Below are 72,089 nucleotides of genomic sequence, written 5' to 3' on the forward strand. Positions count from 1 at the left end.
TGTTCATGTTTTGGTTTTTTGTGAGATGGAAATGTTTGTGAAGGATGGGATGTCTATAATAGTTGATAGGTGGATAGGTAGATGGTTTGTGAAAAGCTTAAGGAAAATGGGATTCTGTGTGTGCATGTGATAGGATACAGGCTAGGATACAAGATTATTTACAAGCTGGAATATGGTACAAGCTTTGGACAAGATTCGGATATATAAAAGGTATGGTACAAGATTTACAAGGTATAATACAAGCTTTGGAACAAGATTTACAAGCTGTACAGGAGGTATTGACAAGCTCCATCAGATTTTGGATATTTGATTGGAACACCAAGGGAACAAGCAGGTGTTTTATGGGATGGTGGGTGGATGGATGAGGGATAGGATAGTGATAGATAATGGATTAGTCTTTAGCACACAAGGCGCCTGAATTACCAGGTTTTCGCCAAGGTACCTATCCAAGGCGCTTGAATTGCCAAGTTTTCACCATTGGACGCTTATTTCTCTTTACTATTTTTTTTTTTTTTTGTATTTTTCAAAAGCTGGGTATACCAAGGATCTTCAAGCATAGAACTTCTTGAGATGAATGATGTTAGTGGGATCATTCAAGAGTTCTCCTTCTAGTGTAGATAATTGATAGGCTCCGGAGCCAAAGGAGGCAGTAACCACATAGGGACCAAGCCATGTGGGTTCAAACTTGCCTTTCTTTTCTCGATCTGCTTGGACTTTCATATTTTCTTTGAGGACCATGTCAACTGGCTGAAAGTGTCGTGGGAGCACCTTCTTGTTGAAATTCCTTTTGAGACGAGTTTGGTAGACTGTGAGATGGTCATAAGCTTGTTGTCTCTTCTCATCTAAGAGATCTAGCTGGGTGAGTCGAGCTACTCTGTATTCTATAGAGATATGCGTAGTGAGGGAAGTTCAACTTCTATAGGTAATACCACTTCGGCACCATAGACTAGGGAGTATGGAGTTGTGCCTATGGATGTATGGAAGGAAGTTCGATAGGCCCATAGAGTCAGATTTATTTGAAGGTGCCAATCACGGCCGGAATCATTGACAACTTTCTTTAGGATTTTGAGGAGGGTTTTATTAGTTGCCTCTGCCTAGTCGTTACCTTGTGGGAAATATGGGCTATAAAAGTGGTGATGGATGTGGAGGGAAGTGCATAATTCTTCCATGTTGAGATTTTCAAAGTTACCTCTGTGGTCAGTGAAGATGGTGGATGGGATGCCGAAGCGGCAAACAATGCGGTACAAGATGAACTTGGAGACTTGAACTCCTGTAGCTGAGACTAGGGGGACTACTTCCACCCACTTAGTGAAATAGTCTGTAGCTGTTATTATCCATTTATGTCCATCAGATGAGAGAAGAGTGATAGTTCCAACTAGATCAAGGCCCCAACAAGCGAAAGGCCAAGGTGGTGCAATAGGTTGTAGATCTTGTGCTGGAGCATGCACAAGATTTGCATGCTACTAACATGGGAGACACTTTCTGACAAAGTCACAAGAGTCTTCTTCAATGGTAGGCCAATAGTAGCCTGCTCTAAGGATTTGTCGTGCTAGGACAATAACACTCGTGTGCACACCGCAAAGTCTAGAATGTACTTCTTTTAATGCCATCGAGGCCTCATTTTCATCTAAACATCGAGAGAGAGTATCATGATAACCCTGACGATATAGGGTATTGGCTATGATAACATAGCAGGATGATTTTCGGATGAGGTTCTAGCGTTGGGTATGTGTGAGGTGAGGGGATATGATACCATCGTTAAGGTAAGCATGAATTTCATGGTACCAAGGGGATTAGGGACCAAGCAAGATACAAACATGATTTGAATCCTCATTCGCATAGGCAGGTGTGAGGAGCTGCTCAACTAAAAACTCATACTGCGTAGCTTCTTAGGGAATTTCCAAGAGTGAGCCGATAGTGGCCATGGCATCTGCTGCCTTGTTCTGCATTCGAGGCACTTGTGTAAACTGAAGCTTTGTAAAATGCTGGGTCAGCTGATCAACTAGCTCTTTGTAGGGTAATAGCTTTTCATCTTTGCTTTGATATTCATTTAAGACTTGTTTGATGATGAGTTGGGAATCGCCAAAGATTTCTAACTCAGTGATATTCCATTTAGTAGCTATCTTTAACCCTACTACAAGAGCTTCATATTCTGCTATATTGTTGGTGCTGGGGAATTGTAGCTTGAAGGCTTTTGGAATATAATCTCCTTGAGGTGTAACTAATAATATTCTTGCCCCTGATCCATGAGATGTGAATGAGCCATCAAAATAAAGCTTCCATGAGGGTTGTTCTTCAATTAGGCAGATATGCTCATCTGGGAATTCTGTGAGCAAAGGATATGCATCTACTAGAGGTGCATCAGCTAGGTGATCTGCTATAGCTTGCCCTTTGATTGCCTTTCTGTCCACGTACTGGATGTCAAACTCACTTAGTAGCATAACCCATTTGGCCAAACGGCCTGTAAGTGTTGTTCTAGAGAGCATATACTTGAGAGGGTAGATCATGGAGACTAGTTGGATGGTATGACTTAGCATGTAGTGGCAAAGCTTTTGAGTTGAGAAAACAACTGCCAAACAAGCTTTTTCCATAGGAGTGTAATTCAGTTCATAACCAACTAGGGTTCTACTGATATAGTAGATGGCTCTCTCTCTGCTATAATCATCATGTTGTGCTAGAAGTGCCCCTAGGGCAGTAGGTGTTGCTGATATATACAAGATCAAGGGACGACCAGAAACTGGTGGAACCAAGATAGGGGGATTAGTGAGATACTGCTTGAGCTGATCAAAGCTGCGCTAACATAAAAGATCCCACTTGAAGTTCTCATTTTTCTTTAGCAAGTGTGAAAATGGTGTACACTTATCTGCAAGTTGGGAGATGAAGCGCCGAACAGATTGAAGTTTTCCCTGAAGAGAGTGAAGTTGTCGCAGTGTCTGGGGAGGAGGCATGTCTAAGATAGCTTTGACCTTTTTGGGGTCGATCTCTATACCCCATTTAGAAACTATGAATCCTAGAAGCTTGCCAGATGTGACCCCAAAGACACACTTCTTTGGATTTAGCATGAGATGATATTGGGCCAACCTATCAAAGACTTTTTCTAGGTCAGCAAGATGATCCATGAAGGTGTGAGATTTGACTAGGATATCGTCCACATAATCTTCCAAAATGCTATGGATAAGATCATGGAAAATGGCTGTCATAGCTCTTTGATAGGTAGCCCCAGCATTCTTTAGGCCAAAAGGCATCATGGTGTAGCAAAAGGTTCCCCAAGGGGTAGTGAATGTCGTCTTATGCTGGTCCTCTTCTGCAATCTTGATCTGATTATACTCAAAAAATCCATCCATAAGGGACAGAATTTCATGTCCAGCTGTAAGATCTACAATCATATCTATGTTGGGCAAGGGAAAATCATCCTTTGGACAAGGTTTGTTAAGATATCTAAAATCAGTGCAGATTCTGATGTCACCGGAAGGCTTAGTGACAGGGACCATGTTGGAGATCCATTCTGAGTAGTCGATAGGTCGGATAACCTTAGCAGCTAACATTCTTTCTAGTTCAGCTTTGACTAGTAATGCCACCTTGGGGTGCATTTTTCTAAGCTTTTGTCTGACGGGCTTGATCTTTGGATCGACTGCAAGATGATGAACTACAAGCTTTGGATCAAGTCCTGGCATGTCCTGATATGACCATGCAAATCGGCCAATGTTCTCTCGTAAAACCTCAAAGAGGAGGTCAGCTTGGTCTTGTGATAGGGATGCAGCAATGTGAACAATTCTAGGGATCTCTGAAGAACCAATGTTGACTTCTATAGTATCCTCTATTAGAATAGAAGACACCTCTGGTTGATTATCTTGAGGAGGCAATACTAAATCCTCATGTTCTTCTTGTGGCTCTGGATTTTCTTGCTGAGGGGTTCTCTTCGCTGCCTTAGCTAGTCCCAGATTTACCTTAGTTTCAGTTTTGGGTGTATCAAAACTAGGTTGGGCATTTTCTCCAAAATACCCCTTAGGATCTAGCTTGTAGATGTAGGCAGAATCTGGCTTTGTCTTCTTATGAGGAGTTTTGGCTCCCATGAATCCTAGAAGTGCTTCCTCTGATGCGAACTCATCAATATGTATGACACTTGGTTGGTCCCAATCTATGAGTTGTGGATGAGCAAGTGGTAGGTCAATGAGATGGATGGATAGTTCTCAGAGAACAGAGTCTCCTAGGAAGATTTGGTCTAGGATATCGTCGTAGGCTCTCTTTTCAACTTCCTTAGGAATGTCTTCGATTTCGACAAGGTCGCGGTGGATGTTCAAAAAAGCATGACCGTTCTCGTTGGTGCCCCCAGTTGTGGGTATGCCAAAGCCAAGACCTGACTTTGTTTCCCAATTATGTGCTTCGATGGGACATTGCATGCCCCTTTCTTCTGGTCCTAGTCCACCTCCTTGATAGTTCCATTTTTCAGTGATGAGCTTATGTTGTTGGGGATACTTCTGGCTAAAGTGATCAAGGCGTGCTTGATTTCTTGGAGGTGCATCCTTATGTAACCAATTGTTGATATCTGGAGTGAGCTCCTCATGAAGAGGCATTTTTGAGGACACAAAGGTGGTTGGGCCAAACCATTTGTATCGAGGAGGTGGAATCTCCTTAGCTTTGTGATATGTTGGTCATCCATGGGTATGTGGATCAAGTGGGATTTCTCCGACAGCAAATGCATCTGACAGACTATATTCTCCACAACGTTTGTTGTTGATCTTTACGGTAGATAGGGTGGAGGCGAGGATGGTTTCTGCGTCATTACAAGTGTGGGATGAGCTGGCGATGGATGTGCCGATGTCAATTCGAGGGCAATGGTTTGTATATGAAGCTTCAACCGCATTGCAGTAAGCAAAGGGTTCTGGATCGGCATGGATGGTTACCTCAGTGCCCTAATGCGTAAATTTGATGCACTGATGGTAGGTGGATGGAACGGCGTTCATAGCATGAATCCATGGGTGACCGAGGAGGATGTTAAATGGTAGGTTTAGATCAACAACATGGCAAACTGTCTCTTGGATGACTGGCCCAACCTTGATTGGTAGCAAAATAGTCCCTTCTGTGGTCCTTTCCAAGTTGTCATAAGCTTTGATGGTGATAACCTCACTGCTCGTATCTGCCTCAGTATACCCAGCTTGTTTTATGAATTTTAGGGTGTAAATGTTCAAGGCTGATCCATTATCTATCATTACTCTTTTCACGGCAAAATTGGATACCATGATGGCTATGCGAAGCGGAAGGGTGTGATCTAGCTCAACCGCGGGTATGTCGGTGGGTTTGAAAGATAGGGCACATGAGGATGAAAGGTGTCCAACAAGATTACGAAAATCAGTAGCATTGATATCAGAAGGGACATGGGATTCTATGAGAGCACTGTCAAGGATGTCTTTGTACACAGGACTAGTGCGGAGAAGGTATAAAATGGATGTTTGGGCTGGCATGTTCCCAAGGTGTTCCAAGATATTGTACCGGCTTTTTGATGGAGCTGATGGTGCTGATGAAACTGGTGGGCCTACGATGTTAAATCGCACTTTTTGAGTGGTGACCGCACACTCATTGTCTGGTCCTCGGATATTGATAACATTGACAGAAGGCTCTTTCTCAGATATACAACCTATAAGGCTACCATAGTCTATATAGGATGAAGTGTGGTCATTGTTCTTCCCATACTATTGATTTGGCTGGCGGTTGTTGGTGTTGTTTTGGATAGGTGCTTTTCCAAGATTTTGGTTGTTGTGTGGAGGAAAAGCATTTTGATAAATCTATAAGCTTGCATTGGGAGAGGTTTGGGCACCAACAGTGATTTCCTTCCGATCAATGAGGTCCTGCACATAGTCTTTAAGTTTCATGCATCTGAGGGTGGTGTGACCGTTTACCCTATGGAACTTGCAATACTCATTGTCCTTGTACCATGCAGCTTTGGATTGGCTTGGATCAATTTGCTGGGTAGGAGGAAATTTGATGAGGTTTTCCTTAGCCAATTTCTCAAAAATAACATCCAATGGCTCACCAAGGGGTGTATAGTTTCTAGGTGCAGGTTGGAATTTGGGCTTTTGCCCTGCAGCTACATTGATGGCATTAGCTTGATTGTTAGACCCTTGAAAGTTAGGTCTTGTATTGTGGTTTTGATAGCTTTGGTTATTTCGTTGTTGGTAATTGATAGCTTGTTGGTTGTTTGTTTGATATGGTGGGTTAGACTGGTTTTGAGAAGGACCAACGATATTCACATGTCTAGTGTCAGTAACCCCATCTGTTGCAACATGCTTGTTTTTGTTCCAATACCTAGACTTGTCATTGGAATGTTATTGATTTTGGTTGGCCTCTTTGTAAATCTTTACCACACCATCTTTGATGAGTCCTTGCTCAAGAATCATTCCTTTCTCTTTGATATCCTTATAGGTCTGCAAATAGTTCATGGTCATGTGGTGAGCCAAGCTGGGATGTGCATTATCAATAAACATTTTCACCACATGGCATTCTGGCAAGGTGCAGGATATGCGGGTGGTAAGAGTTTGCCATCTTTGCAGGTATTCGGCAAGGCTTTCTCCACCTTTTTGCTTGGTGTGGACAAGATCAACTTTTGATAGCTCTGTTTCAACAAAATGGGCATATTGGGCTACAAATGCCTCAGATAATTCAACAAAGTTTTTAATTGTGCCATAGGGGATTCTATAAAACCATTCAAGTGCTGGTCCAACCAAGCTTTTGGGAAAAAGGTGCAAGAGGAAGACATCATTGTATGCCACGTCCTAGTAATGCATGTAAAATTCTTTGATATGTGTGACAGGGTCTCCTTTTCCTCTGAATTTGTCAAATTTAGGTACCTCAAAGTGTTTGGGAAATGGTGTTGTGGTAATGGCTCTGTCAAATGGGTAAGGACACACATTCTCAAACTTGAATGTCTTTGGATCATTCCCTTCTTGGATGGCTTTTAGAGCTGTCTTCATTTGCTCCCACTCTGAATTGATAGGTGATCGTTGGGGTGCCCCCAATGTAGGAGTGCCTTGAGGTAGGTATGTGCTAGATGGGGGCACTGAATATGGATGGCTGTGAGGGATTTTCTCATAGGGATTTTACATTGTTTGGGCAGCTGCATGGTGGATGACGGGTTGTTGAGGGGGAGGTGGCGCATATTGTTGCATGTGCTGTGAGGCTTGTTGTTGATATGGGATTTGAGGTTGGCATTGAGGAACATAAGCTGGCTGTGGGATAAATGGATTGCTTTGTGGAGGTAAGGTATAAGATGGTTGTGAGGCTTGGGGAAAGGATTGGAGAGCTTGTGGGGTTTGACCAATATATGTGGGTTGTGCCCCCATTTGGGATGGTATCTGCAAATAATTGGTGGTTGGTTGGGGTGGTGGATTACCTCCTAGAAGTGGCATTGAAAAGTAGTTGGTAATTGGAGGTAATGGATTAGTTGGTGGTGGAGGTGGTGGGAATTGAAAGATTGGGAATGGAATTGATGGGGTTTGATAGCTTGGTGGCTGGATTTGGAAGCTTGGTATAGTGGTGGCGGGAGCTGGGGTCACTTGGGAGCTTGGTAGAAGATTGGCAGTAGCTTGTGGGATTTGATAGCTTTGTGGAGTGAAGGTAGTAGCTTGTGGATTTGTGGTTGGTGGTATTGAGCTCCCAAGACTTAATGGAAATGATGGGATTGTACTTTGGGCTGTGGTGAACAAGTTGGGGGCGATGAAAGGTTGATTACTTGGCCCCATGGGTGGCATCCCTGTTGTATATTGCTGAGGTTGGCATAAGATGCTAGCACTGATTTGGGAGATGGGTGGATTTGGAAGGCTAGGTTGGGGAGCAGCAGCAATAGTGAAGGGGGTGAACAGTGAGGTGTTTTGAGTAAAGGGGGTTTGGAGCGGAGAGGTATGAACCAAGGATGGAGTGGTGGTGGTTGGGTTGGCTTGCGGCATGGAGATTTCAACTTGGGTGGATGATGGTATGTTTGGATCTGTTGGGTCATATGGATTGGTTGGAGGCTCTTCTTTTGGAATATATTGAGGATAATTTGGATCATAAGAGCCTATGGGTGGTGGCAGCTGCCCAAACAACAGGTGAGATGGATCTGATAATGGAGGGGGTCTTCCAAAGTCAAAGGTTCCTACATTGTCCCTTCGAAAATTAGCCATGATTGTCTCTTTGTTTTTGTCAATAATGGTGTTTACCAATACTGCATTTCCTGGTTGGTTCATGAAAGCTTCAATGTCAGTAGGTGATGGCATAGCTTGCTCTGGGCTGAAGGATGGCTGAGTGCTCAAGGGGGGTGAGGCTGTTCGATCCAAATGATAGGGCTCCATTGTTTCTTTCTTCTTGGCTAAGCGAGTGACGGGTGGCATGAAAAATGCTCCTAGGGATTAGATGCAATAATGCTGATGGATGCAAAAGGGGGAAGGCTTTTCTATGCAAATGATTTCCTAGGTTGAGGAAAAGCTATATGACAAAACCTAAGGAGGATTGGGTTGGGGATTCTAACTTCAAAGATATGTTGTCAAAGCACAAAAGGTCTTCTTTCCTATGTGCAAGCTTGGTGGTGATTGTGTCAACTTAAGGATAGACTGATGATCCTTTAAGAAGAACATGAGATTGACCACTTGAGGATCCCAATCTTTAGCTCAAGGTGATGAGGGATAACAAGTGACAAAGCTAGATTACCCTAGACAAAGCTCTGTCAAAGGGATAACCTTGGTGAGATTGGTGTATTTGGAAGATTTTAGGAATGGCAAACTTTTAGCAAGGTGACAACAATTTTGAAAGCTTAGATGTGCAAATTTTCGATTACTGGCTAGATGGTATGATTCTAAATGAGATGGATGAGCTAATAATGCTTAAGGGGATAACCTAAGATGGCTGGCTTTTCTACAAAGATGACTCTAAAGTGAAGCTTATCCAAGAAGATGTGGAGAAACAAGGGTGTCTAATCATAGAAATCATGCCTAGTTGGTAAGGCATAAGCAGGATTAACTCCTGGATGTTGGCTAAATTTGATGGTATGCTCTAACCAGGCCTCTTGAAGTGCTTAGTCGGTAGCTTTGTCCTCTGCTTTGTGGAGTTTGGCAATTCGTGGGCTTAGTGTTATTTCTTTTCTCTTGGCTAAAAGTTCTTGGTATGCTAGAGATGGCTTGAGTTTGACCTTGTGAAACTTCTGTTTGGGTTTGGGTTGTTTCGACATAAATTCTTGAATTTCCTTGGCTTTGGGAAAAATCTCAGTTTGTTTTGCTTCAACTTGTTCAACTTCCAAAATAGGCAGTGACTACGCTAAGTGTGCCCTAAGCTAGGATTGACCAAGTTTGGCAAACATTCATTCAACAAGTAAAATAAAAACAAGCAATAGATAGGAACACCCAGATAGAAGTTTGTGGTTCTCAGAATGTGATACTTGCGCCAAGGAGTGTGTATGTTCTACGAATGTTTCGATCAGTCACTCCAAACACATTAACATCCTAGATGGTTTTTTGCAAGGCTGACAATTGGTTTAGCTAGGGAGTCCTCGATATACGCAAGGTACATGAGGCCCAAATCTGTAGATGAGACCAAAAGGATGTCACATAGCCGAGAGGAGTGGTAACCCACTTCTCCTCTTTCACTTCTCAAGGGTATAAAGTTCCTTGAGGCTTAGCTCGAATGACAAAATCTTGATCCCAAGAGAGGTGTCTTTCGATTCACCTCCCGATTCTTATACTCTGCCAGAACGCTGGAGTTGAGGTCATCCAAGGGGTGATGAAATCCCCAAGCAGGCCTCCTAAAAAGAAACAAGGTTTTGGATCCTAATCTTATGCACCCAAGATGGCCTCAAAAGACGACAAGGGGAGAGAAGACTTGGATGACCTTGGGCTAAAAAACACGCTTTTTCTTTTACCAACTGACTCTTATGTGTGCTAATCTAGACTTTGCAAGCACTCATGTTTAAGAGACAATGTTCAATTCCAACTTGAAGCGCCAACAAAAGTAAATTGATCGAAGAATGCAACCAATAAGAAGAGTTAGGCTCAACAAAAGAAAACTCGCGCGCCCGGAGGCCCTCCACGTCAAGTATCGATTAATTTTCTTTAAGGCATTCAAGATTGAGTGTGAGTTTGTTTTAAGCCCAAAACAAAAGTGTGTGAGATTTGATTTCAAGCGCGCACCCGGAGGCTCTCCACATCAATTGTTGTTCAATTTTAGTGGCCAAACTTGAAGTGTGATCGATTTAATCTAGAGTTTTGGCCATTTAAGAATTTTGATAAAGTTAAAGCAAACGTTCAAAGACCAAGTGAGTGAGTTAGATTGTGGAACATTTAACACCTTTTTCAAGTAGACCCATCCCCATAAATGGTGCTAAGATTGCAACCAATGGTTGATATTTGATGGGTGATTAGAAAAGAGGTGAGTCCAAGGAACTACTCAAATTGATTTTTTTAAATTTGTATTTTAACTTAACAAAGTTTCTTAAATGTCCAAAAATCAAACTTTACCTAGATTGCATGTGGAAAAGAGATTTGTTTTGTTCAATTTTAGAAGCTCCAAATGAAGTGTTTGATATTGCAATGGTTAATTGATCCTTGGCATTCAAGATTGGATTTGTTGTTTTAAGCATGCATTCAAAGGAAAGTTGATTTTAATCCATGACATTCAAGAGTGTGTTTTGAGCAACATTCATTCAATGGAAAATGTGTTTAACCATTCAAGTTCATTTTTTTAGCAACATGCATTCAAAGACAAATGGTTAAACATTCAAGTTCATTTTTTAGCAACATGAAAACCTGCAAGAAACATGGTCAGTGGTTCCATATGTGCTCCAACCTGCAATGAGACAAAAAAAAGCAATTTAGTTAGTTAGTCAAAATTTTCAAAAATGAGAACTTAACTATGGGAAAAAAAAAAATTTAACTTTTTTTGCTATTTTTTCTACGCGTAAAAATACTTAAAATGATCTAAATCCTACGGAACCACTAAAAGTCAAATTTTGATTTATACTCTTTTTTTTTTTTTAGCTACAAAGTGCAGAAATAAAGATTTTAGAACAGAAATGCAACATAAGCAGGCAGAGACGACAGTCTATCAAGCGAAGACGTCAAAATACGAAGATGCAAAAATACAGAGGCGCTAGTATTCGGAGACGACAGAACAGATTTGCGGCACAAAAAATAGGTGACAAGCAGAGACGCCGATTTGTGCAGATGCGGATTTTCGCAGACGACGATTTGGATTGGCGGTGGTGGAGACGTCGATTTGCGCAGACGTGGATTTTCACAGACGTTGATTTGCATAGACGCAGATTTTTGCAAACATCGATTTACGCAGACGCAGATTTTCGCAGATGTCGATTTGCGCGGACGCGGATTTTCGCAGACAGAACAGGTTGCAGATGCCAAAACTGCGCGAAAAAAGTTGAAAAACGCAATTTTTTTTTTTTACATGGTATTTCTTCTTCCTAAGTGCGTTCTTTAACCTGCAAAAACAAGCAAAACACCCTCACAACGCACTCAAACAACAAGAAACATTAGATGGTTAAAAAAAATGACATATAGATGAAAATAGATGATTAAATGACCCATAGTGGGGTCCCACCGGGCGTGCCAAAATGTAGAACAAGATTTAGTATGCAAAGAAAATTAACAAATAAAGTAAACATTCACAAACCAAAAACTAAATTCACATATATGCTTAGACAAAGAAAGCAAACCAGAAGTGCAAACCTCACAAGAGAAAACACTCCATGCTTTCTAGATTTTGTAGATGTGTCCTTTTGCTGTGGATGTATGCTCAAGATGCTCAAAAGCTACTTCAATGGAGATGGGTAATGGAAAATTGGTAGCTTTGTGAGCTCTCAATTTGGCATTATAAGGGTAAGATTGATGGCTTTGGTTCTCAAAATAGCATGGTAACTTTAGCTCAAAGATTGTTGATGAAATGGCTTGGGATGGGATTCAATTTATAGGCTAAGGGGTAGAGGGATGGAGGGCTTAGATGAAAGGATGGATGAAGGCTTAAGGAGGTCTAGGATGCACTCAAAGGAGAGCACATGGATTGTGCTTGTTTAGCACCAATGGGAAGGTGACACTTGTCAAAAGGAGGATGAGTGTGAGAGGGTAGGGTAAAGGGTTGGTTAAAGGCATGATGAGTGGGGTTGAGTATGTAAGAGGGATGTAAGAGGAATGAGTGTGGAAGAGGGAAGAGTGTGGAAGATGGGTGTAAGAGTCATGAGTGGGCTTGTAAGAGTCTTTTATGTTTTGTAAGAGCACTCATGACTTAGTGGTTGGGTTTTTTGAGGGGAGACTTTGGTTTGGATTAGGAAAGTCTTAAACTTGTTTAAGGAATGTGACAACATTAGGGGGTGGATTAGGCTTGGGTTTAGGATTAGATTAGAGATGTTAGAGATGTGCAAGTGGATGGCATTAATGAGGGTGGGTGAGTTAGTGGCTAAGCTTAGTTAGTATGGGTGGATGGGGTGGATTAGGCTAAATGGAGGATTAGGGATAGGTTAAGGGTTTTAGATTTTGAGGATTTCATTTATCAAATAGATTTATTTAATAAATGGGAATTTTGGAATTAGATAGGAGAAAAGGATTTAATTGATAAATAATAGATTATTTGATTTATCAATTAGGACTATAGATGATTAATTAAATTAATCAACTAGGGGATGGCAAAGGGTTAATTAAATAAGAATTTAATTAATAATGCCTTTTTAGATAACTAAATAGGATTACTAAAATAGTGTAATCAAATTTAGGTGTCTACAGGTATAGTCCTGCATTAGTGGATGTACCCTTGGCCCTCTGACAGATTGTACATGTCTCCACATTCTTCCTCACTTCAATCTAAAGTCTTGGCCAATAATAGAACCTTCTCACCTATTCCAAGGTCTTGTCCAAGACAAAATGTCCTCTCATGTTTCTTGCATGCTTCTCCCTAATGATGTTCTCCCTCATTGAACATTGTGGAATGCATAGTTGATGCCCCTTGAACAATAGCCCATTTTGAATCAAGTAGTCAGCATATTCAGTGTGATATGTTTTATAGAAGTTAGAGAACACCTTATAGATGTCTTTGAAATCATTATCCTATTTATACATGCCTTTCAAAGCATTAATCCCTACACTTTGGAGTTAGATTTCTTGCACAACTAAGTTCCTTCTACTTAGTGCACTTGCCACTTTATTGGCAACTCCCTTCTTGTGTTTTATTGAAATGGTGTAGGCTTGAATTGATTCTACCCATTTCATCTGTTTGTGGCTTATTTTCTCTTGGCTATTCAAGAAACTTAAGGCTTGGTTGTCTATGAAAACAAAAAATTCTTTTGGAAGGAAGTAGTGCCTCCATTTCTTCAACGACTAGACCAAGGCATACAACTCCAAGTCATAAGAGGAGTATTTCCTCTTGGCTTCATTTATTTTCTTGCTAAAAAAGGCTATTTTCCTCCCTTATTGACTCAAGACAACCCCTATAGCCAGGTTAGAAGCATCACATTCAATAGTAAAAATCTTTTGAAAATCAGGGAACACTAGGATAGGTTTCTCCATTACCTTCTTTTCAGCATTTGGAAGGCCTCTTTTGCATCGTTGTTCCACACAAATTGAGATTTCCATCCACCCTTGATGGTCTCAAGGATAGGAATACACAACTGATAGAAGCCCCTAATCAACCTCCTATAAAAGGAAGCAAGCCAATGAAAGCTTCTAACTTTAGTCATGGTCCTAGGAGAAGGCCAACATAAGATGGCTTCCATTTTCTCAAGATCCATTTTTATGTTACCTTCTAAGATTAAAAATCCCAAATAAATAAGTTCTCTCTACATAAAACACACTTGTCCAAGTATATGAAAATTCTTTCTTCATGCAATATTTTTAACACTAAGTTAAGATGTTCTAAATGTTCCTCCTTACTCTTATTGAAAATAAGGATGTCATCAAGTTATACTATGACAAATTTTCCAATGAATGGCTTGATCACTTCATTCATGAGTTTCATGAATGTGCTTGGAGCATTTGACAAGCGAAAAGGCATCACCCTTCATTCATACAAGCCCTCATTGGTTGTAAATACAGTCCTCCACTCATCACCATCCCTAATCCTTATTTGGTGATAGTCACTTCTCAAGTCTATCTTGTAATAGTACCTTGCTCCCCCTTGTTGTTCCAATAGGCCTTCTATCCTAGGCATGGGAAACCTATACCTAATAGTGATTCTATTTATTGCTCTAGAATCAATGCACAATCTCCATGTGTCTTCCTTCTTAGGGGACAAAAGGGAAGGTACTGCACAAGGACTGAGGCTCTTTGAAATCAATCCTTTATCTAGAAGTTCTTGTATTTATGTTTTCATTTCCTAATTTTACTCTAGAGTCAGTTTATAAGTTGTCTTATTAGGTAGTGTTTCTCCTGGGATCATATTTATGTTATGGCTTATGTCTTTGATTGGGGGCAACTCACTTGACAATTCCTTGGTGACAATGTCTTTATACTAGTATAATAGGTCTATAGCCTCTTTAGAACCTACATATCTCAAGGGCTTCACTTCCTTTACAATATTCTTGGGTCTATCATCCATGGGGCCTTTTCCTACTTCACAACTTTTAGAAATTATTTTCCATCTAAAAACAAAAACTTAGGATATTTTTGTTCTTCTGTAGAATCTGGTAAGGGTAAGAGAGCTACCTTTTCACCTTTTTGGTTGATGGTATATGTGTTCAACTTTCCATCATTTTGTGCCTCCACATCATATTTCCAAGGTCTCCCTTGTAGGAAATGATAGGTATCCATTGGTACAATATCACAAAAAACTCTATCCTTGTACTTTCCAATTTTGAATTCCACCCAAGCTTGCTCCTCTATGATAGTTTGTTTCTTCTTTGTGAGCCAAGAAACCTTATAAAGGTTTGGCTATAGTACCCTCCTTAATTTCAACTTATTTACTACATCCTCATATACCAAGTTGTCAGTAGACCCACTGTCAATCAACATCTTGTAGACTTTGTCTCCACACTTGTATGTGGTTCTAAACAAATTCTTCCTCTAAGGTGGTTCATGAGTGCTTGGGGAATTCAATAGTGTCCTCCTCATCATAAGAGCTTCTTGCTTCTTAGGTTTTGCATAAAATTCTTGTCCTTCCTCTTCTTGATTGTCCTCTTCCTTGACTAGGTTTTCCCTCCTATCAATCTGATTCTTTGCCTTTTTAGGACACTTAGATGCCAAGTTCCCTAGTTTCTTACATCTATAACACTTTGGAGGTCCTGATGATCTACCTCCAAATATACCCCTTGAGTCTCCTCTTATTCCCCTATGGGATCCTCTATAGTTTCTCTCACTAAAGGAATTGTCCTGACTAGTCTCCCCATAGTCTCTAGGACTTTTTCCTCAGCCACCACTTGTTCCTCTTCCTCTATTTCCAAAATCTCTATGGCTTCTTCCTTTTCCTCCTTGGTCTTGCTTTCTCTTAAGCTTCTCCTCCACTTTCAATACAAATTGAAAGCATTTCTAGGTTGTGATAGGAGAACATAGACTTAGTTCATCTTGGATATTCATCCTCAACCCTTGCATATACCTAGCAAGTTTGACACACTTTGGTTCCACTAATTTTGACTTCATAGTGAGTTTGTGGAACTCCTTAGTGTAACTAGAAACATCCATCTCCTTTTGCCTTAGACTCTACCTCTTTTTATGAAGTATAATCTCATAGTCATTAGGTACATAGGCTTCCTTTATCAAGGTCACCATCTTCTTCCATGTACTTATCAAACTTTTGTCCATCTTCACCCTCTCTGGTTGAGTGAAATTTCACCAAGTTAAGGTTAATCCCTTTAACTCATATTTTGTTATCTTCACCTTCTAATGCTCTAGTATCTCATCATAGTCAAAGACACTACTGAGTGCATCAATCCAATCCATCACTTCTTTTGAATCCATCTTCCCACTATAAATAGGAAGATCAAGTTTGGTGTCCATGGTCCTTCTCTCAATGGATTTCAAAGTCTTTAGGAATAACCTCTATTCTATATGAATCACTTCTTCTTCCCCCTACCAAGGGGTTTCCTCATTACCCCCCTCCTTCTCATTCTTAGAGTTACCACTAAATCTTGTCTTGACTTGTTCTTTTAGTTTTTTCATCTCTTTATTCATTTTCTTCCTCTCAACATCATGCTCCTTCACCACCCTTAGTAGTTTTGCATTTGTCATTTTGTTAGGAAGATAATTATAATTTTCTTCTCAACCATCTAACATGGTTGCAACTTGTCTTTCTCCAAAGATCTGCTTACTTTCTCTGATACCACTTGGAGTAGAGTCCCTTGATTATATCAAAATATGTTACTTAGGAGTACATAAAGCCACTCTCCAACAATACAACCTAGGGCTCCACAATATGATTCCCAATACCCATACTATCTAGACTAGATCAAATTCAAAGTCTAGAACACCCCCTTAAGGAATAACAAGACACAAACTTAGGTCAAATTTTTCAGGGATGAAATATGGCCTTCTTCAATACTAGATTCAATTCTCAAATGTTTTAAAACACAAACTCCACAATGATTGCTTTGGAAAATCAAACTACTCACCTAAAACTATTAATAGAGCTACAAGGAGAAAACTAGGATTTATGAAAGGAACCTTCTTGGAACTCTACCAAAGAAATTCTCGAGCACCTTCAAAAAATTCAATCGATTAATCAACAACCCTCACCAAATTAGGACCCTTGAACAATCCCCTAACTCAAGTTGCTTGCAAATATCTCCTAGGCCTAATAGGGCTAATTAGGTCACTTTAACAAAGAAAGTACAAGGAATTCAACACATATTCCAAAAAAAAATATTGGAATACCTTATGGACATGCCAAAACATCTAAATCCAATTTTTTATGTTTCTATTCCACCCCTAGGCCAAGTTGTGCCTCAAAAACCCAAAACTGGACAGTTACATTTAGATGTTTGTCTAGAGGGTTTTGTAATTACTCCTCACATCTCCTACCTCCTGATCTAAGACCCAAAAATTATTAAACTACATCCTCCCACCTTTCTTTCTACCAAGGCTTAGATTTTTCCCATGGTGGAATCTCTGGGAAAGAGAGATTTTCTCTCAAAACCCTAGTTAGGGCTTTCTTGTGACCAGCAAGCACACAAAAATCAATTTCTCTTAACTAGTATGACTTGAAGATCTTAAACCACTTTAAAAACCTTCATATGAAATTTCTTCAACTTTTCCAACCCTTCAGAGTTTCATGTGAATCTGTACAATTTCGTACAAACAGTTTTTCAAATAGACTTGGTAGGAAAATAATAGATTTTATTGATTTCAATGCAAGGATTACATTAAATTCTTCCCTTCTCTTATTGAGAAATTTTTCTCAACCTTATTGATGAAATTTCCAATCAGTTTCAATGGATAAAGGTGGTTTTGAATGTTGGGATTCAAATCCTTCAAGTTGCATTATGCAACATTGACAACTTTGACAACTTTTTGAAAAAGTTGTCAAATATCTTCAAACTCTACCAAATTTTAATTATAGACTCTACCTAGGAGCTTAGGAAGGTTTTGATCATAATACAACCAGTATTCAACTTTCTAAACTATTTTATCCCATTTCTACCTAGAAATTGCCCATAAAATGACCAAGGTAGACAATTAGGTTTGTAACACACCTATTGTCTCCTTGCCTTACAACTTTGACATTATTTATAGCATTGGATTCTAAATTCAACTACTACCTTGAACCTTTTCCTTTAATCCTCTAGATTTTCTTGCAGTGGATGGAATTGAAGGTGCTCCTACACCAATATGCCTTTGATAGGACACCTAATTGTGAATGCCTTGTGAATTACTAATGAGATCTATGATTACTATCTAGTATTATTGGAATAACATACTACCGTGGTACCTCATGATGACTTCACACTCTAATAAGATAAAAGTATGTACATTGTGCCAAAAGAGTCATTACCTTCTAGCAGGCCCATAATTTTTATGAATTAGAGATCATACCTACTGCTACAACTCTCTCAAACCTAAATACTCACACCTCTACTTTCTTCAAATTAGTTTTGACTATTCCCAATAGTCAATCTTATTTTAAACAAATAACAAAATACAATTCCATCCTCTGAAATTTTATGAACCTAAAAGTAGGATAGGCAAAATTCATACACCATATATGATAGCACTAAAGCCACAACCAACTTATTATGTGAAAAATGCAAAATATTCTCCTACAAGGATATGTCTTGAATATATCAACTTCACATAATTATTGCATTCCATATATACAACATATTGTCTTATCCGATCACCACTATTCATCAAAAGAATGTCTTTAAATTATACTCCATTCTACATATAAAACTTCAAATACTCTTTCTTCCATACTTCAACTTCCCATAGCTAAGAATGTGATGAAACTAAACACTTCTCTCGTAACTTCATGCATTGAATGTACAATATTGAACTTGTACATTTCTCTTTACCTGTTTGACATCAAACTTCTCTACATTGAAAGTACAATATTGAACTCATACAACTCTTTACTAGTTTGACATCAATGTACACAACATGTTGACACTAAAGACAACTCTAAATGTGCAATGCTAACAATGTACTCCTATACCCCATAGAAGTTGAGAAGAGCAATGGAGGTAACCAAAATATTTATCATTATTTATTTATTTGTTTCATGTATTGATTGTTGGAAATGTAATGATAGATAGGTGACTGAGAGGGGGTTGAATAAAGAGCCACGTGAAACTTTTCACTTATAATACTTTTTCTTTTCTTTATTAGATTGTCTAATCTACTGTCATGCATGGAACATAAAGCAATAAATAAATCAACACCATAACACTTTGACACAATATTTGATAACCCATAAACCCTCCAAGGAGAAGGTAAAACTAGGGTGGGGATGACACCCACAACGCTTCACTACTGCAGTAGTAAAGTTGGCCTATTAGGGCTTACAATTGATCACTTCTAATGATCTACTTTATTAGAAGTATGAAGGATTGTTAGGTCCACCTTGTGAAAGGATTTTACAATACAATGAAGTGTGTACTTTTTAAAGAGATCTTACAAAGGACTACTAGGTCAACCTTGTTAGAGGATTTACCTGATGTGCCTATTAGGATGCAATAAGTATGATTATCCTTGTTTGTAACTTGATTTTTCTGATATAGATCCTTTAAAGATTATAATCACCTAACTATGATAGATATGTCTTTGCTCTGCCCTTTATACTACTTGGTAGCTTGCTAATCAATCTTCTCTATCTTCTTCTTGTATTCCATATTCACTTGCTTACAACTCTCTCTCTCTCTCTCTCTCTCTCTCTCTCTCTCTCTCTCTCTCTCTCTCTCTCTCTCTCTCTCTCTCTCTCTCTCTCTCCCCTATTAGATAAAACAATTTACATTTCTTATATATCCATCAAACAATATTTTCATTCCAATTCAACTTCAAAACAAAAAGGGCCTTTACAATAATCAAATTACATCTTTAGGTCGATTGAATTTTGATGCTTGGGTCACACTATGCAATTAGGTGTTATGTTGATGCTTGACAATTTAGTGAACTCGAGTGATACTCTGGTAGTTAAGTAACACTAGATGCTCAAGTGATGCTATGCAATAAGGTGTCACTATGATACCTTTCTTTTACTTGATGCTTGATTTATGTCGAGAACTCGAAAAGCACTACTAACTTCATTCACACTACTAACTTGGTTTACACTTCTAGAACTAGGATACTTAGACATGTTTTTAATTTAAGGTAAAAGTAAGTTTTGAAGGGGGCCCGAAACCCTTTACATCAAAAAGAAAGATATACCATGAAGCTCTACCAGGTTTTAAATGGACTTGAAACCAACAGTACAATTAAACTAGGGCAAGCAAGGACCTGAAACCAACAGAAGTGTTTAGAAAGAGAAACCAGTGAGGACACTAGAACTTGGAAAGAAAATAGACTAGAAAGTGAGGCAACAAGAGAAGCCTCTCAGACCAGGAAAATCACCTAGGATTGCTGATCAAATTTGTTCTTCTAGTCACAACTTCCTTAGAAACGTTCTTTCTCCAACGCTTTTTCTTGAAACAGGAGAAACTCAGGCTTTTTTTATCTAACAAAATCCTAACAATATCTAGATTATGAATACTATTTAGCCCCCTAATATACCAAGTAATGATTTTCATATCTATTTTTTAGGGGTAAAATCTAGAATAGTTGCATGCCTGCCATCAGCAATATTCTGCATACTTTCTAACTCTCTGGTTTTCTTTGTGGTTCTTCTTCTGAATTTTTTCTGGAGGACCATGTTGACTAAAGGAAAGATTGGTTGCAATAATAGCCAACCTTGTTGAATGACTTAAGTGTTTTGTCACTAATTGACAATATGTCTTGTCATACGATCAACAATCTTCCCCTTTGGCATTAGTGACAAAAATACTTATCATGTGCAATTTTATCATCAATCCAAAATCTCTTGATCAAAATATTTAGTCAAACTCCCCCCTTTCCATATGCTTAGGTTTGCAACTCAATTTGAACTGAAAAATTGTGGCTCAATCACAACTGAGTGAATTTTGGTTTTTCAAAATTGTTTTTTGTTTAACTATACATCTACTATATACATAGATGTTTCTCCTATAAATTTTCCTCTACATTTCCCCCCTTATTTTTGTTGAAAATTCCAAAATTAGAGACATAGTCTGATCCTGATCTTCTTGCAATACCTTCAAAATGTCCAATTTAATCTAAATTTTAGTTGGTAGCTCCCTGCTGAGATCTACAACTAAGAAGTTTGTGTCATGTACCAATGTCTTTGCATGTGCAAGATGTTTTTGCATTACATCCATGTGAGGAAGCATCATGAATATTTGTTAATTATTTCCTAATCTTAGCTTCTTCCCTTATTATCTCAACCTATAAATCTACCAAAAATATGACCTTCACAAAATGATTGGAGTTGGTACTCGGGTCAAGTTCCAATTCAATAGTGCTATCTTCGAGTCCTAAGCAATCTTGACCTATTTTCCCTTTATTTCCTTGGTGAAATTTGAAGTATCACACAATTTTGCAAATAAAGATACAATATTATTTATAATTCCTTCTAATGTAGCAATAAGAATGGGCAATTCGACTTGATCAATGGAAAACTTCTTTGCTACATTTTCCAAAACTTTATTCTCAAATTTTCTTCCTACCCTTTGCAGAAGTTTTTCTTGGCCATTTGAATCCTTATTTAATTTATGTACAATGTCAATCAATTTTTCAATAATAAGGGCTTTATTGTTTACCTCAACTTGAATTACATCCAAAAATATGTCCTTAATGTCTTCAAGAACCTTTCCTATGTCCCTTTCTACCTTGAGTTTCTATTGTAGAGACCTTTTCCTCCATAGCTTGCTTAAAATCTTCATTTATTCACTAGGGAGATTTGATTGATCCCAATTTGGAATCATAACCTTTTTCTTTTCTTTTTCCTTGGCACTCGAAGAACGTATAATTTCTTTTCTTTTGCCATCATCCTTCTTCTCTTCACCACTCAATTGAATCTTGCTTTCTTATTTGTTTCCTTTGTCAACCATGTTCTCATCCTTATTTGACTTTTGCTCAGTTAATGCTTGGCCCAAAGGTAGTTAGAGTTTGTTGCTTGGTTGCTACTTGGGTAGATGTAGTACTTTATTTTTCCTTCTCTACCCTTGATAGGAAAATGGCTTGGCTCGAAGAAGTAGGTAGTGAAGCTATTACTACTCCTACTTAAATCTTTGAATCTGATTCTAATGTAGCATCTTTATCTTCCTTATTGTGTTCCTCAAAAATAGTTTTCCACAAATTTATTGTGGACTATACAACTTCTTCTGTTTTATTATACAAAATTTGAAAAGATTTGAATCTGGGATTTTTCTTGTTTTCATGCTTGGTCATGGGCTTCTTAATTTCTTCTTTGGTAAAATGTGGCATGACACTTTTCAACATTTTCTCTCTAATATCTCTTTCTATCTTTACAACATTTGACCACCTATATGTCACTTCCTGAAGTAAAGCTTCTGGAGATTGGTTTTTTAGCTCATTAGGATCGCATTTCCATCTTGTCATCTTCTCAACCAAAGCATCTTCTATCTATTGCTGCTCCTCCTTGCTCCTAGATTCATATCTAATATATTTGAATCCACCCATGCCACTTCCTTCCTTCAATCTCTTCAACTACTTCTCAAAGGATAGTGGGGGCTTCTTCAGTTGGCTGATAGGTGTATTTTCTTCTTCCTCTTCATCATCACCCTCTTAAAGCTTCAATTTCCTCATTGGCTTCTTGGTAGTGGTGATCATAGGGGTAACTACCTTCTTAGGTGTAGCTTTCTTTGGTGCAATATTGATCACTTTTCCCTTCTTTTTTGGAGGTCCTTATTCCTCTTCTTGTACATGTTCTTCATCATCTTCTTCCTTATCTTGTCATTTTCCCTCAGTTAGCATAAGAGGGTCTTTCTTCTTGTCAAGATTCTTCTGAATATTTTCCATTTTTTTATTTCCTCTCTTTAGTATTTGAGGAATCTCTATTTCTAGAGATATTTTGGTCTTGGCCTCTTCATAGGTGCCAAAATAAGTGGCCTTAGGATCAACTAGCTCATTCAGTAGAGCCTCAATGATGTCCCTAGTATCATCAATATTTACTTCATAACTTAATGCTTTTACCCATACAATCCTAGGTCTAACTACTTGAATATGAGTTTTATCATAGTCAACTAGGAAGAAAATATCATGTTCATATTGCTTAACTAGTAGTTGAGGAATTCTATATTTGTTATGAATATTTTCCTTAAAATTCTCAAAATATGCATCCATAATTCCATCAAAATTTTCTCCTAAATCATTGATGAATTCATTGATCTAATATATGACAAGTCTATCCTTGCTCTAGACCACATTAGCCTTAGAAGGAAAGAACTTTTGCACATAGAAAAATAAACATGCCAGAAGAGAGCTAGACTTACACACATTCTTCTTTTATGCCTAAATGCTCTCCATGTCTATTCTTAATTGACTCAGTTGCAACCCAGCTGGATCAAAGGATAGATTATTCTTCGCAACCTTGTATGCTAAGTCAATCACCTCATAAGGTAAACTATTAGGTCTTCTCAAGCTATAGATCTTGTGGGAAATTACATGGATCCCAAACTTGAATTTCATGTATGTAACATTGTTCAATTTCATACCTCTACCATCCCATTCAGTTAGGGTTTTCTTCGCAAGCTCACCTTGAGCTAGGGTTTTGGTTGTTTTTGGTCTATCCAGCATAGCACAACCCATGACTTGATGAATCATCTTCTTTTTGATCTTTACTAGTTACTCAAGCCAAAAATATATATCATGAACCCTACTTAAAATGTATCTGGTCTACTTAATTTGGAAGTTCCTTGGCATATGCAATGCATGAGACAAACCCTTGACTTCTAAATGTCCATGTTCAGATTTCAATACTTTATTCTCACAATGTGCATTATATGTCTCATTTAAGTCAAAAGAACCCAATTCTTTAGTCTTGCAATGATAAAATGACCTAATATCATGGATCAATAGTACCTTTAGAGGGATGATAAAGTGAGCTCCCATGGGGTATTTCTTCTTAGCAATTACAAGATAAAGCTTGAATTTTGGTGCCTCACAGACTGCATTCTTTATAACTTTTCATAACCCTTCTTTGCCTTTGTGCTAGGACTGGATGTTATTTCACTCAGTGAATGAAGAATTTCACTAATAGATAACCTTCTTGAAATGTACATCTATGAATTCACTCAACAACACAAAAAATTTCTCTTGATTGCTTGGGGGTTCAAAAATTTCTCTAATCAAACTAATCTCTAAATTAGCGGTGAGAAAATTAACCCTCGATTTCATCTTTTTTTTTTAAAACCAACTTTTAGGGCTTCATAATTTCTCCATACTTGGTAGGTGAGAAGACTCGACAAACTCTTTGAACTTGACCTCAGAATGAATTATCCATCATAAATATTGATTAAAATTGTTTTCCAACCTGACTTGACTCGGTGATGCTTGATAGCTTAGTTATAACTAAGATCCTTTAACTTGATTAAACTTAGTTTCTTTCACTTGTCCTAGTGCATCTTAGTATGTAGATTTGGACAACTTTTTCTTGCTTGTCTAGAACTGATGTAGGATCTTCTTTGGATTCATAGTTCAAGCCATTTCCTTGAATGCTTAGTTGGATGCAAATGCTTCACCCAACTCATTGGTTTGGATGATAATAACTTCATTGTCTTGCCTTGTGTTTCCCTTTGATTTCCTTTACCCATTTCTGATTCATCTGAGTTTTGATCTCTTCAACCTTTGTCTTCCCTCTGTTTTCTTTACCATAATTTTTTTGTAGCTCGATTCATATAGTTTCTTGCCAGATGACCAATCTTTCTGCATACATAACATCTCACATTAGTATGTATTTTCCTTAAGTGATTTCTTACAAAATTTTCTTCAATGTGGCTATATTCTCCACATAAATGGCATCTTCCCCATGTGTTTTAGTCTCAACCAATAAATGCTCATTATTTGGTTCCATTGTGATGATTATTTGTATTCCATTGTTTTGATCTGAAGATTTGTGACCATACTTGTGACATGTGAAATAGTTTCCTTCAAATTTTGATGTGGTTCTATATTCATTTGCCTTATGTCCATACTTGTTACAATGATAGCAATGTCCTTTGAATTTGGGTTGCATAGTATTACTCCAATTAATGTTTGATGTATGACTAAGTTTTCCATAATTATTAAATGTAGGTCTTTTGTTCTTTTGTGCTCCTTGCAATGATGATTCCGAAATGTTCCTATGGCCCTATGCATTATTTCTGGAGATTGCCTAAACAATACCAAACATATGGTGAGCTGGTAGATGATGTACATTGATAGGGAGATGGTGTCTGAACATAGTCAATGGTCATATAGAAGCTTAGGCAAAAGGAGCCATTCAGTATTCCCAGAAAGGCCATATGGATGGTGTGATGAACATATAGGAGATCAAGAGGTTGTATAGGATGTTGAGAGGAGGAATTCATACAGTGAGAGAATCTTTTCGTACAGTGAGATTTTCAAGTTGTACAATGATAAAGGAGCAATCGTATGGTGGAAAAGGAGCCCATACGGATATCTATTGAAGCTGTATGGTGAGATCAGAGAGCAATTAGCAAGTAGTACGGTAAGATAAATGGCAGGCTGTATAGATAGATTGTGTAACAATAGACTAACTAAGCAAATTCAGGTCGTACAGATGGTGAGAAGCATAGTTGGTGAATGAAATAATATCATTCATACACAAGTACGAAATGTGATGGAAGATTAGATGAATTCCAAATATAATAACAAGACTTGAACACACAAATTCTTTCGAATATGTTTGTTGAGAGAGAGCACTCCAATTTTCCAAATTCGAACAAGTAATACATTCAGTGATGGAGTAGGGTGAGGGTCAAATCCAATCAAAACCATACAAGCCAAATAGGGAAGATCTTTCACTTCCAAAATGGTGAACAATCCTAAACTCCAATAGGAATCTACACTATACAGAAAAATATTCCAAAGCATACCCATAGACTTCCTATAAGTTGTGCTTAAATACCTGTTGTGAAATCCTTTCTGAGGGTGTACAAAGATAGTTGATGGTGACACAAACTACAAAAACACAATAAAAATGGGTCTGAGATATACTAAATCAATCAGAACCCCTAAATACAAACATTGATAACTTGGGCCCAATTTAATTAAAATTGGGAACATTACAAATCCTCGTTGCCCAAAAATTGCTTGTCCTCAAGCAATTCACAACTCCTGGATCCCAAACAATGCACTGACACGAATAGCCATATTTTTTGGAAACACCACGCTTCTTCAGGATCACATGAGCATGATTGAATTCAACTGAGGTTAGTAGACCACCATCAGGATTTTGATGCACCACTCTGATATAAATGTTGTCTTTTCCTGAGTCACCAAGATCCCAAGGATGCCAATCATAACATATATCGATGTCTTCATCAATTTCTTTGAGTCTGGTCATACACATAGACATCAATGTTGGTACAAACCTAGCAATTCTAGTTGTAGATAAAACCTGGGCAGCACACAGAACCCCGATTGAAATCTTGATGATGGATAGAGCCTTGATAATGAGAAATGTCTCAATGATTGTCAATGACAGACATGATGGGGACAGACATGATGGTGATGGACACGATGGTGACAGACATGGACTCAGAGTCAATGATGGACATGACGGTGATGGACATAATGGTGACAGACACCAACTTGACGGACATGATGGTGATGGACATGGACTCAGCCTCGATGATAGATACGATGGTGATAGACATGACGATGATGGGTACCAACTTGACGGACATGATGGACCTTAAGAAAAGACATTGCTTCTATGATGGACACAACTTCAGCAATTGATAAAGCTTCCTCAAGGGATAGTGCGTTGGTGACAGGCACAACCTTGGGCATAGCATGAGCCGTCCATGTCTTCACAAGATCCATGCAAGCAACCTCTTCATTTTTTTGGTGTTCTCCCCTGTTTGGTGTAGAAGAAAGTTTTAGCAATTTCCCTTAAGTGGCCATGTAATAATGTCCTCCTTCAGGTGTAAGGCATCATCCTTATTACTACCATCTATTTTTTCCCACTTGTGCAAATGAGATATTAGTTTTTCTTCACAATGCTCAAAAATATGACTAACCAATTTACATGCAACTATCGAGGGTACACATTCAAGATTACGAATAGCCCATAACATAGATGTGATGGGTTGGGATATTTCATCCATTTCCTCAATGCATGAAATCATAAGGCTCTTGATAGCAACTAAAACCTTAGTATCATGATCTTCCTTGATGGTGACCAAGAAGTGATGAAACATATCATGGACCAAATTTTGCAATTCAATATATAAGAGAAGATTACTTACTTTGACATTTGTACAATTCTCCAATATTGTAGATCTCCTATCAAAAGGGTCACTACTGAAGTCATCAAGACTCTAAAAGCTATCAACTATCAAGTGCAATATCTCCATCATGGTGTTATCATCATATGGTGCTTCAGGAGCTGAAATTCTCAAGACCTTGCTAAGACATGTTGCAATTGCCAATCTTTTATCCTTGTCATGGTGTCTCAAAAGCTTGGGTTGACTTAAGGCATCCTTAATCGGCGAGAGGATTCTTTGTATAAATCTTGAAGGTAATTGGTCCACCCAACACAAACATACTTCCAATAAATCTAATGGAAGATCAAGACCTTTGCTAAGCTCTTTGCCAATCCCTTGTAGTGTCTTCAACCACCACTCTCCATCACTGCTTGGTGCCATAGCACTATCCCAATCCCAAAATCTCTCAATCATCCCAATAGGCTAGGAAGATCACTAGCTCTGATACCACTGTAATGTTCCTATGGCCCTGTGCGTTACTTCTAGAGATTGCCTAAATAATACCAAATGTATGGTGAGCTAGTAGATGATGTACAGTCATAGGGAGATGGTGTATAGACACAGTCAATGGTCGTACGGTAGCTTAGGCAGAAGGAGCCATATGATAATCCCAGAAAGGCCGTATGGATGGTGTGATGACTATATAGGAGATCAAGAGGTTGTACAGGATGTTAAGAGGAGGAATTTGTATGATGAGAGAAGCTTTCTGTATGGTGAGATTTTCAGGCCATATGGTGGCAAAGGAGCAATTGTACAGTGGCAAAGGAGCCCGTATGGATATCTATGGAAGCTGTATAGTGATATTAGAGAACAATTAGCAGGTCATACGATAAGATAAATGGCAGGTCATACGGATAGATTGTGTAACAATAGACTGACTAAGAAAATTCAGGTCATATGGATGGTGAGAAGCACAGTTGAATGAAATAATATCATTCATACACAAGTATGAAATGTGATGGAAGATTAGATGAATTCCAAATATAATAACAAGACTTGAACACAAATTCTTTCGAATATGTTTGCCAAGAGAGGGCACTCCAATTTTCCAGATTCAAACAAGTGATACATTCAGTGACGGAGTAGGGTGAGGGTTGAATCCCACCAAAACTGTACAAGCCAAATAGAGAAGGTCTTTCACTTTTGAAATGGCAAACAATCCCAAACTCCAATAGGAATCCATAGTACAAAGAAAAATATTCCAAAGCATACCCTCAAACTTCCTACAAGCCATGCTTAAATACCCATCGGGAAATCCTTTTGAAGGGTGTACAAAGATAGCTAACGGTGACACAAACTACGAAAACACAATAAAAATGGGTCTAAGATATACTAAATCAATCGAAACCCCTAAATGCAAACATTAATAACTTGGGCCCAATTTAATTAAAATTGGGAACATTACACTATAATGTTCTAGCCTACACAATGATGCCAATGATCTCTCCTGTGATTCTGTGAGGGTAGTAGGATGAGATGAAAATGGTGTATGAATGCCAATAGAAGCCGTACAATGGACACAATACAGGGTGAAGATATCTGTATGCTATAGTAAATGATGCAATTCAGTATGGGAAAAAGGCCATACGACAGGAGCTAACACAAAGGTACAGTCCATACAGTAAGGAAAGAGGGTCGTACAATGGCTAGTTGTCTGTATGGTGAGGTAGTAGTGAGAAATATGAGTTGTATGGTGGGCACAATGAAGGTGTACTATAATCAGGTCATATGATGGCCACTTTAATAGTACAAGTATTCATATGGATGGTAAGGGAAATGTCGTATAGTTAAATGGAGGGCAATTGAACTGAGTTTGGTCCATACGGAAAGGTTGCATGATAGTGGTTTGTAGGTGGAGAGTGGAGAGAGAGACATGTACCCCAAACTACTAACTGACCTTATTAAATTAATGGCAAACACTGTAGACTTTGAACACCAAATAATGCCCGTGCAAGTATGAAGAATATTCACCAATTGATAGGTATTTGCAACTAATGAGAGCACTCCAATTTTCTAGATATAGACCAGTTGAACACCGACAAAATAGGGTGAGGGTTGAATCCCACTGAAATCGTACAAGCCAAATAGGGAAGATCTTTCACTTCTGAAATGGTGAACAATCTCGAACTCCAACAGGAATCTATAGTACTGAGAAAAATATTCCAAATCATACCCACAGACTTCCTACAAGCCATGCTTAAATACCTATCAAGAAATCCTTTCCAAGGGTGTACAAAGATAGCCAACAATGACACAAACTATGAAAACACAATAAAAATGGGTCTGAGATATACTAAATCAATCGGAACCCCTAAATACAAACATTAATAACTTGGGCCCAATTTAATTAAAATTGGGAACATTACAGATTCTCCTTGATCAATATACCCTAAGCCAACAATGTCTTTATATCTATATAGAGTTTGTTCATACAATTGATTCACACTTTCTTGTAAGCTCAAACTTCTCTCATTGAGTTCCTTTTCAGCTCTTAGATCATTCTTGAATATGTCTCTATTTGTTCTTGAATTGGTGATTTCATGATTTGCATCATCTAGTTGATTTGCTATGTCTGCCTAATGTTGTGATAGTTGTTGGATTCCATTCATCTTTTCTTCTAATATTGTTGCAAGTAATCTTTCATCTTCATCTATCATTTATTTATCATTCACTACTTTATTCTTTTGTTCCATGACTTCACATAGCCTGACCAAGTGACTTTCCTGCTCTCTTTTCAATTTCCTTACTTCTTCTTGTAGAATGGTATTCCTTCCTAGTAGATCTTCTATGATTGCATCTACTTCTTTTGAGCTTCTTTCTCTATAGCTATCTTCTATTCTTTCTTCTATGTATAGATTTTCATTCATCTGCAAAGCCAACTCTTTTCTTGTTTTCAAAGAGTGAGTGAGTTGCTCCTTGAGTTTCTTGACTTGTTCCATAGCCATATGTAGATCTAGTTTGTCATTCTCAATAGCTTTCTCTAACTTATACACTTCCATTTCCTCAAATCTTTACCCTCAAGTTGTTAAGCCTCTGATAGGAGAACCTTGTGCTTTGATACCAATTGCTGGAAATGTAATAATAGACAAGTGACTGAGAGAGGGCGGGTAAATCAAAAACCACTTGAAACCTTTCACTTAGAATACATGTTTTTTTCTTTATTAGATTGTCTAATCTACTATCATGCATGGAAAATAAAGAAATAAAGAAATCAACATCATAACACTTTGACACAATATTTGGTAATCCAGAAACCCTCCAAGGAGAAGGTAAAACTGGGGTGGGGATGGCACCCACAATGCTTCACTATTGTAGTAATAAAGTTGGCATGTTAGGTCTTAAAATTGATCACTTCTAGTGATCTACTTTATTAGGAGTATGAAGGACTGCTAGGTCCACCTTGTGGAAGTATTTTACAATATAATGAAGTATGTACTCTCTCAAGAGATCTTACAAAAGACTGTTATGTCCTCCTTGTTAGAGGATTTACCTGATGCACTTGTTAAGATGCAATCAGTAGGATAATCCTTATTTGCAACTTGATTTTGCTAATATAGATCCTTTAAAGATTATAATCATCTGAATGTGATAGATATGTCTCTACTCTTCCCTTTATACTACTTGGTAGCATGCTAATCAATCTGCTCTATCTTCTTCTTGTATTCCATATTCTCTTGCTCCACTTGCTTACATCTCTTTAACATGTTAGACAGAATAATTTACATTTATTATATATCTATCAAACAATATTTTCATTGCAAGTCAACTTCAAAACAAGAGGTGCCTTTACAATAATCAAATTACATCTTTAGGTTGGTTGAATGGTGATGCTCAGGTCACACTGTGCATTCAAGTGTTACATTGATGCTTGGGCAATTCTGTGAACTCGGGTGATACTCTGGCACTCGGGTAACACCAGATGCTCGAGTGACTCTGCAATGCCTTACTTGTACTAGATGCTCGGTGTACATTGAGAACTCAATGAACATTGCTAAGTTGGTTCACATTGTTGACTTGGTCTACACTTCTAGAACTAGGATACTTGATTGCTCAGGCTACACTGAAAACATGTTGACTAAAGGAAAGCTTGGTTGCAGTATTAGCCGACCTTCCTGAATGACTTAAGTGTTTTGTCATATTTTCCTTCTAGTTGTCATAGTTAACTACATCAAACTTAGGACTTTCTTTTCTGAAATGACTTGACATTAATCTTCCAAAGTTGTTAAGTGTTCTCTTCATGACTTGATGCTCTAATACCAATTGTTAGAAAGTAAAGTCCACGAATATAATTGGTCACAAGTTATCTAGCAAAGATGAGACATCTACAGTTGAGTAAAAGAAGTACAAATCAATGATTGGAGGTTTGCAATATTTGACTCACACCAAACCAGATATAGCAAATGCAGTTGGGACAATAGCAAGATTTCAAGATGATCCTAAGGATTCTCATTATGCAATAGTAAAGAGGATATTCAAATATTTGATGGCTACACCTAATTATGGATTATGGTATGATAGATCAAGTGATTTCACTTTGTGTACTTATACTGATGCGTACTGGGCAACCAATAATTATGAGTTACATACTCTATTGTTGAAGATTTGATCTTGTGTATTTTCTAGCAAGTGACTTAAGCATCACACTCTAAGGCTTCATACCTAGACTAAAAGTGTTAAATAGTCAAAGTCGACTTACTTTTTCTGAGCTTAATTTTTCTTTAGTGTGTGATGTTTAAGGATGGTTATTTTCCAAGGTTTGTGATTATCGCATTTATGTTTCACATTGCTTCAAGGTAATCCTAATGCTACTAAAATTGGTGATGGTGTAGCTCACTTCGTCATCATCGTTTCTTTAGGGTGTTGCCCTAGTAATCAAATAAAGACTTGTGTCATTCTAATAGCAATTGAAAAAACTTTCATGTTAAATTGGAAGATGACTATTTATGAAATGGATTCTATAATTTAACTTCTTTATTGAATAAGGAAAAATCACATGAATCTTCTTAAAGGTCAACTTCACTTCTAAGTAGATTATCTATGCTAGTCCACGTTATGATTACACTTCCTCTATCCAAAATTTTAGGGAATTGAATATTGTTGTAGGGTAAATAGACATAGAAGATCAATAAGAACTAGAATGCGACTTATTTGAAATCTTTGATCTCAAATAAATTGAAACAACTTCTTTATAATCAACCTTGACTCTTCATTCTTATAACCTTTTAAAAGTATTCACATCACAAACCCTTTGTTTCTTGAAGATTGTGAAGTGTTGCCAAACTCTCTTGTATTTTATCCGAAAATCTCTTTAGAGTAAGTAATTTAAATTTCTCCTGTGATAATATTAGATAAAATTTGTTAATGATATGACATTCATGTGATTTCATAATATGGAAGTTGCCTGTAATCATGAGGCTGGAGGAATAGAACAGTTTCTATCATTTAATATGTTGTACCTTTTAGATTATTAAACGCACTAACTAATCAGTCACTGCTGTCCGTAATCATCATCGAAGAAATATTTCCCACCAAATTTCTGAGCTATTCACCAAAAGCGAGCTCAAATAACGGCACAATGGAAGGTGCAAATTCATTTTCAGAGAGCCCCAAGTGCGTTTGCGACAGTTATTTGATCCACTTAAAAGTCAATTCTTGTAGAATTTTTTTTTTAACTGGCCTTGGATGCCATCCATACAGATCTTTTCAGAAATGCTATTTCAGTGAAAAAACTAGAGAATGCATTTAAGATTCATCTACCAGCAGAAACAGCTCAGGTAACGCCGGGATTTACGCAATAAATTCTTTACAATGCCGAACAAGAAACCGAAAACTCAACGTTTCCCCTCGCCAATTCAACGTCGAATCATCCAGAGCAATCTGTGGAAGACAACGAAGAAATTCAGAGCTAAAAATAATAATAAAACTGACAAAACCTTAAAAAAGGAATTTTGATTAAGTCCTTACCCGCCATGACAAAGTGTTTAATGGTTGCTTGCAAGCAGAGAGTTTTCCCTCAACAACCCACAATGGACGGTGGAAATATAATCGGAAAACCCTCAGGATGTGTACACGTGGCTAGAGATGACAAAATCTGCCTGCATTTGCCACTACCTCAAGAAATTTCAATACGTGTTTGGCCAGTGTATTTTTTATTGTGGATCAAAGCTCAAACCCTGATGGAGATTTCAAACCCTTGATTTTGTTTCTGGTAGAGTTTGGCTTTCCTACAAAAGGAACTCCTATTGCCCTAAAATTGCTGAGGTCAGATAAATAAGTTTTTCGAAGTTGGGCTTATTTTGTTTTGGAGCAGCAGCGGTTGTTGAAATGAGACTAATAAGTTCATGGTTAAACCAACCTTAACAACTTTGAACTAACTCCAAGAAACTAGTAAATAATGAACGCTTCACCATTCTGAGGGATAAGAATAATGAAAAGCCATATATTATGCCCTGTTCTAGGTAGAACAGTAGCCACTAGGCAAATTTACAGCGTTATCTTATAGATCATATCAAAGTATATTCTAAATTTGGTAAAGTGGCTTGAAATTGAATTAACGAAATGCAACTAATTTCGAATTTAGTATATAAATTGTTGTGACCTAACCTTCACACTTCACAGTAGTTTAAGTTTTTAGTAGCTTCAATCCATTTCATCACAGGAAAATGTTGCACTGGCAGTTAATGTCAAACATCATAGGTTTCAATTTGTTTCGTCTAAAAGTTGTTGATATTTTGACTTTTATATATTTCTGGTTTTTTTTTTTTCTACAAGAAATCACGTTCAAGATTGAAAGGGAGTTGAATTATAACAATGCCACAATGGAAAAATACATCAGTATAACGAATTAATGGAGTTTACCCCACAAAACAAAACAAAAAACAATCTTCTACCTTATCTGATTAGTTTTATTTATTTCCATTTGATTAAATAGAAACAGTTGATAGCTTCCAACAATATATATGTATGTTGTAGGCAACACATTGTATTCAAAGCAGCATATTATCCTGCATTGATATCATAATCTAAGGATATCTGCTGCTTCAGGACCAAATAGGAGTAGCAGTAGTAGTAGCAGCATATCTTAAGATGGTAATTGTTAGTACATTTCTATGTTCTTTAATTATTATTATTTGTTAAATTCGAGTAAACTTAAATTCAAGACCTTCCAAGAAGCTAACAATTAATCATTATGTTGTAGGCTCCTACCTGCTGTACTCTTAATTATTAGCTTCAGCTTTGTTTTCCAGTTTTACTTGTAAGATATTCTTGCATTCTAAATCAAAGAAGGAACTCTGCAGAATGTGTTTACAATTGCAGCTGTGTTGGTTCTTCTATTTCTGGATTCATGCCTGGCTATCCATTTAATTTATCCTGGTGGAAGAACAGCAACATACTACGACAGGAGGAAGCAAAATTATCAGGGCCATTCAGTGAATTTCAATGTTATGAAATTTGGAGCAGTCGGTGATGGTTCACATGATGATGAGCTTGTAAATATTCATCTTAAAGTTCTATTTATTTATCTTAGCTTATCACTAAGCAAGCCTTTACTATTAAATCTTTCTATGGCTTTCCAGGCCTTCTTGAACACATGGAAAGCAGCATGCAGAGCACCTTATAATGCAATGGTAGTGGTGCCAAGCGGATACAAATTTTTACTAAGCCCCATCACATTTTCAGGCCCTTGCAAATCTCACATTTCAGTACATGTAAGAAGAGAAAAAATTAATTTGTGCTTTTACAGTCTTTGAGGGAAAAAAATGGGATAGATTATCATATGAAATGCTTCACAGATTGCAGGGAAAATAGTGGCTCCAAAGTCACCATCTGCATGGAAAAGTAATGATAGAACTCTATGGATTCAATTCTTAGGCGTCTCAGGCCTAACTATAGATGGTGGAGGCATCATTGATGGCAAAGGATATGCTTGGTGGTCCAAATCTTGTAAAGTGAATGACAATTATGTAAGGGAAATTGACTTGGTTGAGTGAAATGGTTTTCAGATTTACTAAAATATATCTTATTCTGACATCTGTTTTCCTTACCTTGTGTTCATGTACAGCCTTGTGTGCAAGCACCTACGGTTAGATCTCAATCCAAACATATTACTATTCTAGTTTTTATTAGTTGTTGCAATTAATTATTATTATTTGTTAAGTTCAATAGACTTGAATCTAAGATCTCTTAGATAAAAGGCTCACAATTTATCATTGTGTTGTAAGTTGTTGCTTAAATATTACTATTTTATTGCTTAAATGCAGTGGTAGCACTTTTTACAGAAAATTTTGACGAGTTAGGTGTTTTTTCAATCATGTTTCAGGCAATGTCTATTGTAAAATGCACAAATATTGTGGTGGCAAATTTGCAATTTTGGAACAGTCAACAAATGCACCTTTCTTTAATCTACTCATCAGAAATCCAAGTCATGGGATTAAAGATTAGAGCTCCTAAGCAGAGCCCTAATACAGATGGAATTCATCTCCAAGGAGCCAAGAATGTCCAAATAAGCAACATTGACATTGGAACAGGTTGCCAAGTCTAAATTACATATTACCTTGTCATCAATAGAAAGAAAATATTTTTGTATAACCCAAATTGTCATAGTTATGATATTCAATTCATAGCATAAGGAATACTTGGTTGCTTTTTGGGTCTCTCTTGACAGGTCCTACCGTTCAGTTCTAGACCTGCCTTGACAAGGCCTTGAATATATGGTTGTTAACTTAAAAGATGTCCAAACTATGCTAATTATAAAAAGATTATGTGACAATGTTCTTAATAAATTACGAAAGATCTATACTTCATTCTAATTTGCTAATTCTGATTATTGTTGATTGTGAAGCAGGGGATGATTGTATCTCCATTGTATCCGGATCCTCCAACGTTGATATTCGAAAGATCACATGTGGACCAGGCCATGGCATCAGGTATTTAAGGGCCTAATCATGAGATATTACATGTCTAAGGGATGATTTTAATGTGTTTTTTTGGGTTATTTTCAGCATTGGGAGCTTAGGAAAAGATGGGGAAGAAGCAACAGTGGAAAAAATCGATGTTCATAACATTTTGTTTACTGGAACTGAAAATGGAGCAAGAATCAAGACTTGGCAGGTTGCTTAAATTTAAAAACATCAAATATTATATTTATTTCACCTGTCATGATTTGAATAGCTTAAACATCGCACACCAAAGCTTAATTCGTAGACTAAAAGTGTTAAATAATCAAAATTGACTTATTCTTTTTAAACTTATTTTTTCCTCAGTTTGTAATGTTTAAGAGTGGCCGTCATAATCCTTGATAATCAAGTTAGCAAAATCAGCTCTATCAGCAATATTGCATTTACCTATATTTCTTGAACAAATCTCTTAATTATACAAGAGTAAGCAGATCTTAGTGTATTTAAAATATTACATGCAGTCAACTGAAGATTAGATTGTATTTTCTTAATGTATGAGCTGAGTGAGATTTATGTTTATGCAGGGTGGCTCTGGGTATGCGAGAGATGTTGTATTTGAAGACATAACGGTTCTAAATGTTGAAAAACCCATAGTTATAGATCAGTACTATTGTGATTCTCCTTCACCTTGTGGAAATCGGGTAAAGATTGATATTATCTATAATACTTCAGTCCAATATTAATATTTTGTTATCTTTTTTAAGGCCTGAGTTAATATCATAAAATCTCATGCAGAATTCTGCAGTGCGCGTAGAAGATGTGACCTTCAAGAACATAAAAGGCACCTCGTCAATGTCCAAGGCTGTAAGTTTGATGTGCAGCAGGACTGTGCCCTGCAGAGGAATTGTGATGAGGGATATTGATATAAAATCAATCATAACTTCCAATACAAAGTCAGAATGCATCAATGCTTTTGGTTTTGCTTCTGGAGATATCTATCCATCTAACTGCCTTAGCAGACATTGACTGAATATCAAGTCGAGCGGCTACTTGTGTCTTTAATGCTCAAAATAAAAAGAAGTCATGTACTAATTCTAATAAAGCATATATTGGAAGAACAATTTACATTCTCAATTGTGGAGCAACTTACATATTGTGGGGAACTTATATAAATCTTTCAATATATGAATTGTCAATATTTTCTATTTATAATTAAAAGATAGCGATTATTGTTTTATCATTTATTTCTCTTTAATTTAGTCTCATTTATGTTACATTGTTACGTATAACAAAAATTAATTTCTAATAGGCATATTAATGAATCTTTTTGGGTCAACCAAAAAAAGTAAGGAATTTTAAGTAGTGATTGGAAAAATTAGAGCTTGGGTGAACTAGACTGAATTTTGAAGGAGTATCAAAAGGTAACCCTAGCCCATCTGGTGCAAGGTTTGCAATAAGAGATTGGGTTGGAAACTTGCAGCCTTTAGAGCAAATTGACTAGTTAGTGGGAAATATAATGAAGAAAACACTTGAGCTATTGCATGAAATTTATTTGGCAAAAAAATTATGAATCTTTTGAATCCACATAGAAGATGATTGATTAATCACATTCTACTCAATCATTAAAGGAGAATAACTAACATGTCATTTACAAAATGCCAACAAGCAAAGAGGACGATGTCATGACCTCCTGGGGCCGGAAAAGAGGGAAAGTCTCTGATTCCAAGGAGGAAAAACAAGGGATGGGGAAGGAGGGGGCAGAAGGGGACATTAATCAGAGTGAAAGGGAGGAGCAGGATTAGGGCTATGAGGAATTCGAAACCAGCACATATAGATGCTCAATTATGGGCAAAGATAGGAATGTGGTGTGGAGAAATTTTGACACTACTTCTGCTAAAATTGGGATCAATAGAAAATTGATCAAAACTCTGATCAAAGAGAATGAAGAGGGAAAAATCCAAATGGAAGAGCTAATTGACCCAGCCTTTGTGATTTTTAGCAACACCGCTAAGGAAAATCCTCATATGGATGTCCTCAACAATGCCAAAAATAGCGCAATGGATAGCTTCTGCACCACCAAATAGATTTTTCATGAAATCCAAGAGCTCAAATACAGAGTGAACAGCTTGGAGAGGGAGAACTATAGCTTAAAGAACAGGATAGCAGAGGAAGAAAAGAACATGGACAACAGAATGGAGGATGTGACCTAAATAGGTTCTAAACGATGGAGAGTTCAATGCATATTATAGTGGAACAAAGCTATAATATTCTCAAAGAGGCTAATGAGAATATTAAGTTGCTCATTAACAAAGTGGAGGAGCATAGAACCAACAAAGATGAGGACCCTACTCCCCACAGTGCCAAGGACAGGACACCTGATGATAGTTTGAGGAAGCATACTAGATCTAGCATGAAGAAGAAGGGCATCTAGAACCTGACCAGGATCTCTCAGACATGAAGGAGGTGGCTGGTAGATTATTCGGGATAGAAATTAGTGCAACAAAAATTCTGAGAGAAATCACCTGAGCATCCTAGCTATTTTGGCCAGCCCTGGTTTTTTGTCCTGCCCCACTAGTTTTTAAAAAGTTTATCCCTTTTTTGTGGGGTGTTGTTTCAATTGGTTGCTTTTAGTTTATACTATTACTTTAAGCGTTATTTGTTGTCATTTCTTTGTTATGTAAGGGTTTCAAGGCCCTTTTAAAACCCATTTTCCTTAATCAGAAAATAACATGTCATTTAAATAAATTAATTGAAAGTTAAATTTTCTTCTATCCACCTTTGTGAACCTCAAAGTGACATTCTATCAAAATCATGATAGACATTCTATTAGTTCATTATTTTATCATTATTGCCAAATCACACTGGGGAGATTTTTTAGAATGTTTTTAGATATTGAATTTAAGGATTTAGTACACCTATACACCACCAAAGGGGCAGTGACTATAGAGGCACAAAAAATGTCAACCATACGAAGGGGGTGCACTTGGCTTTTTAACCAAAACTTGTCAAAAAGCAATACAAAGAAAATGCTTTTTGTGGTTGGATAGCCACTACTCCACCAAAGGATACGAAAATAAGGTGATGTGATGGTTGTGGTATGTGGCGGGTGTGGGTTGTTGCTCATTATTATTACCAAAAAGGAGAGCCTTTATCACTTATTTTAATTTCTACCAAGTGTAGGGTATGAGTGATAGTTGTGAGGAGGGAGCCATGGAATCAAACTTCTCTCTCATCATCCTTAAGTGACAATTATGTTTTCTCAATCACATTTTAGATAAACAATTGATAGGGGTATTAAAATTGGATGAGTTGTTATTCTAGTAGATTTCCACATCAATCAAGCTGAGGAGTTCATGCACTTAGAGCACCATTGCAGATTGTGCATTGATATTACCTTGTTCTTCATGGCTTGCAAACTAGAGTTGGGAAACGCCTAAACAATGTGGGTAATGAAAGAGTGTGTGCATCATAAAAGGTACTTTGGAGTCAAACCAACTTGATAATGGAGGGTTTAGAGTTGATATTCACACAAGAATTATAATGTTAGTGGATGGTTGGAGATAGAAAACCTCAATTACACATGTTTGTACTCTAGATTGTAGTGGGTAACAAAGATGAGTGTTGAGTTGAGACACAGTTCAAGAAGGATGCTTTCAAAGACTTTCCAAGAACTTATGAGATGGAGAAAGCAAAGGAGCTAGTAGAACTAGAGAAAGAAGGTAGTGAGAAGGTTAAATTTGTAAGAATTTGGAATAGTCTTGATACCATGTAAGAATTTGGTATAGCTATGATACCATGAAGAATTTGTCTTAGGGCAAAATGATGCCAAGATCAAGAAGCACAAGACCTAGCACAATATGGAACAAATAATGTATGATCATAACAATATGAGAATGAATATCCGATTATCTTTGGATATCAGATCATTCAATGATAGATAATTGATGTATATTGGTGTTGTACACTAGAAGTTCATGTATATAAAGGCCTCTAGAATGACTAGGAGTTAGTGAAGAGATAAGCTCAACAACTAAGCACACATCCACCAAAAGTGGATTATCCTCCATTGTGCATGAATATACATGCAACAATGAGAGGATAAGTATGACAAGGTGTATCTTTTATAGAGATGTTGTAGAGACCATGTGCTTAAATTAGTTGCTAACTCCTGTGTTGTAGACACCATGTGCTCAAATGAGTTGCTAACTCCTGTGTTGTCGACAAGACAACTCATATGAGTACGCATACTCCTAGGTGTCTACATGACAACTAATAATAATGCATTAACCTAAGTAAACTTAAGTAAAGTGTAAATAGTGATTAATTATTTACACTAACACCCTCCCCTAAGTGCAACTTAGGAAATGCACTTAAGCTCACAAAAGCTATGATAAAAATGCATGATGAGCCCCGCCGACTAGGCCATGTTAGGTACCCATGTACAAATGCAATGATGTACATACAATGCAATGAAATCTCTCTAAAAATAGAGAAAAAGGGAAAACCTCATGGGAAAAACCCTCCCCCAAAAAGAGAGATAAGTACAATAAAGAAAGATGCATGTATGGATGGAGTAATCAAGACCCCCCCATTATGGCATACATCATGCATATAGAATAGACAATCCCTCCATAAGAAGGAAATATAGAGAAATGAAATCCCCCCTACCTAGTGAAAGATCTCCTAATGATGAGTGCTTGAAGATAAAAGAAAATCTAATGCCAACAAACAAAATTTATCCCTTTAAGAAGAAGATACACCAAGTATAGGTGCAAGTATACTTCTCATTGTGGATAGGAAGATGTAGGAAGAGAAGCAATGTAACCTCCCCTCAATGATGAATGCACACCCATGAAAGAAGCTCCTTTATGACTGAAGAAGTTGCACCATGAAAGTTGAATGAAGTTCCTCCTTGTAGGAAGAAGTGGTGCCATAGGTGTAGTAGAGAATGCTCCCCAACTACGAGGAAGAGTTCTCAGAAGATATGATGTCTAAGGAAATTGGAATACAATCTCCAAAGACTGATATGTCTCCTCTGAAGTAAAAGAGTCCTTCTCCAACTGCTGAAAAGAAGTGTCCACAATCATGTCAGACTCAAAAGAAAGATCAAGTGGTTAAGGGTCAGAGTGTTCCCTTGCAAAAAATGAAGAAGAATTCTCCTCAACAAAGAGAAGATGGATGTCATCAATAATGTCTCCCACATCTTCAATGTAAGACTCCACAAACAACACTGCAATGTCTGGAAGGAAGTCATCCCATGAAGCTAAAATAGGAAGACATGGTGTTTTCTGTTGCACTGAATCAGGAGCATATGTGGCTGGAACTGGATCAATAGAAGCAACAGGAGCATCAAGAGGTACGATCTCAACAGGAGTTGTAGGTTCCATAACTGGAGTGACTGGAGGTAGAATGTCTTTTGGGAATGGAGGGATTGTTGGATCTCCATATGCTTTCCAAAGAGCCATCCAAAGGTCATAAGGATTTCTTGCCTTTCTAAGGACAGCAAAACAAACCATACTAATATTTATAAAAATGGCTTGAAAAAAATATGCTAAAAACTGACTGATCAGTGTAAGAGGGCAATTCTTTAGAACATAGATAAGGAAATACTTCATTGTGTTCTCTTAGATGATCAATCATCAAAGCACTCCATTTCTGATAGTTCCTTTTTGTCAACTTCAATTTTTCTAAGAATTTGGTTTAGGCCAGAATTCACCCAAGAACTAAAGAACTCAACACAAACACACAGTAGACCAAATTAGAGAGAGTGTGATCAAAATGATGATATTTGTTCAATATGCCAGCTTGAGAGTACACTAGGAGTGCATGTATATAAAGGCCTCAGGATAGCTTCTAGAATGCATAAAAGTTAGCAACATGATAAGTTATACAACCAAGCACATCTCCACCAGATATGGGTTATCCTCCATTAAGCACAGAATTAAGTGTGATGATGTGAGGATAAGCCTACAATGGTGTAGCACGCAAATCAATGGTGTAGACAACATGTCCTAAATAAGGAGTGCGGATAACTGTGTTGTCAACATAACAACTCAGTGAATGATGTTAACTCCTATGTTGTAGACACCATGTGCATAATTAGAGTTTCATAACTCAATGAGAGTACACAAACTCCTAAGTGTCTCACCTACATATATAATTATTTAATGCAAAATAATTAAATAATGCATTAACCTAAGTAAACTTAAGTAAGTGTAATAAGTAAATACTTATTTACACCAACACCGCCCCTTAGTGCAACTTAGGGGGATGCCCTTAAGCTTACAAAATCTAGGATGAAATGCATGATGGGTCTCGGCTACTAGGCCATGTTAGGTACCCATGTACATAATCATATGCAATCTCTCATAAAGCTTGGAAAGAGGGAAAACCTCATGGGAAAAACTCTCCCCCAAAAAGAGAGATAAATGGGGATGCATGGATGGATGGAGTAATCAAGATCCCTCCATTACGACATACATCTAGTATATACATAAGAGAATGATGAGAAGAGGAAGAGAGACAAGATAGGCTCCCCCCTACCCAAAGAAGAATGCCGAACAGTGACTGCTCTGATGAAGAAGCTGATCCAAGACTAAAAAATGGTGTTCCTCCCCTTAGGAAGAAACAATGCCAAGGGTACAAATGAGACACTTCCACTATGTGTGGAAAGAATCCCATGGATAAGTGATGTCTTTGAAACCTGCTAAATTGGGCAAAGAACCTGTCTCAAAGAACTGTCTATCTCTACAACTGATAAAGTACCCTGCTACAACTACTAATCATAAGTATCCACAATCACTTCAACCTATGAGGATTGATTATGTAGAGAATGAACAAGAGAGTTGGATGGATCCCTCGTGACAACTGAAGAAGGAGCTTATGCATCAAGAAGAAGAGGTAGATCATTAATATTGTCCTCCAAATCTATCACTGAACCTGTATCTAGAAGACTGGATGTACCCTACTGTTTCGGGCCTATCAATGTGGCTATGTATGCATGTGGACTAAACTGATGGAGTGACCTCTTACTGCAACTGTCAATAGAACCCCACATGTCTGAATATATTGAAGCACTATCGTTGAAATCACTATCAGTATCCACACTGTATGATGTGTGAAGAGGAGTAGAGGACAAACTTGGTGAACTTTCCTCAAAGTATACATCCTTCTCCACAAAAACTTGATGAGTCTCAAGATCTAGAAGCCCGTATGCCTTCACACTGTCTTCATAACCAATGAAAGTACAAAGCTGAGATGACTGTGTCTTGCATCCCCTGGAAGATCTATTTTCCCATGCAGGAAAATCTAGGACTCTGAAGTGTGTCACAATAGGTTTTCTGTTGCACCATGCCTCAAAAGGAGTTTTTCCATCTAAGGTTGGATGAGGAGAATGATTAAGAATGTGAGTGGCACTAGAGATTGCTTTGACTTCTAATGATGGATCGAGAGACTTGGCTTTTATCATGCAACTTGCCATAGACTTAAGAGTTTAAATCCTCAAAGCTGCAACATCTATCATATGTGGACTAAATGATGGTGGAGTCTAAAGATCAATACCCTCATGTCTACAAAAGTCCATGAGTCTTCTATTCACATACATGCTTCCATTGTCCATTCAGAGTACTTTGATGGCCTTTCTGAATTTTCATTCTACATGAGTCTTGAAGTCTAGAAACTTGTCCAACACTTCATTCTTACTATGTAGAAAGTAGACCCAAGTGAACCTTGAAAAGTCATCAATGAAGGTAAGTATATAGTGACCTTGGTTGAATGCAAAAGGACCTGCTAATATAATATGAACTATCTGTAGAACACCTGTTGCTCTTGAAGACTTCCCTCTTTGTAACTTCCCCTCTGGATGCATATCGATTGAATTTGTTGAACAATAACCCTTAGAAAAGTCGATTTGAGGTAGACCTTTGACCATTCGGTATGTGCAAAGTTGTTGAAGGTAGCGGTAGTTAAGATGACCATACCGCTCATGCCATAATTGCATGTTTGAATTTGATTGTGATAATAAGGCCTTTGAAGGAGACATGGGCACAAAATGGGAGAAAGAGTATAACCTTTTTTTATGATTGACTTTCCCCACTACAACCAAGGAATTGTCTATGAGACTATGCATTTTTACTGAGTCTAGAAGGAACTCAACTCTATGTCCATCTCTAAGGTGAGTGATTTGGCAGATTGATAGGAGATTAGAACTTAGGTTTGGAACATAGAGAACCTCTTGAAACTCTCCATTTTCCATTTTCGCATTTCCTTTCCCTTCAACTTCCATTTTTCTATTATTACCCATGAAGATGTGTGGTACCTTGGACTACTTTATTGAAAGAAATTCCTCCTTTGAAGAACCCATGTGATATGAGGCACCTTAGTCAAATATTCATTCCTTTGAAGAGTTTGCATTTGCCATGAATGCTTGCCCTTTGCCCTTTGAATCTGAAGAAGACCCTTTCTCCTTGTAAGCATTGGGCAATGGAAAATTATGTTTCTTCATGATGTTGGTCAATTCATCAATCTTCTTGAGATAACACTCATGCTCTTCATGACCCAATTTCTTGCAATAAGTGCACTTCTTCATCTCCTTATTGTTGTTCCCTTTCTTGTTGGAATTTGAGGACTCGCCTTGTTGATTAGATTGTGGTGTTATCTTTTCTGCATCCTCTGATTTGTTCTTCCATTTCTTCTTACCCTTTCCTTTATTTGAAGACTGTCTAGCTGAATTTTGAGAACCCTCATTGTTGGCCACCAATGCTTTGGACTGAGGTGTTTTGAGAATGCCCATTGATTTCAACTTATTTTCTTCATTATCCAACAGTTTAGCATATTCATCAAAAGTGACTTTCTTGTAGGCAAACCCTAAGGTAGTCATTGAGGTGTTAAAAAAAGATACAAATGTGGAATATTCTAATGGTAGTTTGTTATGTATAAGATAGATCAATCTGTCATCTTTGATTGAACTCCCACAATCAGTAAGCTTTGTCCTTAATTCATGCACCTTGATGATGAATTCTTGTATGGAGTCATATGACTTAGGATCTAAGGAAACAAGCTCATTATCAATTTTAAAAACATCCTCTTCAGACACTTTACCATAAAGGCTTTCGAGGGTATCCCAAGGTTCCTTGGATGTAGTACACTTCTAGATTTGATACATGATCTTATCATCTACCCCCAAACATATATCACCTAGGGCTTTCCTATCTATTGCTACCCAAGCTGAAATATCACTTGTTGATGCATTATCACCTACTGGTTTAGAAAGAGTACCATCTACATATTGTGAAATTCCATTATGCATTAAGTGATACCACATTTTGATTGACCACATAGCATAGTTATGAGGAGTTAATTTAGGAAACTTAAAGTTGCCCATAATGCAGAAAATGAAAGAAAAGTGCAGAAAAGAGAGAACACAACACCAGGAACACCCCCCCTTTTTACTAAATCAAGAAACCCCCCCAAAATAGATGCTTTGGGCACTTTATCAGTAGTGTGATTATAATGGCCCACTTGCAAATTTTGGCCTTCATCAACTTTTGATTTTGCTTGTTATAACTTCTATAATAGATTACAAATATAGAACTTTACAATGTACTACAATTCTGAAGCATTACAAAGCAAAGAAAGGCCCTATTGCTAAAAGTGACACTTTTTTCCACACAACGCTACAATCTAATAGTAGATCTGGAAAGGAGATGAAAAATAATGCACTTTCAAAAAAATGAAACTTGTTTTCGAATCTAGATGTGCTCGTACGGAGCATTTGAAGTTGCAAAATGCAAGATTATCTAGGTATAGTCACCGAAAAATGCAAATTCTAAACAATCCATGCACCAAAACTAGAAAATAGCTAGACCACTGAAAAGTTTAGAAAATTCTACCCAATTTTTTAAAAAATTGCACCTAATTTGGAGTCCGATGTCCAAGTTATGGCCTCTCGAAGTTGGACTACAAAAACTAAAATCAATCTGAAGAGGGGTTGCACAAGCAAAGGACAAGGTTAAATTTGACGATCATACGGCCATCACGATAGTTGTAATTAGCCCTGGAATGACATTCAGATGAGTCCCAAATTTAGGCTCATAATCAGATGACATCAGTGTCCCCTTGGCCTATGATGATGTCAAGGTGTACGGACAATACAGGAAATTCCACATGTACAACTGATGTGGATGTCAAGTCATGCGGATCGAGTGCTAACTGTGATGATATGCTGGTAGTATAGTCACCTGTTATTTGCCACATGTCGCACGATTATTGGGTGATCTTTGGTGACTGTTTTGCTAAGTGGTTGCAAATGTAGGCACTGACTATTTCCACTATGGCAGATATGGTGGAGGCTGATAGTGTTGATGAAGTCCACACAGATGATGGCAATATTGCCACATGTTGAAGGCTGAAACAGTGGAAGCCTCATGGCATCGCAAATTCAACATATGACATGTCACTTGTCATAGATTTGACTACTTGAAAACAAGACTACAGTGTTAGATTATTAAACTTGTTGCCAGAGAGAAAAAGATTTTGGTGCTAGGGCAGTGAGAAGACGATGCCAAAAAGTTGCACAGGTGGCCAAATTTTTTTTCAATGTGCTGGACTTATGTGGAATAATCCCACATTCATGGGCTATGAGAGGTGTGTGTTGTTTTAAAAAAATACCGCACACATTTTCCAAATAGAGATGGCTGCAGGCTTTTGGGTAGGCATTGTTCAGAATATTTGGTTCTACCGGTACATTTTCCAAAAATTTGATGAGCTCCAGTCACTGGGGTAACTTCTCACCAAAAAATAGCAAGGGTAACGGCTAGAAATTGTGATCAGCCTATGAAAATTTGTGGCGTATTTGCAATACGGCCAGAATTTAAATGCAGAGGCCTATGGATTAATTGATTAAAACCCTGCAAATAATAAAATAATTCCACCAAAAATATAGAGCCGAGCCAAGGTGTCACTGCCCGGTTTGGCCAAAAAAAAATTCTTTTCCTGTGCTACTGAGAATTGTAGAGAATAAAAAATAATATTCAGATCTGAAAAATAAAAATTAATTGATTAGATCCACAATTGACCATACCCGAATAGCAAATTGGGGCCTTCGAGTTCTGATTTGCAAAAAAAATTTGCCTCACGATCAACTTTCACCCAATATAGGCAAATTTATAGTCAATCTTCACCAAATCAACGCTCTAGATGCAACGGTGAGGTCAAATCTAGCTCTAGATGCTCCCAATTTTAATGAATCCTCTAGATTTGTGTGGAGGTGTTGAAGCATGAACGGTCTCATACAACTATGTGTAGAGAATCTCCCTCAACTCTGATACCATGTAAGAATTTGGCTTAGGCCTCAATTTACCCAAGAACTAAAGAACTCAACACAAGCACAAAATAGACCAAAATAGAGAGAGTATGATCAAAATGATGATATTCATTCAATATGCCAGCTTGAGAGTACACTAGGAGTGCATGTATATAAAGGCTTGAGGAGAGCTTCTAGAATGCATAGACGTTAGCAACATGATAAGTCATACAAGCAAGCACATGTCCACCAGATATAGGTTATCCTCCATTAAGCACAAAATTAAGTGTGATGATGTGAGGATAAGACTACAATGGTGTTGCATGCAAATCAGTGGTGCAGACAACATGTGCTAAATAAGGAGTGTGGATAACTATGTTGTCAACATAAAAACTCAGTGAATGATGTGAACTCCTATGTTGTAGACACCATGTGCATAATTAGAGTTGCGTAACTCAATGAGAGTACACAAACTCTTAAGTGTCTCACCTAAATAAATAATAAAATAATGCATTAACCTAAGTAAATTTAAGTAAGTGTAATAAGTAAATACTTATTTCTGATAGTTCCTTTTTGTCAACTTCAATTTTAAACCAAATTGACACTTGTGACATGACTCCATGAGATCAAAGAAATATATGCACCCCTCAAAATACAAAAACTCAATGAACCCCCCCTCCCCCCAATGTATGGTTTGGCACTTTATACTTAGTGTGATTACAATAGCCAATTGCTAATTTAGGCTTAAGTGGTCTTCTAATTTTGTTGTTTACAACCTCCTTTTGGGGTTCAAATTTGGAACATAGCAATATAGGTTAGACGTACAACAATTATGAAGTTTGATCAAAGCAATACAATGCAAAAAAGAACCTATTTTTGAAAGTGGTATTCATGTCAACACAAGCCTATAATCTAATTGTAGATCTAGAAAAGTAGATGAAAAATTAAGCACTTTAAAAAAAAATAGAACCTGAAAATGTGTCCAGATGAGTCCATACAGAGCATTTGAAGTTGTAAAATGAAGGATTGGACAGGTACAGTCACTAAAAACTAAATTTTTTGACAAATTTGTGCACCAAAATTAGAAAATAATAGCACCATTGAAAAATTCAAAAAGTTCTAGCCAAAATAAAAAATATTGCACCTAATTTGGAGTCCGGATGATTGAGATATGGCTTCCTGAAGTTAGATTGTCAAATCAAAACTACATATGGCAAGGGGTCTACCCTAAAAATACTAGGTTAAGTTTTACATCCAAATGGCCATTGTAGCAGTGCAATTTGGCCTACTAGTGACAATCAAACAACTATCAATTTTAAGACAATCAAATGGTGATGTCGACGAAAAAAGTGCCTATTAGGCTGACGTGGTAGTTTGTACGATGACGTGGCTGGTGATTTGGCATATAGTTGCTAACATGTATGCCACCATGGAGCTAACATGTCTAGGTATGGTAGGTGATGTGGCCTATTGAGTCACTGCTAATGATTGGTTGTAGGTGGCCAGTGACAAAGGTTGCCAAAATTAGTTGTCGACAGGAGGGACACCAGAATGATAGACGTGGCAGTGGATAGAAAATTCATCGTCGATAGAGAGTGAAATAGTGGCTTCGAGAGTTTATCATTGGTAGTTCTTTGAATGTTGGTGGTGTGGTCATGTGAGATTTTAATCCCACATACACCATGTTGAAAGGGGCCTTTGTATTAAAAAGTAAGAGCCTAGTGGTATTAAGCAACGTGAAGCTGTCAGTAATATGATTACCGAGTTTCATAGATTATGTAGTTGTGATATGTCACTGGGGAAAGTTTGTAACCATCGGTTGTTGAAAATTAATGCCAACCAAATCCGCAGAGAATTAATGCTAGCCGCAGGCTAATGGGATTTGACCACATGTCTTCCTGCAATAAATGCTCTCCAAAGGCCTAATAGGCCAAAAAAATTTGAAAATACAAATCTAAAAAATCCAAAAAAATTGTAGAGAAATTGAAGACTGAAAAAATTGTAGAGAAAATACAAATCCAAAAATCAAATGCATAGAGCTAAAATGATCATACCAATTTCACAAATCAGGCCTTCGGGTGTTGGTTTACAAAAAAAAATGGCCTCAATTTTGACTATAGCCTAGGGTAGGAAAATTTATAGTCAAAATTCACTAAATCGATGCTCTAGATGCAATGGTGAGTTCCCTTTTGGCTCTAGATGCTACCAATAGTTGCAGATACTCTACATTTGAATCATGATCCTCTGAGAGGTGAAGCAAAAACGGTCTCCAATAGCTATGAAATGATGCTCCCTTAGCTCTGATACCATGTAAGAATTTGGTATAGCTCTGATACCATATAAGAATTTGGTATAGCTATGATACCATGAAGAATTTTCCTAAGGGAAAAGTGATGCCAAGATCAAGAAGCACAAGACTTAGCACAATATGGACCAAATAATGTATGATCATAACAATATCAAAATGAATATCTAATTATCTTTGGATATCAAATCATTCAATGATATATAATTGATGTTTATTGATGTTGTACACTAGAAGTTCTTGTATATAAAGGCCTCTAGAATGACTAAGAGTTAGTGAAGCAATAAGCTCAACAACTAAGCACACATCCACCAGAAGTGGATTATCCTCCATTGTGCATGAATGTACATGCAACAATGAGAGGATAAGTATGACAAGGTGTATCTCGTATAGAGATTTTGTAGAGACCATGTGCTTAAATTAGCTGCTAACTTCTATGTTGTAGACAACATGTGCTCAAATGAGTTGCTAACTCCTGTGTTGTCAACAAGACAACTCATATGAGTATAGATACTCCTAGGTGTCTACATGACAACTAATAATAATACATTAACCTAAGTAAACTTAACTAAAGTGTAAATAGTGATTAATTATTTACACTAAAAAAATTTAGCCTAGATGGTTTTTGATTCAATGGCCCAATAGAGGAGCCAAAGAAGAAATAAAATGGGTTTGTGTCTATCTTTCTATTTTTGTTTGTTTGGTCAATATGTATATAAACTTTTATGGTCATCTCTTGTAGGGTATAGGAAAGTGTAAGTGTTCACTAGGTGTGGCCTAAATTTGTAGCTTATTTGTTCAATAGTTGTAGGGGTTCACTTTGTAAAGACTATAGATTTTATATATGGTGTTTATCAATTATGGCAGAAGTATGGCTTAATTTTATATTATGAAGGCCAAAGATTCATGGAGGTGTGATAGTGATAAAGGCTTCATGAGTACACATAGATTTCAAGGAATGATGATCCCTAAATTTTAGAATTTTTATCTATTACCAAAAAAAAATTCTTTTTCTATGGGTTTGAAGTGAAAATCTCCTTGCTTACAAGTGAGTGAGAAATCTTGAGAGTTAGTTCTCAAGGATGCCTAGAATTTGATAAAGATGGAAGGGATGATAATGAGTAGAATGGGTCTCTCCCTGAGAAGGCAAGAGAAGACCACTTGATATTTGGTTTCAGGCATATAATAATGTTATAAAATCTTAAAAGGTGTAGTTATTTTTTTAAAGGAGAGTTCAAATTGTAAGAATTTGTTATAGCTCTGATACCATGTAAGAATTTTCCTAAGGCAAGAATGAAATGTCAAGCTCTGGAAGCTCAAGAGATAGCACAAGACAGACAAGATATGATCAAATGAGAATGGATTAATTAGATAATTGGATGATTACATCATAGAAGAGCCTTGTATATAAGGGAAATTGATATGTCTAGGAATCATGCAAAGAGATAAGAAACAACTAAGCACATGTCCACCAAGAGTGGATTATCCTCTATTGTGCATGAATGTACATGTAATAATGAGAAGATAAGAATGTAAAGGTGTATCTCATAAAGAGATGTAGTAGAAAACATGTGCTCAATTGGAGTACAAAATATTGTGTTGTCAATATGACAACTCATATAAATATGCAAAATCCTAGGTGTCTACATGACAACTAATATGAAAATGCATTAACCTAAGTAAACTTAAGTGAAGTGTAAATAGTAAATAATTATTTACACCAACACCCCCCCTTAAGTGGAACTTAGGAGAATTTACTTAAGCTCACAAAAGCTATATAATAATGCAAGATGGGTCCCAGCTACTAGGCCATGTTAGGTACCCATGTACAATATGCAAGTGCAAAACATATGCAATGCAATCTCCCATAAAGTGGAGAAAGAGGGAAAACCACATGGGAAAAACCCTCTCCAAAAAGAGAGATAAATACAATAAAATAAAATGAGAGAGAAGAAGACCTCATGTGAGGAAAATATCCCTCCCATAAGAGAGAAGAAGAGGAAGATAGACCAAGTAACCTCCCCTCAATGTAGAATGAACACCAATGGAAGATGCTCCAAGCTTGATGTAGAAATTGCTCCATGAGTGTAGAACAACATTCCTACCCTTAGGAGGAAAGAAAACCAAAGGTGTACCAATGAAGCCTCTCCCATCTATAGGAGGAAACCTCAAAATATATGGAATCTCTGAAACTTGCTCAAGTGTCCCCATGTCAATATAAAAAAGTGCCTTCTCCACATCATGTGTACTATGCCACTCTGCTGAAAAATAAAAATTAGGCTCAACCAAGAATTAATGTAGAGCATGTATCAAAGACTCAAATATCTCTTCTGAAGAGAAAGTGACCTCCTCCACCTATTGTATCAAAGAATCTACCATCATGTCAACCTCCAAAGACTGGTCAAGTAGAGAATGAAGATGAGGGTTATCATGCTCCCTCACAACAACTAAAGAAGGATCACCTTCACCAAAGAGAAGATGTATATCATCAATAGTGTCTCCCATATCCTCAATGTAGGACTCCACAAACAAACTTGCAATGTCTGTCAAGATGTCATCCCAAGGAACTGAGTCTGGAAGACAATGCATATCTTGTTGCACTAAATCATGTGAATCCATGACTATGTGAATACAAGCATCATCAAGAGCAATAATGGATGCAATATTAATTGGAGAATTAGTAGTTGCAACTAGAGTCTTTGGATCGTCAAGACTCTCAATATCAAAAAAAGTTTTAATCTTCCATAAGGTATGCTCATCATAGGTAATGTTATCTACATCATCAAGTGGAAGGAGACAATCTGCAACTAGATCTTATGGTAATGGAGGAACACGAGGATCTCCAAAGTGTTCCCAAATAATAATCCAATGTGTGCATAGCCACTTAATACCTTCTAGCTTGCTATCAACTTCAGAGAAGAAAGATGGACCAAGGCTATAAGCAATCAATCCCCTTATATGCATATTCCTATCACACCAAGCTAACTTTTTGAACTTTGACTTGGCCTTAGGAATAAGTCCATAAAGATTAAGCAAGAATTTTATCCATCTATAATATGTAATGATTCCCTTTGCCTATGATGCATAAAAATACAACTACGGGATGGATTGTCATTTCCATGACTTTACCCATGATGTGTTTAACTCAATAAAAACAAATCAATGCACTCTCCAAAATGTGAAAAAAGAAAGAATCCCACCGCCCTCACCCCCCCTCCCCCCACACCTGAAAAAAAAAAAAAAAAAAAAAAAAAAGATGCTTTGGCACTTTATACTCAGTGCATATACAATTTCCACTTACCAAAATGAACCAAAGTGGACTTCTAATTTTGATAATTACAACAAAAAATATGAAGCTATATCAGACTCAACAAGATAAGACACAAGACCTCTCAAGGCTCTAATTAATTACAAGTGCCAAAATAGACCAAAAATGACCAAATATTGAAAGTATTATGTCTACTCAAAATTACTCAAACCTGATACCAGATCTGGAAAGTAGACAAAAAATAATGCACTTTCAAAAAAAATAGCACCTGAATATGTGTCAATATGAATCTAAACTAAACCTTTGAAGTTGCAAAAATTGGGATTTGTGATTTTCAAAAAAACTTAGTAACAAAGATCTCAAACAACTTGCACCAATGTGTAGATCACAAAATTCTACCCCAAAACAAAAACAATTGCTCGAAAAAAGGAGTCTGTATGAGGGAGATATCGTTGTTTGAAAATCACCTCTATAATTATTTTTCCCGAATTGTTATCATCTCACCTCCAAAAATCAAATGACTCTACATTTCACCTCAAATGTCCAATTTTGATGAAACAAAAGTCAATTTGGAGGGTTTTTTGACCTTCTGAATGTGATACCAATATCTAATTTGCACTAGCAAGCTCCAATCTTGACCTGCAAAAAAAAATCTCCAATGGCTATGCAATGAACCTTCTATGGCTCTCATACCATGTAAGAATTTGGTATAGCTCTAATACCATGTAAGCATTTTCCTAAGGCAAGAATGAAATTCCAAGATCTAGAAGTTCAAGAGATAGCACAAGAGAGACAAGATATGATCAAATGAGAATGGATTAATTAGATAATTCGATGATTACATCATAGAAGAGCCTTGTATATAAAGGCAATTGATATGTCTAGGAGTCATGCAAAGAGATAAGAAACAACTAAGCACATGTCCACCAAGAGTGGATTATCCTCCATTGTGCATGAATGTACATGCATAAATGAGAGGATAGGAATGTACAAGTGTATCTCATAAAGAGATGTAGTATACAACATGTGCTCAATTGGAGTGCAAACTATTATGTTGTCTAAATTACAAATCATATAAATATGCAAAATCCTAGATGTCTACATGACAACTAATATGAAAATTCATTAACCTAAGTAAACTTAAGTAAAGTGTAAATAGTAAATACTTATTTACACCAACAGAAACAAGGATGTCATTAATACAATTCTTTCTTACATAGTTGATCTTGATTTCAAACATGGATCTATTGCTTCTCCTTCAAAGAAAGCATGAAAATATGCATTCCCCAACCTTCCCTCACCCACAATATTTGTAATGATCATCTTTCACATCTTAATGAACCCTCGATATGATTCCCCACATTCCTCCTCTTGCATCTGCTGATGGTAATATTTCATATGTTGATGTCCTTAATTTTGTTGATAGTGAGATAAAGTGAATTGTTTATTTTAAGATCTACATGGGGATAGCGATGTGGTGTAGCACCATTTCTCTATAGGTAAATAATCAAACTCATATTTGATGCTTTGGTTATAGTGATTGGAGAAAAATGTGGAGGTGATGAGTTTCCACATGATTTTTCTTCTTATAGGACATGATTTACAAAAGTTTGTTTATCAAAATTGTCTTTTTATTGCCAAGAATTAAAGATTTCATCCAAAAAAGTCCTTGAATTCTAGTATTGTCTTCATAGTGAATCTACTAAAATGTTAGGATCTAGGAAAATATGAGAAATAAAAAATATTAAGATAATGGAAAATAAGAGAAGACAAGAAAAAATGCAGAGATTTAATATGGTTCACCCAAAATGGTCTACATCCAATAGAGAAGGGGTTTTCCACTTATTTTTATTATCAAGAAAATAGGAAATTATAAAATATATGATTTTTTACATCACACAACTACTTATTATAATGTGACCATAGATAATACTTGTGAAACCATGTCTTGTGCACATGCTAGTGTCATTATACAACTATCCTCTATCACTGTGTGACTACACATCTCTTTATTACATCTCATATGAAAGATAGTGATAGATCATCAAAACTTTGTTTCCAATGCTCCATTTTTGTACTGCTTCTAGTAAATCAAGTATAACTTTCGTACAACATCGAATCAGACTTGGTCCTTAAAACCACATCATCAGGACAACCTCAAGAACATGTCCTCCACTACACATCATCTAAAACTTCTTCAGCTTCTACACATACTAAGATTATCGACAGTTATTCTCCTAGTCTTAATAGAATTATTGCTATGTTGACATCAATGACAAATACGGTCATGAATGCAACATATCAATACTCTACAATGCTTAGGATACTCCCCCAATGTAGTATCATCAACATTCATGCTAACAATTGGTATCAGAGTTATTCCTCACACTATAGTATTTTATCCCCTAATTGTTAGAAATAGATAATACTGAGAGGGGGGTGAATCAGTATTCTACAAACTTTTTCCCACAATTGAATATTGCTAATTACTTTATAACTTTCATATGAAATTAAAACAACAATTTTGAATAGTAACTATAACCATATATATAGAGAACTCATAACACCATTATTTGTTAAGTAGGGAAACCCTGGCCAAGGGAAAACCTTGGTGGGGATGATACCCACTAGATGATTCACTAAACAATAGGACCTTGTTAAGGATATTGACCATGTTAGGAGTCTATGAAGTACATATAGTGTGTTGAGTCCTTGTTAGAGCATTAAGCCTTGTTAGAAGCCTCAACCCTGTTAGGAGTTGGTAGATCAATTACAATGTATGCAAGAAGAGCCCACTACCCTAACATGCAATTATACAATCCAGTTCCTTTATAGAATAGATATATATACAATACTCGCTTGCTGTTGTAACTCGCACTTGCTATGATCTTACATCATATTTGTATCACATAAGGCTCAAAGATGGTTCTCACAATAGTTTGCATGCCACATCTAATCATTCAACTTCCACAATATCTACGCATTACACACATTCACTATGTAATACACTTTCTCATTATTTGTGCATCATAAGATCTTTACTTATACCTTGTGCATTCACAAATTGTTGCTTAGACAACTTCCAAGTCTTCACACGCTTGACATAATATAAAATAATATCCACATAGGTGGCTTAACATGACTTGGTAATTATTTTGAAATTAAAATAATTATATGTTGCCATAAATGACAACCATCAAGACTTCTAACTGACCATATTACTGACAATCTCCCCATTTGGCATTTATAGTAACATTTGGAAAAATTGGCTAAGTACCAAAATGATGTCATACAAAATAAAATAAAATAAAATAACTACACACAAACTGCCTTCAAAACATAACAATTTTATTCATGTTTTGATGGATCATTACATTCCTTATCACTCCTTTACATTGATACATGTATAATCTCACCCTTACATATACATTAACATCTATACAATATTCCTCTAATAATACTTCCCCTTTAACATCAATGGAAAAGGTGTCAAAAAGTGTATCACAAAAACTTGTTTCCTATTATTGATCAGCTCATCATTCTGGATATGCAAAATGCAAAATCAATTTTCAATCTATCAAAGTCCTTCTTCTAGTTGCCTTTGATTGTATCCAATATATTGATGAGTGTGCAGAGTGCATAGGATGCCACTTCCACTGTGCTCAAGTTAGTATAGAAGAAATTGTAATAAGAATTCTTCATTGAAAGACATTCCTCCAATTGCCCTTGCAAAATTATGACCTTGGGTGCTAGATATTCTCTGAGAATAGAGAATATTTTTATTACCTTCTCCTTGTCAAATTCAATGCTTCTAATAGCATTTTGGATCTTCTCAATCTCATTCTTAGAATCTCCAATTTTGATCTCTGGTTGCTGCAATATTGTAGTGAGTGATTGAATCTCACTCATATGGCCTTTGATCTTTGCATCAAAATTAGATACATTGTCTCAATTCCTTGATGTTTTCATCAAGTGCCTTCAAATCATTGTGCACATTGTGTTGAATAGTGTTGCATCATGATTATTTTGTGCTTGTGTTGTTGCTACTTTAGCTAAGGTTGTGAATTCCCCATCAAAGGTCTTAACCAACTCTTTTGCCATGGCTTGCGAGTCTAGATTAGTCACAGTTATAGAAATTGTCTTTTGCACGTGCTCCAAGACTTCGGTAAGGGTCTTCTCCAAAGACTTTACAGATTTTTTTTTCCCAAAAAAATTGCTCAAAGTACCCAATAGCTCTTTCCAAAGTTCAGCATTAGATAGAATAGGTAATGTTGTTGATGTTCCGGCTGCTAATACTACTAAAGATACAGTAGTATTTTTCATCTATTCCTCTGCACTCTTCTTTTCCTTAGCCTCTTTCCTCTTCTTCTCTTCTTCTTTCTACTTCTTCTCCTTTTCTTCTTTCCTCCTCTTTTCCTATTCTTCTTTTATCTTCTTTTCTTCATCTTCTTTCCTTTTCTTTTATTCTTCTTCCTTCTTCTTTTCCCTTCCTCTTCATCATCAGAACTTGTATATGCAATGATATTGCCAACAATATTTACCCCATACACTACAAATGGATTCTCCTTTGTGTCCATAGTTATGTGCATACTATCCACTAACATGGATTCAGTACCCATTGTTAATGTGGGATTTTCATTGCACCAAAAGACCAATACGTTAATGCCTAATACAACCACTCAACTTATAGTACACAGGAGGCTATTAAGCCCTTGTCACAAATCCTAAGGGGAGTGTTGAACAAATTTCTAACAATCTCTCCCTCAGCATTACCTAAGGGTCTAAGGATTCGAACCTATGACCAAGCTCTGATACCACTTGTTAGAGTGGGGTTGTCATTACACCAAGAGACTAATTTTTTAATGCTCAATATGACCACTCAACTTATAGTACATAAGAGGTGGTTAAGCCCTTGTTACAAATCCCAAGGGGAGCACTGAACAAATTTCCAACTCCCATAACAATGTGAGGTGGAGATAGTTCTTTTTGTGTTCCTTCTACCTCTTCCTCTTCACTGGAAGGTGTATCTACCTATACATATATTGAACTATCAGCCTTTGCTTATGCACTCTTTTTAGATATTGAGGACAAATATTTCACTATAGCCTCCTCTATTTCTTGCCTTACCTCCTCATAATTGCCTCCCATCAGAAGAATTTATCTTCTTTTGTTCCTCGGCAAGGACTCAATACCCTTAAAGATTTTCTTAGATTCCTCTTTTGATCCAATATCACATAACTTATTTATGGATGTGATCCTCATATTTAGATCTTCTTCTACTACCCTTCTCTTTATGTTGATCAACCTATTGTATAGGTCTTCAAGAATCTTATTTCGAATGTTATCAAATCTTTTATTCCTTGGAATCATATTTCTTTTTGCAGCATTTTATATTTTCCTCCTATCCATACTGCTATACATGCTATAAAATTTATTCAATTGAACAAAATTGTCATCATTTATAATCTGCATGTTCAGATTCTCTATCCTTGGTTTCCATGTTTTCTTCCCTATGGTTGTCTTGGCTTCTTATGCATCTTTCTCAATAGTTTTATCTTCATCGTCATCATCTGAGCTTTTAGAACTACTCACTTGCATGGTTTTCCTCCTTTTTCCAGGCCTATTGTTGATCTACTTTACTCTTTTCTTTTCTTGAGGTGCAAGTTCTTGCTTAACCTTCACCAGTCTCCCTAACTTCCTCTGCATAGTAGGTGATTCCACCTCTGACTGCCTCCTTGATTTCTCATAGCTTTCTCTTACAAGTTGCACTTGTGCAAATGCTACATATGGTGCAATGGGATCTTGCACACATGCTTGTGTCACCGTTACTCCTTCTGGAGGTCCTACTACTACAATAGGTGTTGTTGCCAACACTTTTTTTTGCCCACTAGCCTTCATCTCTAGTGCAATTCCCTTTATCTCATTGAATTTTTGTCCGGTCATGCCAGATTCCTTGAGTATAGAATTTATCTCCTTCTCTAATTTCTTCTTACTATCCTTGTTGTGGAGCTCAGACTCTATAATCCTTAACCCTCCATCATATGTCCCCCATCTAGGAAATTTTGTGTCCTTCTTAGACTCGAGTATGATTTGCAAATACCCTTCAATAAGTTCATCACTCATCTCATAGCCCACGGGATCAATGAACTTCACTCTAGGTATCATTGCTTCAATGATGAAAAAATCATCCTTATACTTCTCTACCATAGAGGGAGGTATCCTATACCTCAATTTCATCTCAGACTAAAAATTCTTTATCATTCTATCAATATCAATGTCTCTGACATTCTCGGGTTTAGATCTATAGCTTTGATTTACAATCTTCATTGCACACTCACTACTATCCCAATTAATTACTCCAGGAAACTTCTTAGTAACATAAAATAATAAATGAGTTAATAGGGGAGCACATCTAAATACTATGCTTTTTTTTTTCTTTATCTTTGTAATATTGTCCAATAGTTGCACTCTGACAATGTTGCACAAATTTACTTTTCTCCTTTCTATGGTCATCACATATGTTGTATGAAGGGATCCAACTGGTATAGAGTTTACCCTTGATCTATGGTTCAACTTGTACCCTAATATTTTGGTTAAAAACTTGACTCATTTATCCTAAATAGGATCAACCCTCATATTTCTTCTGTCAAACTTGGTTTTCAGGTTTGTCTGCACTAATTTCTTGATGCTTTTCTCATTAATAGGATTACAACCTTCATTGCTAAATTTTGTGACCTTGTGAATTAGGTCATCTTCAATGACAATTTTCACATTAGCTAACCAAAACATATCATCATGTATTCTGCTCAATATAATTTGGGTCCACTCGTGATTGTCAAATTCTGTGTAGAACACATATTTCACCAAATTCAAATCTTGAAGGTGTGCATAGTCAAACTTTAGGGACAAGTCATTATTACACATGACTCCTAATTCATTGTGGATCTCCTCATCACCTATACTCTCAATTTTTTAATGAATATAATTCTTTATATCCTCTACATGTAACACAATTTTTGGAACTTGCAAAAATGTGCCTACAAGATCATCTAGTAAAGAAACAAATGGGTGTTTCATGAACTCATATCTTGGTCTATCACTAACATCATGCACTCTTTGACTAGCCATTCCTTTATAACTATAAATACTTCAAGAAACTAGATTCAATATTTTGTAAAATACCTCAAATTAGCAATTGTAGGGCTTCTACAACATTTGTCTTCACAAACTTGCTTCCCACTTCAATTTCCATCAAATCACTCTTTAATTTACTCAAGACACTTTGCATGAACAAATGGTACATCAAATCTTGTTTGCAATCATCAAACCATTTCAAATCACACTATGTAATAAATGTGTATCTACCACAAACTTGAAATACTATCTTTGTTTACCAGTGGCCTTGATCTTACAATTCCCACTTACTACGATCACATCAAGACTTGTGCACTAAACTATAGCTTTCTCTCTATGTCTTCTACTTTCTATTAACTATGCAATCTCTAACTCTCTCTCTAACATCAATTCTAACCATTGATGCTCTATTGCTTTTGCAATAGCTTAATTCAGGCAGGTTGAGCCACAAACAATCTATGACTTCAACTTTCCATTAGGTGCATCAAATATTTGTTCTTCCAATACTCTTTGTGAACTCTATGGATTACAAGCCTTCACAAATACTTCTTTGAATTACTCAACATGTTCCTTGACTACTTCTTTATGACTGTTGTTACCTCCATTTTCATTCCTTCTATCATTCATGTTGTTGTTCCTTCTATGACTAGGGTTCTTGTTAAATTTCCCTTTGTCCATTATACAAAATCTTGTTGTGTGTCCAAATTTAATGCATAACTGACATACAGGTGCATTTCTCCTTCGATTGTTCTCATTCTAACTTTCAGGTGCTCTATAATTCCTTGCAATATGTCCAAGATTGTTACATTTGTAACAAATAAACTACTTTTTCTTACCATAATGTTTCTCTCCATCATTAGATCTGCTCTATGATCTACTTCTTCCATTACCTATAGGGTTAGTATTGTAACCAAATAAAAATGGTCATCTAGACTATGAGCCCCCTTTCTAGCATTTTTTCATGATTTATCTAATGGTTATTTTTTATCAAATCCTCAAAAATCTATTTATTCAATTATAACCTATGGTATGACCAATTTATCCCAAGTTCATATTTAATTAAAAGAACATGTCCCCATTTTAATTAAAATTCCCCACTCATATCTTATCCTAAGTGTGCACACATAAAGCATTATTCCTATTTTAGAAATAACATAAAAGGCATTTTTGTCTACACATGAATGCACAATTTCCTATGTGAGAGGAATCTTCTATTTTTAAAATAACTTTAATTCTCCTCCACACATTTCAAACCCTCTCAAAAGTCAACCATTAATTGAGATTGGTTGAGATGCTTGTGCACATGGATCACTTCCACTTTCAAACTCCACCCTTGATTACATTCACCTTGCCCCTTAATCTCTACCATCTATTTTTCTCTAAAAGGGAGGGCTCTCTCCTCATTCAAAAAAATCTTAGTCTCTCATGTTATTGTTATGTTGTAGGTTTTCTTGGTGATTTTGGAGACTTGAAGCATTCTTGCATTCTTGCATTTTTTCATTTTAGCTTAGCTCTCATTCTACTTACATTATGACATAATTTTTAGCTTAATTTCATTTATGCTTTAGCTTAATTCTCTTTGTTAACTTGCATTTCATTTAAAATAGCTTGCATTTTATTCTAGATTCTTGGATATTAGCACTCTTGCCTCTACTCTTTGAATCTCTCGTTCTATAGTGCACCTTGCTAGTGTTGCATAGTTTGGTTCATTTGAGAGCCACCATCTCATAGCCTTTTTATGTCATATATAAAGAGCTATACGTTAGCTCTTGAGACTTCCTCTTCCATGAGTTCTCTCAAGAATAATTCTTTATAAAAGTGTGACACTTTTATGCACACATTTTTGGTGCCCACCGTGGGGCTTGAATCAAGTTTCTAGCTCCACTTGCTTTCATTTCTCATTTTTTTATAGAAGCATATTGGATTTAATCAAGTGGTTTTGTAGAGTTTGCAATTTGGTTTTAAGGCTAACCCATATGCATATTGGCTTGAAGGCCAAAATCCTAAGTCTTTGAAGATTTGATTATATCTCCTAAACCACTTGGAGTTTAGTTCTAAAAAAGAAAATTAGGTTGAATATGTGTCCAAGATGTCTCAGTCCAATTTGTAGATCAAGTTGACTTGATTTGTGTTAGTTATGAATTTTTTTTTGTTTTTAATAAAAAGTCATTTTTGGAAAAGCTTACATTTTTAGAAATTTTTTTGAATTCTATAGGGGTTAATTCTTTGTGTTTTGACTTGTGAACTAATATTATGCCTCAAAAGCTTGATTTGATAAATCTGGCCTGTTTTGACAAAATGGGTCCCTAGGGCACAAATGAAGAGATTTTTTTGAATTTCTTGCATTTTTAGAAAGCTCTCTGGTTTTTAGCAGGAGTCTCTTCTTTTAATTTCTATTTTTGGATCCAAAATCATGGTAAAAAAGTCCAATCTTGTTGACTAGGTCAAAAGCAAAGAGTAAAAATGAGAGCATTTGTGATTAACTTACACTTTATTTCCATACACTTGGTTGGAAGATAACTTGAATCTTTGAGAAAACTAACCAATTTTTTTTTTGTAGGTCTTACTTGGTTATTATGCCCTAATCTTGGTTTCTTTGTAGGGAGTTTCTCATTTTCATTGTTAAAAAGAACACATGTCAAAGTTTCAAATGCACAAGGGCTACTAACAATTGTTTGTAGGGCTGCCAAATGCATAAAAACCAAACTTTCTTGTATTTATTTTATTCCATGTGTGGTATTCTACTAGTTTCCTTCATTTCATAGGCTCATTAAACTTGTGATTGAGGTTCTTTGGTGATAGGAGAGTATGCTCTTCACCCTTGCGGTGAATCAAAAATCTTGACCCACCTTTGGATTTTGAAAGCAAGTGGCTAATCAAATATTCTTGGCATGTTTGGGGAATCAATTGAGGTAGGAGATTATTCTCTTCACCCTTTAGGTGAATCATAAATCTTGACCCTTGGGAGTGGATCTATTTTGTGGTAGTTAGAATCCTTTAGAGGGCTTACTCTCAAACAACCTGAGAGGAATGACCCAAGTGGGGACAAGAAAATTACTTGGCTCTTCCAACCCACCATAAACATAAGGCTATCAAAAACAAAAAACCTTGGTAGATGTAGTGTTTGTCTTCACTTAGTGTGATCACTTATGAGATTTAGACCATAGGGAGATCACTAGGCAATAACACTTAAGGTACTCTTGTGACCATGAAGTCTATTGCCCACTGTATGGTCTGGTGTCCCTTAATTGGGTGAAATAAGAACATTATGAATGGAAGCCCTTTCTAAACACCCTAGGTTAGTAGCTACCATATTTTGCTTCTCAACTTCTTGGTGCAAGGATTGATCCTAGTGGACTACCCGGATCACCCTAAAATTTTACACTCACCATTTGTGTTCCCTTGGTTGTGCTTATGAAACTTTCATGACAAAGCCAATATCTCTTGTGGGAAACCACTTGGTGTGAGGCAAAGGAGCATCAAGCATTGGCCAAGTTGTTGAGTAATGAACTGTGACTTTTAGGTAGATATTGCTTGATGTGTTCTCAAATGTGCTAGACCTATGGAAATCTTTTGAACATACACATGATGATAGTTCTAGGGCTTTCTTTTAAGACCTCCAATATTCTTGTATCATGTAAGGTTGCTTTCTCCCTTTCTTGATTGATTGAAGACTACTCCATGTGTCACTATCTTGCTTGGAAAGAAATTTCTTTTCAAAATCAAACTTGTTATGCTATCAACTATTGTCAAACTTTGTCAACCAAGTCAAAGCATCAAGTCTTAACATTTTTCTTGTCTTCCTTGCTAATTGGAGTCACATCATCTAATTTTTCTTTTCTATGTCTCTAGTGCTTGAACATTCTTAAAGTGACTCTTTGGTCTTAGTGCTCTTGGTCTTTCTATCTTCATGGTCTATGTTCGCTTGCTAGTTATCTTTTTGCTGAAATGGTTACCTTGATTTCTTGACTACTCTTAGGTTGGAAAAGTTCTTCACTTGTCACCCTACTTGCTCTATCTAGTTGGCTATTTGGCTTCTTGCCTAGATCTTGACTTGAGTCACTAGTGTTTTAAGTTTCTTGGACACTTTCTTGACAAGTCATTTTACTCAATCTTTACTATCTTGGCAAGTGAACACTCTACCTCTCTAGTTTGGACATCAAGTTATCTTCTCACCTTCTTAGCTTCCTCTAGTCTCCTTCATGCTTGATTATCTATCTACCACTATGGAATTCAAACCTTGTGCTAACAAACCTCAACCAAAGCTAGATGATCATAATATCCTTGATGCCACTAAAGAGTTTCAATATCTACATGCTCAATACAAAGAACTAGAAGAGACAAATGACCTTTCTTACCTTCATTTATCTAAGCATATGATAGAAATGAAGTCTAAACTTGAGAAAATATTAGAGGAGAAGAGTTCATTCTTCAACATATACATATTCTACTCCAAGACATAAAATGCCTTCATCTTCTAGATCTAAAGACCTCCTTAGAGAGAAATAAAGTGGTACCTTTTTTGAACCTATTCCAAGCTATCATGATGGACCTATCTTTGACCAAGACAATGATGAAGACATGGATGCATACCATTCACTTGAGAAACAACAAAAGGACTCTAGATATAATTTTGATAGAACTTTTTCTCCCTTGGAAGATTCTTATGATGACACTTTGGAAACACTTCTTGGCACCAAGATCATCACATTACCTAAGTCTAGCTCATATGAAAACCCATTCTTGGATATCTATTGTGCTTATCATTGACATAATGAGCATAGTACTTCAGATTGCATTGAGCTAAAACATAAAATCCTAGATCTTATTGATAATAGGATTATTGATACCTCTAATGACTCATGTGATGAGGATACTTTTCTTAAGAAAGATCATATTAATTAACCTATGTCTAGTGATGGTTTCCTTGATACCTTCACTTCTTCCAACACTCATGCACCTCCCAACACTTCAAATCTTTCCAACATGCCTCTATCAAATAAAGAACCTAATGCTTTTCACGTACACTATGCCTATCCTCAAGGGCTACCTCTAAAAGAAACTCAAGCTAACCTTCACTTGGCTGCAAACCTTTTCCATGCTACCAAGCCTAAAGATCTAAGTACTACTCCATTCACTCTTCATTATCCCTTGTGCTTAGAAGTGGCTCCATGTCAAGAGGACTCTCAAAAAGAAAAAGCTATAAATTTCAAGAAAGATCAAGATCAAGCACCCCTTCATCTCCTTCAAAATTTCAACCCTCTGTATCCTATGTCTTTTCTATCCCCCAAGTATGATGAAGATAACACTTTAATTATCTCCCTTGAGCTTACTAAAAATTATGAGAAAAGATCTTCATATGTTATCCAAAGCTACTTGTCAAGATCAAAGTGTCCCCTCATGTTCTACTTCTCCATATCCACTTCAAAATTGTACTCAAGCTTCAAGTGCTTTTATTAAAAATGATGTTCCTATCAAAGCTACTCATTGGTCTATTGATGGCTTTGACCATGTTGGTCATTCTAAAGATGTTGATATCCCTTTCCACTATCCATTTACGTCTCCTAAGTATATCCTTGGTTCTCATCCATCAAAGCTAAAGCCTTCAAATCTTCCATCTATATTGGGACCTTATGTTCCTTCATCTCCTACATTTTCCACTCCTAGCTCTCCCATCATATCTCAAGATCAACAAAGACACTCATCCCTGATGACTTTTCACCCATCTATCCATCTAAACTAGTGATATCAGCCTTATTCATCCACAAATCCCAAGTCCTTTGGAAGTGAGAATAAACATAGAATCCATTAAAAAATAAAGATCACTATGTCGCATCTAACTGACATGTGAATGCAAAGAAGAAATTCAAGAGACCACAAAGGTCCACTATTAAAAAAGCTAAATCAAAGCAAATATGGGTTCCTAAACCCATTATTGAAGAAATATGCTCTAAATTATCCAAAGGAAAATCTAAAGCTATATGGATTCCCAAGTCTCTTTTGAAATACTTGAATATTGAAAATACTTCAAAGTTGAAATTCAAGCTCCCAAAGGCAGCTTCCATTCCATCTTCTTCCAAAAATCTTCCTAAAAATATTCCAAAGCCTTCCACTCCACTTTTTTCCAAATCTCTTCTACCACCTCATACATCTAAACCTCAAGCTATTTCATCCATGATTACTCCATCATTCAAACACCCTTCAAGATGTGTGTTAATGTTGATCTTGTCCAATATTTCAGCTACCCTCATGAAACCTCTAAAGCCTACACTTACTTTCTATACATGAACTCTTGTCCTCCATATACTCTTCCTACTACCATCTCTCTTCCTTTATCCTATCAACATATTTGAGCATACCTTATCCATGGTCTTGGCTTATCATGACTTATTCTTCCTATAGGAGCACTATATAAATTGGCAAAGCTTGAGCTCTTTCTAAAAAGGAAAAAAAAATAGAAAAGAAAAAAAATGTGCCTTGGTGAAAACCACTTCTTGTGGAACCTTGGTAGAAAAAGTAAACATAAATAAATTCATCCTATGGTGAAAACTACTTCTTGTGTCACCTTGGATAAGTACCATGATGAAAACCTGGCAAATAGGCATCATCCATAATTCTTTCATAATCTATACATTCCCTCTTCTTCTTTGACCTTGACATTGTTCAACTATCCAAGTGCATTGGCTATCTTATCTATTGCTCACCCCATCCTTATCATTTTCTAATAGCCTTAATATCTAGCTTCATTCTTATTATTCTATCACATCGGTATCATATCTAATTGATCTCTTGGTCTTGATGACACAAAGAAAAAAAATGGTTCTTAGGTCTCTTAACATGTCTACTCTTTTGGATTACACACTTCATGCTATCTCACTTTTTGGCTTCACTACTTATCCTACATGCTATCTTCCTCATTGCTTCCATTGCTATCCAAAACCTTATTCATTTGGCTATCTCTCCATAGCTTGGGTACTCTTGAGGAGTCAATCCTTGAGGATCGCTTTCACTCGCTTCATATTCATTGCCTATCCACTAGCTCACTACTCCATATTCTACACCTTGCTAGACATTGAAAAAAAATGATGTGATCTTTCTTGAGAACTAGTGATCTCTAAATCATTCTTAAAAATCCAAAAAAATTATATATGATGCTGAAAAAATCCTAAAAATCAGAAAATGTCCTGAAAAAATGATCATCTTAGTAAAAACCTAGCAATAGGCACTTTGATGTATCACCAAAAAAAAAAAAAATCAAAAATACAAAAAAAATTGAAATAAGTCTTGAAAAAATCTACCAAGTGGTGAAAACCTAGAAATAGGCACTACTTGAGACCCTTGCACCTATGTCTATCAGTCTCAATCACTCATTTTGCTACACACTTCCTAGCTTGGGATTGTTTCTTGTCCTCATCTCAGGGGCATAGCTACTTAGTTTATTTGAGTTTTCTTTATGCATTAGGGTTTCCTTGGCAACTCAAAAAATAGTATTTCTCAACACTACTCCCCCAACTTGACATCAAGTGTTTCTCAACACTTTTTAGATAGTTTACCTACGGTCTCCGATATCACAATATTTCTCACTATCAGAATCAAATCATGAAGAAATGGCCAAGTGACTTACACACACGCACTTAAACATTTAAATGACTAAGCTATTATGACCTTTATCTTCTTTGAGTTTTGTCTATGATGATTTCTTTGCTAAGTGTTCCCTCCCTAATAGTATTTCAAGGATGTCATGGACTAGAAGACTAGGGGCATGGGGCATGTTTTCTTGATTTCTTTTTGTGGGTATACTTTATTTATCTATAGTGTTTTAAGCATTCATGCTTGTCCTATTTGACACTTTGACTTATAAATGTATCATCCTTAACTATTTTGCAAGACCACACTTGGGGGTATCATTGCTTGGTTGTTACTATTTGGTCTTAATCTCTTATCTATGATCGTGAACTTTTCTTTGTTCTAATTTGATCAAATCTACCTTATTTTAGCATCTCCTCTATCTTATTTTGATTTCAATCCTGAGGGGGTAGGAATATTCTATCATTTTTGCAAATTACTTTCTTCTAAAACTATCTATTTTATCTTGATCTATCTTCTTTTCTTGGTGTTAGTACTCTTCTTGAGTTCTTATATCATCTCTATCCTAGTGTTCAGTACTATCACTATTAGACTGTATATTCAGGACTTGCTATCTCTTTCTACATTTTGTTCTTCATAATCAGATCTCACTATCATCTTAGCTTCTTCATTCTTTGACATGATGTGTTCCCAAAATGATCACACATTAGTCAAAAAGGGGCAAATAAAATCAACTAAAAATGGTCATGTCTAGACTATGAGCCCCCTTTCTAGCATTTTTCCATAATTTATCTAATGGTTAATTTTTATCAAAACCTCAAAAATTTATTTATTTGATTATAACCTATGGTATGACCAATTTATCCCAAGTTCATATTTAATTAAAAGAACATGTCCCCCTTTTAATTAAAATTCCCCACTCATCTCTTATCCTAAGTGTGCACAAATAAAGCATTATTCTTATTTTAGAAATTTAAAAAAAGGCATTTTTGTCTACACATGAATGCACAATTTCCTATGTGAGAGGAATCTTCTATTTTTAAAATAACTTTAATTTTCCTCCACACATTTCAAACCCTCTCAAAAGTCAACCATTAATTGTGATTGGTTGAGATGCTTGTGCACATGGATCACTTCCACTTTCAAATTCCACCCTTGATTACATTCACCTTGCCTCTTAATCTCTGCCATCTATTTTTCTTTAAAAGGGAGGGCTCTCTCCTCATTCAAAAAATCTTAGTCTCTCATGCTATTGTTATGTTATAGGTTTTCTTGGTGATTTTGGAGACTTGAAGCATTCTTGCATTCTTGCATTTTTGCATTTTAGCTTAGCTCTCATTCTACTTACATTATGGCATACTTTTTAACTTAGTTCCATTTATGCTTTAGCTTAGTTCTCTTTGTCAACTTGCATTTCATTTAGAATAGTTTGCATTTGCATTGCATTTTATTCTAGATTCTTGGATATTAGCACTCTTGCCTCTACTCTTTGAATCTCTCATTCTATGGTTTAAAAAACTTACATGTACAATCTCTCTTCATATGTCCAACTTCATTTCATATGAAACATCTACCTTTGAATTCATGTCTTACTTCTTTGGATGAATCATCTTGCTTAAGGTTCTTCAACTTGCTCTATTGTTCTAAGTTCATCAAATTTCTTTGTCAGTTCAGTTCTCTCAACTTCATAAGACCACTTGAACTTTTCTTTAGGGATTTCTACTATAGAATCTAGTTCTATCCTAATCTTATCTTTCTTTGTTGACTTCTCTCCAAGAAGATATCGAAGGGTTGTCTTGTCATAATAAGGTCTTTGATGAAATATATGTTCATCAATTTTCCTAGAACTTGTGTAAAGTTTCTCCAACTATTGTTTATCTTGTGTCAACTCTCCTTTCATGATGATGTTGTATTTTTCCAACTCGGCATGCTCCATTTTAATAGAATCTAATTCAGATGTCACTTGACTTAACTAGGATCTAAGGTCTACATTTGTTACCACTAATCTTAAGACTCAACTTTAGTTTAATAATTTTCAATTCATGTTTCGAGGTCTCATTCTCTTTCTTGAGATTTTTTGTATCATCATTAACACTAGTCTACACAGATAATTCCTTGCCAAATTTCATATTATTATCATCATTTTCATCCTTTAGTTTACCAATGTAAACTTTTTCATCTTTGTATCTATCTTTCAAGTTGTCTCTCTCTTCAGTAAGAAGATCAATCTATTCAAGAGCTTCTTCAAGATTCTTCTTCAATTGTTTCATATTCACTATGATCTTGCTTAAGTTGTTAATCCTCTTCAAAGTAATTGTGCTCTGCTACCAATTGTTAGAAATAGATAATACTAAGAGGTGGGGGTGAATCAGTATTCTACAAACTTTTTTCCAAAACTGAATATTGCTAATTACTTTATAACTTGCATATGAAAGTAAACCAGTAATGTTGAATAGTAAATATAACCATACACATAGAGAATTCATAACACCATTATTTGTTAACTAGGGAAACCTTGGCCAAGGGAAAACCCTAGTGGGGATGATACCCACTAGATGATTCACTAAACAATAGGATCTTGTTAAGGATATTGACCCTGTTAGGAGTCTATGAAGTACATATAGTGCCTAGAGTCTATTGGTGTTTCAAAACTACCAAGAATCAAAATACTTGATACTAGTAATCTAAGGATAATTCTTGGTTTAAGGGTTAGCTACCACCTATATTCAACTAAGAAAGACTTAAGATATAGGCCCAACTTTAACAAAATCACAGGGACTCTCTACTCTTTAGGTTCTGCAAAACCAAGGCAGGTGCACCTAAGGGATAAAAGGCTTAATAATCTGAATGGTCTTCACCTTTCATTCATTTACTGATATTATTTTGTTAGACTTATCCCCTATAGAAAATATTGGTCACAATTCTTCTAAACTTCATGAATAATCCTTAACAGTAGTAGCTATTATTAACATACAAAGGATTAGTGCAAATAAGTGTTGACCAGCAATTTAACTCTTCATACGTGAAAGAAAAAATTGATTTGATTTTGATGTTTTTCTTCATGAAATTCCATAATTTCTTCAATATGAAACTAAATAAATGATCAGTGCCCTATCCATTGGCATTCAAAGTCTAACCATCAATTTTGACCTAATTAATTGCCTTACAATTAATTATATCAACAATTTACCCCAAACCCCATTCTTATGAACATCCTTCTTATATAATTTTAAATCCTACCAATTTAATGAAGCATTTACTTAATTCATTGAACTAAAAGCAGAAAAAAATTGATATACAACCTATCCTAGTTGCATTAAATTGCATAAACCTTGCTCACACAATCCCAAGATAACCATCACATAACAATGTAGACAGAATTTAGAGAAAAAAAATATGGTAGAACCTTTCCTTTGTATTAATTTTCATTGAAAATCATGCAGTACTATTGTAAACTCATAATAACTCAAGACAAGACAACGTGATCTTTCAATGTCAATGCATTCTCGGATTTTGAAACCTTGATTTTCAGTACCATTCTAAATTTTTGAGTCAAATTGATCCCTTATAAGAGCTTTTAATGCATGTGTACCCAAATGTCATTTTGAGGCCTATGAAGTGTTTCATATTTCTAACACTTTTCATTCAACATGTGCATGCATCCCATAATGATAAGTTTTCCTTCCAAGTCATTTTGTGAAGTTTCATTTGGAGCATTGCTTAAATCTACATTTTGCCTTGTTTGACTAGTTATAACTTTGATCTAGTTGACCAAATTTGAGAGAATTTTTTTTCCATTGTATTCTATGGGTCAAAAACTTGTTATTTTCCAAATTTTATCCTACAAAAAATCTATTTGACTAGTTTTCAAATGCAATTCTTAATGCAATTTATAAAGTTTTATCGGTGTCTAAAAGTATAGATTGATCGGTAGCCCTATTCGAGATGTCATAACTCTAAATTTGTGATAGATGAGACCAAATGGGTTGTACCAATATATTATACTATATAAATACTTTAATTGTGCCAAATCTCAAGTCTTGACCAATCAGCATGCACACTTTCCCAGGTCCATTCCATTTGTGAAAATCATTGTTTGGCCAATGTTCCTAGCTCGGTAATTTTGAGTACCCCACTTTGAACCTTTGTAGAATTTTCCCAGTTACTCGTCATGAGACCAAATCAAAAATTTATACTCTTCTCATGATAGTGAATTGATTTCCTAGTTTCCATGCCCTCAAGTGTTTTCTTGACCTATTTTCGATGCCCTATTTTTTATGCCAAAACCAAAGGCACTTTACTATTTTGACATGTTTATTTGCGAGCAATTTCAAGAAAATTTGACGGTCAATATCTTTTGACCCATATATCATCGTGCCATTGAATCTAATAAGATATAAGAATGGGGACCAAAGAAGCAACATCTCAATTTTCAAATTCCAGTTGTTTTTTTTAGTCAATTTTTTAGGTTAGCTCATAGGCCTCCATGGTAGAAAGTCACAATTTGAAAAACAAGGTAAAATCGGTTTTAAATGATGATTCAATGGTCAAATTTGATTTAAATTAGGACTAGGTGATTAATGGATCAGTTTTAAAGGGTTGAGTATTTCAATTCAAAAAAAAAAATT

The 72,089-nt window shown here is 36.4% G+C and overlaps 1 protein-coding gene and 1 long non-coding RNA gene across 2 annotated transcripts; one reads left to right on the plus strand and one right to left on the minus strand.

Moving 5' to 3' along the window:
• Window positions 1-32,617: 32,617 nt before the first annotated feature.
• On the minus strand, window positions 32,618-33,463 carry LOC149536866 (uncharacterized). Its single transcript, XR_016357563.1, has 2 exons — window positions 32,933-33,463; window positions 32,618-32,845 (listed from the first exon to the last, which is right to left on the minus strand). It is a non-coding gene; the product is annotated as an uncharacterized LOC149536866 (long non-coding RNA).
• Window positions 33,464-33,918: 455 nt separating this feature from the next.
• On the plus strand, window positions 33,919-36,999 carry LOC149536867 (putative polygalacturonase At1g80170). The gene is made up of 10 exons (XM_089806077.1): window positions 33,919-34,057; window positions 34,267-34,458; window positions 34,546-34,677; window positions 34,762-34,932; window positions 35,031-35,051; window positions 35,289-35,496; window positions 35,814-35,895; window positions 35,971-36,079; window positions 36,450-36,566; window positions 36,661-36,999. Exons 1-10 carry the CDS (start codon window positions 34,055-34,057, stop codon window positions 36,889-36,891), a joined length of 1,266 nt encoding a protein of 421 aa, XP_089662203.1. The 5' UTR covers window positions 33,919-34,054; the 3' UTR covers window positions 36,892-36,999.
• Window positions 37,000-72,089: the final 35,090 nt, after the last annotated feature.

This window comes from Cupressus sempervirens, chromosome 10 (assembly GCF_028749045.1).
Source record: "Cupressus sempervirens isolate cs-2001-9-10 chromosome 10, ASM2874904v1, whole genome shotgun sequence".
Taxonomy (NCBI): Eukaryota; Viridiplantae; Streptophyta; class Pinopsida; order Cupressales; family Cupressaceae; genus Cupressus; species Cupressus sempervirens.

Coding starts and splice junctions, on each gene's coding strand:
- LOC149536867 (XM_089806077.1), top strand. Junction 35,896..35,970: donor GGACCAGGCCATGGCATCAG/GTATTTAAGGGC, acceptor GGTTATTTTCAG/CATTGGGAGCTTAGGAAAAG. Junction 36,567..36,660: donor CTTCACCTTGTGGAAATCGG/GTAAAGATTGAT, acceptor AATCTCATGCAG/AATTCTGCAGTGCGCGTAGA.